Source organism: Agelaius phoeniceus, chromosome 8 (assembly GCF_051311805.1).
Source record: "Agelaius phoeniceus isolate bAgePho1 chromosome 8, bAgePho1.hap1, whole genome shotgun sequence".
Lineage (NCBI taxonomy): Eukaryota > Metazoa > Chordata > Aves > Passeriformes > Icteridae > Agelaius > Agelaius phoeniceus.
The window spans coordinates 4,957,293-5,028,185 of record NC_135272.1 but is presented as its reverse complement, the minus strand read 5'-3'; the positions used below and the strand labels follow the sequence as shown (position 1 = coordinate 5,028,185).

Sequence of the window (70,893 nt, the reverse complement as noted above, 5' to 3'; positions counted from 1 at the left end):
CCGCCCTCAGGGGAGCGTCCACCAGCGGGGGCGTGCCCGACATCTGCTGCCACCACCGCCATGTCCTTCTCGGGGCCCGGGGTTTCCATCAGTAGCCAGGCGCTGCGCAACCGAGAGGACCGGCGTGGCTTGGGCTGCTCCGCCGGCGCGGGGGATGCGGGCCCGACCACCAAGCACACCTCAGGCGCGCGTGCGTGCCACGAAGCGTGGCACGGAACGCCCAGAGGCCTCGGCCCTTGGAGTTTCTCTGCTGTGCGCGACAGGGGGGCCGCTCGGCCTGAGAGCGGGGAACTCTGCCGGCCAGAAAAAGCCCCGCTCCCCAGTGTGGGCAGGGCCGGAGGAGCTGCCTGCTCCGAGCCCCGAAGGTGCCCCTGCCACCTGGCTCCCTCGCCCATTCCACCTTGGCCGCCAACGGGTGCCACGGCCAGACAGCCGTCGCTTGATGGGCGAAGCAGCGAGGGAAAGGATGGGCCCGCCTCCAAGAGGGGCCGTGCCAAGCACCCCTCCCTCCCGGCACCTGGGCAGCTTTCTTGCGTGCATGCCAAGGAGAGCCGAGCTCGGGAGAACTCGGGCCGCGCCAAGGCGCCCGCACACGGCACACTGGCGACCGGCGTTCGGCAGCGCCGGCCGCTTCAGACGCGAGGCTCGTGGGACCGCGGCCGCGCCCCCACTCTCTGGTGGGGACGGACTGGCGGCAGACCGGCTCAAGGCCGTGGTTGGGAGGGTGGTGTGGGGGACGGAGGGGCAAGCTGTCGCGACGGTGGTGAGCGTGCCATGCCTCTAGGCCTGGCTGCGATGCGCGGTGTAGCGCGGGGAGAGCCCCGCCCGCGCGCACATTGGCAAGTGCGCATGGCGTGTGCATGCGTGACACGCTTCGCCGCGCCGAGCGGCTTTTCCCCCCTCTCCCCCTTCCGACCCCCCGTGCCCGGAGGTGCTGCGCGCCTCCGCTCTCTCTCTCTGGGGCTGCGGTGTGCAGCGAAGGGGAAGGGCGTGTGGCCCCCGGTGCGACCAGGGCCGGCAGCCGGGGGCCGAGCGTGCGAACAGAGCGGGCGTGCGAGTGAGGCCGCACGCACGCAGCTGGACGGACGGCCTGGCATGAGGCGGCAGGCGCCAAGCCCCACCGGTAATGATCCTTCCGCAGTTCACCTACGGAAACCTTGTTACGACTTTTACTTCCTCTAGATAGTCAAGTTCGACCGTCTTCTCGACACTCCGGCAGGGCCGGGGCCGACTCCGGGGCCGATCCGAGGACCTCACTAAACCATCCAATAGGTAGTAGTGACGGGCGGTGTGTACAAAGGGCAGGGACTTAATCAACGCAAGCTTATGACCCACACTTACTGGGAATTCCTCGTTCACGGGGAAGAATTGCAATCCCCGAACCCCATCAGGAATGGGCTTCAACGGGTTACCCGCGCCTGCCGGCGGAGGGTAGGCACAAGCTGAGCAAGCCAGTGTAGTGCACGTGCAGCCCCGGACATCTAAGGGCATCACAGACCTGTTATTGCTCAGTCTCGGGTGGCTGAACACCACTTGTCCTTCTAAGAAGTTGGACGCCGACCGCTCGGGGGTCGCGTAACTAGTTAGCATGCCAGAGTCTCGTTCCTTATCGGAATTAACCAGACAAATCGCTCCACCAACTAGGAACGGCCATGCACCACCACCCACGGAATCGAGAAAGAGCTCTCAATCTGTCAATCCTGATCGTGTCCAGGCCGGGTGAGGTTTCCCGTGTTGAGTCAAATTAAGCCGCAGGCTCCACTCCTGGTGGTGCCCTTCCGTCAATTCCTTTCAGTTTCAGCTTTGCAACCATACTCCCCCTGGAACCCAAAGACTTGGATTTCCCGGGAGCTGCCCGGCGGGTCATGGGAATAACGCCGCCGGATCGCCAGTCGGCATCGTTTATGGTTGGAACTACGACGGTATCTGATCGTCTTCGAACCTCCAACTTTGGTTCTTGATTAATGAAAACATTCTTGGCAAATGCTTTCACTCTAGGCCGTCTTGTGCCAGTCCAAGAATTTCACCTCTAGCGGCACAATACCAATGCCCCCGGCCGTCCCTCTTAATCATGGCCCCGTTTCCGAAAACCAACAAAATAGAACCAGAGTCCTATTCCATTATTCCTAGCTGCAGTATGCTGGCGGCCAGCCTGCTTTGAACACTCTAATTTTCTCAAAGTAAACGCTTCGGGCCCCGCGGGACACTCAGCTAAGAGCATCGAGGGGGCGCCGAGAGGCAGGGGCTGGCACAGGCGGTGGCTCGCCTCACGGCGGACTGCCAGCTCGATCCCAAGATCCAACTATGAGCTTTTTAACTGCAGCAACTTTAGGATACGCTATTGGAGCTGGAATTACCGTGGCTGCTGGCACCAGACTTGCCCTTCAATGGATCCTCGCTCAAGGATTTAAAGTGCGCTCGTTCCAATTACAGGGCCTCAAAAGAGTCCTGTATTGTTATTTTTAGTCACTTCCTCCCCAGGTCGGGAATGGGTAATTTGCGCGCCTGCTGCCTTCCTTGGATGTGGTAGCCGTTTCTCAGGCTCCCTCTCTGGAATTGAATCCTGATTCCCTGTCACCCGTGGTCACCATGGTAGGCACAGACAGTACCATCGAAAGTTGATAGGGCAGGCATTCGAATGGGTCGTCGCCACCACAGAGGCGTGCGATCGGCTCGAGGTTATCTATAGTAACCAGAGCTGCCCGACGGGCCTGGGTTGGTTTTGTTCTGATAAATGCACGCGTCCCAGGAGGTCGGCGCTCGTCGGCATGTATTAGCTCTAGAATTACCACAGTTATCCAAGGAGCGGGAGAGGAGCGACCAAAGGAACCATAACTGATTTAATGAGCCATTCGCAGTTTCACTGTACTTCCCGTGTGTACTTAGACATGCATGGCTTAAGCTTTGAGACAAGCATGTACTACTGGCAGGATCAACCAGGTAACCACCACCCACAGCGGCGCCGCGGCACGGCGCGTGAGCATCCGGAGGCACCTGGCCCGCCGGCGAACCTGCCCCGTGCCAAACCCCAACTGCCCCAGGCTCCTTTTGCCGCTCCGACCCGCGGGAGCAGCATCGCGGACAAAGACACGGCGGTGGGCGGCAGCGTGGCGGCAATGGGCGCCGGCAGCAGGGACGGCGGCCGGCCGCATCGCGGCCCGGCATCGCCTGGGATGGGGAATGGCGCCACGTGCAAGGCACACCTCTTGGCAACGGCTGACCGCGGTGGCCAGCCTTTCCCGCAACGCCACGGGCAAGGAGCCGGGACCACTGCACAGCTTTTCGCCACTCAGATGGAGCACGATCTTCGTCTCTCTCTCTCTCTCTCTTTCTCTCTCTCGCGCTTTTTTTCCCAGGGCCCGCGCCCCGGTTCAAGATTCGGCCTCGTGCTCGAAATGATGCGCGCGGCACACGGAACGGGTCTCGGCTGGGGCTGACCCGCCCCCCCCCACCAAAGCCAAGAAAAACCCGCCTGCCAAAAGGTCGCGGGCGAGCGACCGGTCGCGGGCGAGGTTGGGCCAAGCGGGGCCCCGCTCACAGGGACCAAACCCTGTCCCGGCACATCCCCCCACCGGGCCACACGGAAAGCACCGGATGTGCTAGAGGAGGGAGCGACCTGACGAGGTGGGCGTGGCCTGGACACCGAGGCCCCTTTTCAGCTGGGGCAGCTCGCTCTGCAGCAGGCGGCGGAACGGCGAAGTAGTGCGCGGACCGGGCTCTGTTCCACCCGGGTCCGCGCCCCATAGTGTTCGGGCACTTTCGCCCTCTCTCTTTTCTCTCTCGCCACTCTCCCTTCTCGCAGCTCAGCTCCAGCCGCACCGCTGCCTGGCGCTGCTCGTGGCCGGCGCCCACACGGGCGCTACCCAGACCGGGGCCAGCACCGGCACCTCATGGGTTTTTGTAAGGACACCTGAAAGCTCGCGGGGCCACGCGGCCGTCACACAGCTCGGGATGGTCAAGACGCCCTTCCCCAGGCCAGCGGGAGGGGCGACACCTCACCTGCAACGGGAAGCGAATTGGAAAGGAGACCGCCCTGCCTGAGCACCGGACCCCCCCCTGCCGTGGCTTCCCCGTGACAGAGAAGCCTCAGAAGGAGAGCCGGCCCGCTGGGGGCCCTCTCCGACGCCACCAGAAAAGCCACATCGATCAGGCGCGGCTCTGGGAATGAGCTGCGCCAACAGCGACAAGGGCCCCACGGCCACGCTCCTGGGACAACAACGGCGACGGCTGCCCAGCCCACCTGTGGATCAGATTGCTCGCGGCAGCAGAGGAGTGCGGGGGGTGCTGTCACCCACCCACGGGCAACAATGGCTCCCCTTTAGGCTAGGCAACGGCAGGACTGGACCAGCCCCCGCCGGGCGGGGGGGGACTCGGTGGCGCCCCCCGCCTTCCAGCCTGGGGATTCCGGCCGACTGTGCAAGATAAAGTTCCACTGACCTGGCGCCATGGGCCACCAGCTTTTGCCCGGCCTCGCGGCGGTCGGCTTTCCCTTCTGGAAAAAAAAGCCGGGGGACGGCACGATGAAAAAGGCACACGGAGGCGCGTTCGTAACGACCCGTGCTAGCCATGGGGGCCACGGGGCCAGGGGCCCGGGGGGGGTCCGAGGTACGCACCTCACTGCCTCCCCACGACAGACCCACCGGCATCCCGCTCACGCCTTCGTCGCAACGCTTCTCGGTGCCGCGGCTTAGGGCCACGAGAGAAAAATAAAAAGGCCCGCGGAGGCCTGGTGGGTGCCCCCCCAACTCCGCCCACCTCAACAAAAAGCAACGGACCCGGCGTGGCAAACCCTGCCCTGCCTGGCAGAAGCGGCTCACTTGATCTGGCCACAACCGAGGTAGGCGAGGCGCTGCCGCCTCACCCAGGACCAGTCCGGGGGGGCTCTCTGTTGGGTGCCGGGCCCATAAAAAAAAAAAAAAAACTGGGCCAAAAAATTCTGCCTGGCAGAACGCGGGTCCCCAGCTTAAAGGCGAGGAAGGGCAACGGCTTCAACAATGCGGGCTGGGGACCACCGCTGCCGCCGAGGCAGACCGATGGGCCCAAAACAACAGCAAATGATTCTGGAGCAGAGGCATTGCTTGGAGAAAACTCTCCCCTGCTCTGTCTGGGCAATCCTTAACCAGTGTGGTACATGGCTCTTGCTGCCAATTTCTTCCTCAAACAGTGTGATAGATGAATCTGATTTGTGCTAACACTTGTAACTATATTTTAAATATTTTAGAAAATATTTGCTAAAAAGTAATCGAGAAAAAGGATATGGAATCAGTGTCACAAAACAGATATTTTCCGATGTTCATGAGAAAACAGGATGCAGGATGTAGTTTGAGATAAGTAACATCCCAAAAGGCAATAGGCCTCAGGATAATTAAAGAATCGGCTTTGACATGGACAAAATTGAGATGATTCCAGGTATCTATGAAATAATAAGGCTTCTTTTTGGAATATAATGCTGGCTTCTTGTGGTGGTTTGACAGGAAATGTGTTTTTTGGGATGCTGTGTTTTGGGCCAATGGATATTCAGGCTTGAATATTGGCATTTAATCTGGCCATTGGGACATTGGACACGCCTCTGAGAACATGGGGTTAAAAGCAGAGGTCTCCCTTGGGAGGGTCCTTTCGGGTTTCTGGCGGGAAAGAGTTCGGGTCTCTGCCCCGGCCCAGCTGCTGGCTGGGCAGGGAACAGGGAAAAGCCATGTGGCCGAGAGAGGTAGGCCTGAGCCCGGGGGTGGAAGGGTGGAAGAGAGAGAGAGAGAGGGAGACACCAGGAGCCATCGGGCAGCCACCCCTGAGAGACACACAGAGAGAGAGAGAGAGAGAGAGAGAGAGAGAGGGACGCTGCCTGAGACTGTAACCTTGAAACTGGATAAACATGGGCCTGTGCCGGCAGCACGGCTGGGACAGAGAAGAAGGGGGGGTGCACCGGCCGCTTGTAGGAGCTTTTAACCCCTTCTCGGAGAATGAGAACTTTACAGATCATTGACCTCTCCTAGAAGACAGAGTGGAAGATGAGGAAGGAATGTGCAAGTGTGAGAGAGGTCTGGGCGAGTGAGAAATAGTGGAAGAATAGAGAAGAATACTCGTGGGAAGAGATGATGGAGTGGCTTTTGCTGGACTCTTTTTGTATAGCCATGGACAGAACCATGTTCCTTGTGATGCAGAGACTGCATTCTAGGGGGAGGCAATGCCTCAGAATCAAGAGGGTTCAGTGTTGGTGCCCCTCGGCCCCAGGGGGTGGAAAAATATGGGTGGGACAGGTGTCCCAAAGGAGAGATTGTGGGGACAGGTGTCCCAAAGGAGAGACTGTGCCCTTTTTGGATCGGGACAGAGCATCCTTAAAAAGACAACCCTAGAAGCAGCTCTGGTCCGTGTTCAGTGGTGAGAGCACTGGACATGAAAGGAAGAGGTCACGACGGCAGATGGACTCCGGGCGGTGCCACGAGTGACACGGAAACACACGAGGCTTCGGCTGTGTTCCAGGGGAAGCCCATGGTACAAGAAGGACTCCTGTCCTCTTGATGAACTGAGGATTGATTGTTTGAAGAGTGGTGCTGGACTAAGAGTTGGTGATTTGAGGAATAGATGTATTGTGTTGGGAATTTGGTGGGGGGAGGAGGAAATGTATTTGTAAGGTTTTCATTTTCCCTGTGCATGTGTTCCTTTTTATTCGTAGTTGTAGTGTAGTTAATAAAGTTTTGTTTTCTTTCTTCCCTAAGTAGGAGCCTGCTTTGCTTATTCCTGGTCACATCTCACAGCAGAAACCAGGAAGAAGGTATCTTCATGGGGGCACTGGCATTGTACCAGTGTCAAACCATGACAGGGACCCATAAGTGAAATAATATAGTCTTTCACTCTGGGGTAAGACAAACAAATGAACAATAGTTGCCTCTAAATCCACAGTACTCTCTGAAAAAGCTGGAGGTAAAGATACAAGCTAATGTTTCCAAAATTAAACAGCAATACTGCCCACTCATACAGCAAAGCCTAAAAGAATGGGAGCTGTGGATACATTCCCAGACACCAAATGATAGGTATAAAATAGACTTAAGGGGATGGTTTGGGTCTGAACTGGGAGTATTAAATTCTATTGATCAAGAAGTCTTACTCAAGAAAGTAAGCACTGTGAGCTCTTATATTGGAAAGATACAAACTCCTCTCAGATCAACCCTGCTATCACTTGCCCATACCCAAAGCCTGGCAGCTAACCTATTAAGCACCCTGGCCAACAATACACAGCAGGATTTTCAAGCAGTTGGTGTCTTTATGGGAAAACCACAGGGTAACATTTCTTTAGCATTTCAATGTACACAAGCTCAGCTGTGTATGTCTATGGTCTGTAATCTCAGGAAAACTGCCCGGAGCTCCCCATGAGCCTGATGGCCGCCTCTCACAGGGGCTCCTGTGGGCTGTCCTGGCACAGCAGGGCCCGGCGCAGGTGCTCGGCTGCTCTGCTCCTGTCCTCTGCCAGCTGGAGAGAGCCAGGAGGGCGCACTTGGTGCAGGCTCAGCCCCTGGGCTGGGCTCTCCCTGTGGCCAGCACTGGCCTCCCCTGGCCACGCAGCCCTGTGAGGCAGCCAGCAGCCACTGGGGCTGGGCTCTGGAGGGGGCACAGGGCTTGGTGCTGCCCAAGAAAAAATAAAGGAAAACTTCTGACCCCTGAGACAAATGGCAGTATTGGAGATACTTTTTGCAAGGGATGGACAAAATAATGACCCTGACAAGGTCAGGTGCACAGTGCAAATGTGGTGGAGCCATGCACAGCAGGGGCCATCTGAATACTCCAGCTTCATGGGAACAATGCATTTTGTGGATAACCAAGAGACAGTGAGTTCTGGAGCAAGCAAGCTCAGGAATGATGAGACCATCGTCCATGGCCTGACACACACTCATGTCTCTGCTGTGCTCGAGTCTCAAGGATGAACAGGAAAAATTCAGAGAGAAGATGAGGAAGGAGATGAGCAAGGACAGTTCCCATGTGGCACCAGTGCAAACCAGAGGCCCCAGTGTCAGAGCCCAACATCCCCCAGCTAGGGGGAGGGATTTCACCCCACGAGTGGGCCTGTGGTTCTTCCTGTATGAACATGGGCAAGACATGAGAGGGTGGAATGGAAAACTCATCTCTGTCCTAGCAGCCTGAGTATGTGAGCTAAAGGAGGAAACTACTAAGAGAGGAATTTACACCCAAATGAATGCAGCCCCAGCTCCCCGTGACCGAGCTGCCAGGTATAGCAGAAAGGAGCATGATATGCCAGATCCCCTTGAAGGAATATCCAGAATATACGCCCAGGGAGGGCACGGTAGCCAGGACTAGAGAGACCCTGCCTCTAGCCAGGTAGAGGCCAGGGAAAATTGTGTCTTTTGGGCTGTTTGGATCACTGCCACACCAGAGCCATAGATATACAAGGCTTTTATCCATACTGGTGCACAGTGTACTCTAATCCCTTCAGGACATGTGGATGCAGAACCCATTTCCATTGCCAGGGTGATGGGGGGATTGCAGCAGGTGATCCTGTTGGAAGCCAAGGTGAGCCTGACTGGGAAGGAGTGGCAGAAATTCCTATTGTGACTGGCCCAGAGGCCCCGTGTATTCTGGGCATAGACTTCCTCTGGAAGGGCTTTTAGAAAGACCTAAAGGGAATCAGGTGGGCTTTTGGAATAGCTGCTGTAGAGACAGAGAACATGAAGCAGTTGAACACCTTGCCTGGACTATCAGAAAACCCATCTGCAGCAGGACTCCTGAAGGTGGCAGAGCAACGAGTGCCGATTGCCACCTTGACCGTGCAACACCGGCAGTATCGAACAAATCGGGATGCCGTGATCCCCATGCACAAATAGATCCGTGAGCTGGAGAGCCAAGGGCTGGTCAACAAAACCCACTCACCCTTCAACAGCCCCATCTGGCCTGTGCACAATTCTGACAGAGAATGGAGATCGACTGTGGACTATCGTGCCTTGAATGAAGCGACTCCACCGCTGAGCGCGGCTGGGCCGGACATGCTGGAACACCAGTACGAGCTGGAGTCCAAGGCAGCAAAGTGGTACGCCACTGTTGGCATTGCTAACACGTTTCTCTCCATTCCTCTGGCAGCAGAATGCAGGCCTCAGTTTGCTTTCACCTGGAGGGGCGTGCAGTACACCTGGAACTGACTGCCCCAAGGGTGGAAGCACAGCCCCACCATCTGCCATGGACCGATTCAGGCTGCATTGGAAAAGGGTGAGGCTCCAGAACACCTGCAGTACATGGATGCCATCATTGTGTGGGGGAACACAGCAATGGAAGTATTTGAGAAAGGAGAGAAGATCATCCAGTTCTGCTGGAATCTGATTTCGCCATCAGGAAGAACGAAGTCAAGGGACCTGCCCAAGAGATCCAGTGCCTGGAAGTAAGGGGGCAAGATGGACGGCGTCAGATTCCCACTGACGTCATCAACAAGATCACCGTGATGTCTCCACCAACCAGCAGGAAGGAAACACAAGGTTTCCTAGGCACCACAGGGTTTTGGAGAATCCACATTCCCAAGTACAGCCAGAATGTGAGCCCTTTCTACCTGGTCATCGGCAGAAAAGGATGATGTCCAGTGGTGCCCTGAACAGCAACAAGCCTTTGCCCAGATCAAGCAGGAGATCGCTCATGCAGTGGCCCTTGGCCCAGTCAGGACAGGAGCAGAGGTGAAGAACGTGCTCTACTCTGCAGCTGGGTACAATGGCTCGTCCTGGAGCCTTTGGCAGAAGGTGCCTGGGGAGACTCAGGGCCAACCACTGGGATTCTGGAGCCAAAGGTACAGAGGGTCCAAAGCCAACTCCACTCCCAGAGAGGAGGAAATCTTGGCTGCCTATGACGGAGTCCAGGCTGCCTCAGAGGTAATAGGCACTGAAGCACAACTCCTCCTGGCAGCCCGACTACCGGTGCTGGGGTGGATGTTCAAAGCAAAGGTTCCCTCTACGCACCATGCCACCAGTGCTACATGGAGCAAGTGGATTGCTGTTATCACACAGCGTGCCCGTACTGGAAACCTGAATGGCCCTGGGATTCTGGAAATAATTACAAACTGGCCGGAAGGTGAAAACTTTGGTCTCGCTGATGAAGGGGAACAAGAAGGGACACGGGCTGAAGAAGCTCCACCATACAACCAACTGCCAGCAGAAGATACACAATACGCTCTTTTCACTGATGGTTCTTGCTGCATTGTGGGAATGAAACGAAAGTGGAAAGCAGCCATATGGAGCCCCACAGGACAGGTCGCAAAGGTCACTGAAGGAGAAGGTGGATCAAGCCAACTTGCTGAACTCAAAGCTGTTCAACTGGCCCTGGACATTGCTGAGAGAGAGAAGCTGCCAAAGCTCTACCTTTACACTGATTCATGGATGGCAGCCAGTGTTCTGTGGGGATGGCTGGAGAGGTGGAAAGAGGCTAACTGGCAGCATAGAGGAAAACCAATCTGGGCTGCTGATGAGTGGAAAGACATTGCTACCAGGGTAGAGAAGATACCTGTGAAAGTCCACCATGTAGATGCCCATGTCCCCAAGAGTCGGGGTAATAAAGAACACCAAAACAATGAGCGGTAGACCAGACTGCAAGGATAGAGGTGTCAAAGATAGACTTAGATTGGCAACATAAAGGAGAGTTTTTCTTAGCTCGATGGGCCCATGATGCCTCAGGCCATCAGGGCAGAGATGCCACCTGTAAGTGGGCACGAGCCCCAGGGGTGGATTTAACCATGGACAGTATTTCTGAGGTTATCCATGACTGTGAGACGTGTGCTGCCATCAAGCAGGCCCAGCGGGTGAAGCCCCTGTGGTATGGTGGGCTGTGGTCCAAGTGCAAGTATGGGCAGGCCTGGCAGATTGACTACATCCCACTGGCCCAGACATGCCAGGGCAAGCGCTGCATGCCCACAATGGTGGAAGCCACCACTGGATGGTTGGAAACCCAGCCTGTGCCTCATGCTACGGCCCGGAACACCATGCTGGGCCTTGAAAAGCAAGTCCTGTATTATGTATAATGTCTGTGTTTGTAGAGTTAGAATTTAAATTAGTTTTAGTAGTAAGCAGACGATATGGGGATAAGGGGTGGAATGTCCTGGGTTGACTATATGATGCTTTTATCCCCAATCGATTGTACCAAGGGATACACTGAATTTTGTGTGCAAAAATGAGGTGCTTGAAAGAGAGGATCGGTGTCTGCATGCTGAGGGCAGCACTTGTATTTTTGAAATGAGCCCAGTTACTCATGCACTGTCACAGGTGTGTTATGTGGGAAGGGGCTGTGCCTGTGTGAGATCTGCTTGCACAACTATTCCAATAGAGTCTTTTAATGAAACTACTAATGGTACTAACTTCTCTATTTGTAATTTCACAACCAAAAGTGGATGCCACTTCAGCTGCACCACACAAGAACTTCTCTACAGATGCTGCAGAATGCACATGATGGGTATCAGCAAGCGCCCAAATTCCAAACTGGATGGGACACTAACGTTCTAAAGCAAATGCCATACCAGCCTGATATAGAATGGCTAGTGGCAGGAGTCCAAAATGCATCTCACAGAGCCTGATGGACACACTCAAATCCGGTATCAAAGTTGTTACTGAAATCATCACCAAAATAGAGAAAGAAAGAGAACATCATGAGTCAGATGGCTTCTTGTGATGGACAAATCTGGAACCACCAACAGCTCCTCAGATTTTTAGCTTCCTCAGCAAACCAGTTCTAATTTTAAAAACATTAACCCTCCTCTTAACCATATAAACCTATGGATGCAGTAGAAAATTAAAACAGCAGCAGAACAGTACATATGTTCTGTGGACTGTCCAGAGGATCTTGCAAAAGAATTTGCATCGGGATAAAGAGAAGGGGAGAATGAAACAAGGCCTTTGTTTGACATAAGCACAAGCAATTCCCATAAGTAAACAAGTACTTAGCACAGACCTACATAGGCACTTAGCACCAGTTAGCATAAGAAAAACCTGGTGGGCCTACCTTGACAGGAGAGGGACTTGACAAAAAGCTTTAGACACATTCTACCAGAAGAACTAAGGGCAAGTGTAAAATGAGCCCTGTACAGGGAAGCCATGAGGAAGAAGTGCTGCTTTAGGGCATGGAGGCCGCTCCTGGCCATTGCCTGGACATTAGCTTCAAGTACAGGAATCTGACAGAATGTATTTTTAACCCCCTGCCTATCGAATCACCTCAGCAGAGTCAAGATGGATGGTATTTTTGAGATACATTTCTGACATCATCCCACTGAAATTTACATGTGGCAGAGCAGCATTTTAGCAGGGTGCAGACCCCTGCCCTCCTGCCAGCTCAATAAAAGGGCTTTTGGCGGACAATGCATTTGTCTGCCGATTTCTTTGAATGAGGGAGGCCCCTCAGGACTGCTGTTGGCCATCCCCTGTGTGTGGCCATCCCCTGTGTGGATCTGCAAAAGCTTCAAATCAGCTGCCTCAGCTTCCAGGGCCTCTCTTGGCCAGCATCCTGACGTGGGTGCAGGGCTGCTGCCAGGCACTGCTGGCACCCAGCGGGACAGGACCGGCTGTCTCGTGTCCACAGAGCAGCCCTGACACAGCCAGGGCCATCCCGAAAGCAGACAAACGCTCCCGGGTCAGCAGAGAGGAGCAAGGAGCACTGGGCTGTGCTCAGGGTATCTCAGCATGGTGCTCCAGTGGGAAGGGCAGGCAGGCCTCCCCCATTCAGGGCACCCCCTGCATCAAAAGGATGGGCATTTTGTCCTTTCATCCCTCCACCCCAGAACCAGGCCTGACATCTCCTCTGGAGTGGAGTTTTCTAGTTACAAGGTCATCTCACGCTTGGCCAGTGTGTGAGATGAGGCTGCAGTGACCTGTGATACCACCTCCATGCCAACCATAGCTCCATTGTGTATCGTTCCTCTTTCACAGGTTCACTTCCCATCGATTGACCCGTCCATTGTTTCCCTGAAGGGTCAAATTCCCACCAGTTAAACCATAAGGTTTCCTTCATTCTCTGCTCTGCATTCTCTTGTTGATGAGCACAACAGGGGACCAAATATGGCAGGGCCTTAGACATGACTTTGGTCCCTGACACACACAGGCTTCTTGTCCCACTGCTGGCCTTCAGTGTGCTCAGCAAGATGTGGAACTGCACGGTGCTGTGGAAGTACACCTTCAGCACAGGGACCTTTCCAGCCTGACCTGCCCCCGTTCCTCTGGGTCTGTGCACAAAATAGGGCGTGGCAGAGAACGGCAGCAGGGGCCTGTGTGTCCCAGGGCCCCGGATTTGCTTCAGCTCCACAGGGATGCAGGCAAGGTGAAGAAGCCAAACTGTTTATTAATGAAAGGCAAAAAAAGGGATGATATGGGAGGGGAAAAGGGAATGGGCAGGCAGGGTCTGAGGGCTTGAGAAATGGAGCTATCAAAAGGAAGAGTGGAAGGAAAACATAGGAATAGGCATGGTCTGAGGGCTGGTGAGATGACGCTGTCCAAAGGGAGAGAGGGTGGAGGGGCAAAAGTGGATGGACAGTGTCTGAGGGCTGGAGGGAGGGAGCTATCTACAGGCAGGGAGAGGGCTGAAGCCACGCGATCTTCCCACAGGCTCAGCCATACCAATCCTCAACTATGTCTAGAGCTCCAGGGGCAATGGGAGATGCTGTCCTCTTCAGTGTCTCCTGGTGCTGTTCTTGGGACACTGGCTCACTGGATCCAGAAAAGGACCCTATTTCTTCAGGTCTTAGGCCTACTTTAGCATGACTTTCAAAGTTAGAGCAGGATGGGCTGGCATTGTTCTTTGGGGATTCTAGGCCTGGAAGAGAGAGAAAGAGAGCCATGGTCAGAGCCTGGATCTGCAGTGACCTGAGGAAAGCATCCAGCCAGGGCCACCCCACCCAACTCTTGCCATGGCTAAGAGAGAGGTGTTGCCAACAGGATCAGCAGCAAGCTGCGGGCCAGGAATTCCGCCCGTGTCCCTGAAATCTCTGTGTGCTCTTCCTATGCCACCTCTTGTCAACACATTGAAGGAAGCCCACTGCAGCCGGGACAGGGTTTGCAGCTCCCTGCTCAGGCATTGCAGCTCGCTGGCCCAGGCCGCTGCCCTCACTCACCCTGACTGAGATCCTGGAGCTCTTGCTGCTGCTCCCTCATCCTGGGAAACCCGGCCATCTCTGAGAACAAAGAATTCATCTTGGCCCCAGCGGCACAGCTCCCTGCCGGCGGTGCTGCCAGCGCTGTGGCCACACGGGCTGCTGGCCCGGCAGGGCTCAGCCTGGCCCTTGCCGCACGCTGCCACCCCAGGGCACGGCTGCCAGAGGGTGGCAGCAGCAATGCCCAGATCAGGCGGGGCTCCACGGTGCCGGGCCCGGCTGGCGCTGCCGGGGCAGCAGGCAGGGCTGGAGCCGAGCTGCGGCGGGCCAGGCCAGGGAGGGAGCCCGGGTTCGTGGCTCACCCATGAACCTGATGGCTGCCTCTCGCAGGGGCTCCTGTGCGCTCCGCAGGTAGCGTAGGGCCTGGCGCAGGTGCTCGGCCGCTCTGCTCCTGTGCTCTGCCAGCTGCAGAGAGCGGCAGGAGGGAAGGGTTGGCGCGGGCTCAGCCCCTGGGCCGGGCGCTGCCTGCGCCCAGCCCCGGCCTCCCCTGGCCGCACAGGCCTGAGGCGCGGCCAGCAGCCGCTGGCCAAGGGCTCCCGAGGGCAGGGGGCAGAGGGCCGGCTGCTGCCCGGGGAGCCGCGGTGCCGGCCCGCAGCCCTGCCGGGCCGGGGCTCCATGGGCACCCGGCTGGGGCCCACGAGAGCCTGGAGAAGAGCCCCCGTGGCCTCTGGCTGCAGCAGCGGGCAGGGGCACAGCTGCCCGGCCCCGCACACTGAGCACCGCCCTCAGGGGCCTTCTCCAGGCTGAGCCTGGGCCTTCCAGGCCCTCCTTACCAGGCACTCATCGACCCTCAAGGGTGGCTGCTTCTTCAACAGCTGTACGAGCTTCCTCCTCTTCAGGAACTCAGCCACACGAATTAGCGTTTCCCGAGAGGCCTGCAGAGCAGCAGAGACCCAGAGATGGCCCCACAGCCCAGGGCACCGGACCCACATCCTTGTGCCAAGGCCTGGAGGAGGCATCAGCCCGTGAGGCACCAGGGCAGGAGGCAGCCAAGCCCCCTCCCAGAGATCCACCAGCATCACAGGAAACCTCACCTTTGCCACGTCCCAGTTCTTATCATGACAGTAAATTAAGAGTGCATACAAGCTCTTGCTCACAATTGTCCTCAGGGGCTTTTTTCCCTCATCCACTACCAATTCTATCACCTTGCTGAAGAGTTGAATGGAGAGCACCTGCACATGGCTGTTGTCCTAGAGGAAACAAAAGACCTACATCAATTGCTCCAGTCCCAGCTGGGCAAGGCCTGAAAATCCAGAGGGCACAAAGTTTCTGGGAAACACCTGATGCCTGTGGCTCAGGATTCAGAAGCTTACGTGGTCAAAGAGCAGCAGCAGTGCCTCAGCAAGCTTTGGGGCAGTGGTGCTGGATACCAGGATGCCTTTGTGCTGGAGCACATTCGTGAGCACAGAGAGGGTCATGCTGACCACCTCTCCTTCTGCATCATCCAGCAGCTCCAGAAGGCTTGGAGACAGACAGCACATTCTCCTGGCCTGTGTGGAACAAAAGGCTGTGCTGGGAAGCCAGGGACGGCTGCACCGCCAACACCAGTCTGGCACTGCAAGGCCACCCTGCTGCTGCAGGGCCCACAGGCCAAAGGCCTGACCCAAAGCACTGGGGGAGGTGAGGCAGGAGAGCTGGGAGCAGCTGCCTCAGCTCCTGAAACCATGCCAGCCCAAGGGGCTGCTTTCCCCAGTGCAGCTTCAGCCACGGCCCCCTACTCACCATCAAGAGATCCTTGCTGACCACCACGAGGCCTCTGAGTGACAGGCGATGCCTCTCCCTGCACTTGCTGTGCAGGAACCTCAACAAGACCTTCAGGACACTGCCACCACATTTCCTCAAGTCCAGGCACTCGAGGACCTGCAAGGCACAGGGCAGTGACAGGGAGCCAGCCAGCAGGAGCCCGGAGCCACACAGAGCCGGGCCCAGGCAGCAGCAGCAGCAGCAGCACAGGGCACGGGCACCGTCCTGGCAGCTGTGGCTGTGAGAGGGCAGAGAGCTGGGAGGCAGCGCTGGCCTTGAGGCTCACCTCCACAAAGAATGACAGGAAGGGCAGATCCCGGTACGGGTCCTGCCTGCTGAGCTGCCTGAGCAAGTGGAGTGCGATGCGAGAACACAAAGGGACCAAGGTACGGCGCATCTCCCTGGCAGGGGGAAAAAGGCACCAAGACCCTGAGGTGGGGAAGCAAACCTTTCCCAGGACTGACTCAGAGAGGTCTGGTTTTTCTGCAGCATCCCTGGAGGGCATGTGGGTGCTCTGGCAGGCGGCCACTTCTGGACACCCTCCTCTCCCAGCCTTTTCCAGTCTCCTTGGCTGTCCCTCAGTGACGAGGCTCTCTGGCCCATGACCACAGGGACTGAGTGGGGCACAGGGCACAAATGCCGGGGGCAATGGGGACAAGGGGGTCTCACCTGGCCAGCAGACCCATGGCATAGTGCTGGGTGTGAGCACACAGCAGCGTGTCCCAGCCACGCTTGCGCTCCATAGACATCACCTCATTGTCACAGCGCAGCCGGCAGAGCAGAGCCTTCATGGCCTGCACTGCAAACCTGTGTGCAGAGCAAAGCCCAGGTCACACTGGGAGCACTGGCACTGGCCACAAGGGCATGGGAAGGCCAGGAGGACTGGGACCTGTTGTAATTGCTGGGAAGGCAGTGTTCCTCCTGGCATGCTCTCCAGAAATTTCCAGCTTCCACTGGTGGCATCTGCTGTGTGGCGATGACAACATGGAAGAGCAGTGCCACAAACAGGTGGGAGGAATAAAGGATCATGGCCTCGTGGCACTTGGGCACCTGGACAATCACCCAGAGTGCCAGAGTTGCCTGCAAAAGAAGCAGCCCAAGACAGCACTCAGTGCCGAGGTGTCCATGGGGCAGGGCCCAAGGGCAGATGCAGGAGGAGCAGTGGGCCTGGTGCCCCCTGAGCCTGCCCCTTGCCCAGGGTTCAGCCCAGCGCCTGAGGCATAGAGAGGACAGAGAGCTGCTAGCGAGGTGACTGAGGGGCAAGCAGAGGCCAAATCCAGAAACTCACAGCCAGGGCAAAAACGTCCCTGTCGTCCCCATCAGAGGTGTGTGTGCTGTGTAGTGGCCAATCCTCCATCACGCAGAGCAGTGTTGGCAGCACTTTCTCCACTGCTGGTCCCGATGAGCCTATGGTTCTCCATATCATTGCAGCAGCTCTGTGGGATCAGAGTTCTGTGTCAGGGGCATCTCAGTCCCAGTACTGTGCCCTGTGCAGCTGTGGGGGCTCAGGTGACAGAGCCCCGGTGCCCTGAGGGGCAGGGAGGGAGCATTGGCAGCAGGCTCAGGAAACAGAGGGGCCCCAGGGTGCTGGACCTCTCTGCCTGTCTGGCAGAGCCCATAGCACAGGCTGTGCAGGGCCATGGGCCCCAAAGGCTGGTGAGCCCTGAGCTGTGCAGGCACGTGGGCCCCGTACCTGTCACACGTTGGGGCACAGCGCAGCAGGGTCAGCACCACGTCGGCAGGGTGTTCTTCAGCCAGCCTCACAATGTCACTTTGCAGCCTGGCATCCACAGTGACATGGGACACCAGCCTCTGGTGGATGTTCCTTACAATGGCTGGCACCTGGAGGAGGCATGGGGGAGATTTTGAGTGCTGTCCAAGGCAGCAACTTGCCCAGCTTCCCCCAAGAAGGGCTTCCCTTCCCGCCACACTGTGCTGGACTCAAAGGCTGAGGGGGCCCAGTGACCATGGCTTGAGGGGACACACAATCCTGGCAGGCCTCCAGGCCTGGCCCCAGGCTGCTTACCTGCTGCTGAGGAGAAACAGCAGTGTCCTCAAAAAAATCCATAGTGGGAGCATGAATCACAGTGGGAGTGGGCATGCTGCCAGTATTTGAGATGTCCTCAGTGTCTTCATTGTCAGTGTTTGTGACGGCCACATCCTCAGTCACTTCCTTGTCCACCTTTGCCCTGTCCTTGTCCATTGCAGCCTCAGAGTCTTGTGAGGGCTCAGCTGAATCTGGGCTGACATCAGGCTCTGCCTGGATTTCGGTCAGCCCTGAGTCAGGCTGGGCTGGGCCCTCAGCTGCTGAGGTGCTGGTCTTCCTACGTCGAATGCGCAGGAATTTCCAGAACCTCTGCAGCAGAACAAAAGACAGGGAAGGCAGGGACGTTGCATGGCGTGCTCCAAGCGTGGTGCTGGGCTGAGCAGGGACAGCAGGCCCAGCCAGGTGGGGGTGGCTGCAGGTACCTTCAGGCTTTGGCGGAAGCGGCCAGGGCCGGGTTCCTGCTCTCGTGTCTTGTCCAGGGCTGCACCTGGCAAAGAGCGAGCGCAGCCAGAGCTGAGGGGCTGCGGGAGAGGCCGGAGAACACAGCCCAGCCCTGCGCTCCACAGGCAGGGAGAGCCCCGGGATGGTCCAGGGGATGGAGCACGGCCACTGCGGGGTGTCTGCCCGGGCCCTGTACCATCCTGTCCGTGGGCATGTCCCCAGGGGTTGGGATGGGATGGGATGGGATGGGATGGGATGGGATGGGATGGGATGGGATGGGATGGGGCCAAGCTGGCTGTAGCCATCAGCCCTGTGGCCCAGCTCTGCTACTCACCATCCTTCAGTGTCTGGATCTGCTCCAGATCTTCAGGCTGTTGTGCTTGGGCGGCTTCCGGGTCATTCTTTTTTTTCCCCCTGAACACTTTGAAAGGGCTGAGAAATCTGTCCGCCATTCCACCACCCAGCCTTGACGGCACCTTCTAGAAAGATGCCTCAGGATATCGCCAAGTCAACAATTGCAGTTGTGCCTTCAAGGCACCTGCGACAGGGAAGCCTCAGGAAGGCTGCAGGACAGAAAGTCCTGCACTTTGGTCTTTAGGGCTCCTGCCACAATGACAGGAGACTCCTCATTAACAATTTAGGTGACCAGATCCCATGGTCTGGACTTGATGGCACTGACATTGAATGGGAGATGCCTTGGAAAAGTTCTGAGTCACCAAGTCCCACAGTCTGGCCTCGCAGTCAGCTGCAGTAACAACGCCTCAGAAAAGCTCCAGGTGGGACACGAACGAGTGCGCTGTGCGGGGGCTCCTCACAGCACTGCTCTGTCCCGTTGTGCCCCGTTGCATGTTCCCAGCTCCCTGGCAAGCTTCTATTTCCCACATGTCACAAAGGGGCCTTGGACACCGGGTTCCGTTCCATGGCACGGTGACCGTGCTGCAGCGTGCCAGCCAGGGCCCTTGCACACACTGCCGCCTGCCCTGGGGCTGTCCCCAGCCCAGCCAAAGTGGCCCAGGCTGGAAGGAATGCCTGGCCCCAGGTGTCTAAGGCAGCCCCACAGGATCTTTAGGAAGGGCTCAGAGCATCAGCAAACGCTGCCCTGCTCTGCGGGCTCAGGGCAGCAGAAGGAGCCCCCAGGGCTGCCAACACAGCTGTGCCAGGAAGGGCACGGGGCCTTCCAGAGAAGCTGGCACGGCCTCCTTGGGACACGTCCCGGCCCATGGCCATCCTAAACCCACGGGTGTGACACGCACAAGGAACGTGTGGGCCCGGGCACGAATGCTGCTCTGAGCCCTGGGGCCCGGGCAGCGCTGACAGCAGCAGCTGTGGCAGAGTCCCTGCCCAAGCAGAGCTGCCACCCCCCGAGCCCTGGCAGCGCTGGTGCCCGTCTCCTGCCCCAGAGACCTGTGCCCCCGGGGGGCTTCTGTGCCACAGGGAGCCAAAGCCCACCTGCATTGGGGGCTGATGGCAGGAGCACCTGGAGCAACTGCTGGCAACACTTGGTCTCTGTCCAAAGCTCTTACTCCGTGCTGGAATTATTTTCTCATTGAAGTCATTTGCCGCAGGACAAAAACATCTTTACCTTGAAAACACAGAAGAATCTGGCAATAAAGAATCCTCACTTCAGGAAAGCTTTACCTCTCATTGCTCAACTCGCTCAAGTAGTTCAAAAAACCTGCATACTTCCCAAATTAATTGAGATGCCCTAAGAACATTGTGAGAAACAAGGCTCACTTTTAAAATTTCAAAGGTTTATTAAACCATAACAAAAATACAACAAAGAGCGATTAAGGAAAAATTACAAGACTGCGAGTCTCCATCAAAAGCCACGTGCTCATCTACAAAATGGATGCTCTGTCTTTTGTACCCTTAGCCCCTCTCAAAGTTTTGTCAGTCAACTCTTTCCCTGCTATCCAATGGTGGAAGTCACTTTCTTACACCTTGACTGGAGGTCAGGTGTGGCCATGCTCTGCCTCCTGGTAACAAGCTCTCCCTCCTCTAAATGCCCCACTAGTGACAGCAATAAGGGGGGAAGGGAAAGAGTACTAAGGAGAGAACATGCGAAAATAACTGTACATAACTGTACAGCTATAAAAATTCTCTTACCGTACACATAATATTCATCTCTTAATTGTGAGAGCCAACTATCTCCTCATTCATTTAAAGCAACGGGAAAGGTTTTCAAGGTTGCTTCCAACTCAAAGCAGTAACTCATTTGCCTTAATGTCAACCACTGAGAGTCACTTTAGAAAACGTAACACAGAAGCAAAAAAAATGGCCATCCATTGGTTTGCAAATGTTTTTCTGTGAAGGGATGATAATACCATAATTCTAAAGGAATAAAAGCCCTCATGGAATGAAAGTCCAGTCAGTGTTACAAAAGGAAACTGAACAAATGAGTAGATTCCAAAAAGGTCAGTCCTCCCCCGGTAGAGATAACTTAGTGGCCAATAAAGTACAGCTCTGCCTTCTTGTTCCCTGTGGGAGAATCACGACCTGGGGGCCACGTTTGGACACTTTGGCAGGACAGGGACTGGCTGTGGTATAAGGTGTGTAATAAAGAGAGTGAGAACAAGGAGGAAAGAAAATCCAGGAAATGCAGATTGTTGGTGGAAGATTAGGATTTTCTTTGAAGGATTTTGTTTGGTTCACTGGAAAGACGAATGGCTTTGAGCTGCAGAAAATGAGTATCCACCGGCACTATCAGGGAGGACTAGAGGAAGGGTGGAATATATCCCTGGATGAACTGCTTAGAAAGATACAGCAAGTGTATGTAAAAAGGGATGCTGAAAAGGAGAAAGCAAGGACAAAGGTGATGGCAGAATTTTTACAGCCCCCGAGGGCCCCAGGACCCAAGTGGTTCCCCATAATAGAAGGGACAGGGTCGGCTACAAGGAAGTGGCAGAAGCATTCCCTCCTGAGCAGGGGAGAGCCAAGCCAAACAGCAGCTGGGAAAGAATCAGTGTGCTATCTGCTGGGCAGAGGGACACTGGGAGTGGGAATGTTCACAAAAACAGCTGGACCCTCAGGAGGAGGAAGTCCAGGGGATAATGGAGATGGATTATTAGATGTGTCAGGGGCTCCCATTGTAGCAGGGACACACCACACCAGAGCCCTTGTTAACTTTTAAAGTGGGTTCAGATGGAGAGGAGGTGTGTTTCCTAGTAAAGACAGGGGCCTCTCCATCCACCTGAAATTTTCTCCCTAAGGTGGGAGAATTGTCAAAAATATCTTCAATTATTCAAGGGGTTGTGGGAATTGTAGTTTACTCGGTAGGCTTGGAAGTTTGAAAGCATCTTTCTCTGAAGGAATTGTGGATATAGTGGTCAATGGGTTTAGGGATTTAATTCCTTCGTCTATGTGGGGTTTTGTGCAGAGCTGACAAGCTCCTGTTTGGAGGGGACCCATGCCCCTGTGCTTTTTGTGTTTTGTTGTTAAAAGCCAGAATTGGCAGGTTTCAGTCCTGAAACCAATTCTGCAACTCCACCAGTCTGTGGTTTGTTGTGGAGAACTAGAATTGGCAGTTTTAGTCCTGAGGCCAATTCTGTAGCGGCTGCCTTGTGGAGATGGTGTTGTCCCTATGCAGGCCTAGGTATTTATCATGCAGCTTCCTCTGTGGGGGCTATAGGAAAACTTCAGGGGAAAATATTTTGTTATTTTTCCTTGGTTAATTTAGTAGTCGCCTCCCTACACCTGGGGTGGACTTGATGAAAATAAAAAAAAAGGATAAGGGGAAATTGGCTACTGAAAAGATGATTGGTTATTAAAAAAGTGATTGGTTGTTAAGAAAGGCTCTAGGCAGTGGCATTGCTTGCTGCACAACTTGATCATGTCCAAAAGGCAAGTCAGTGGAATAAAAGGAGCAAGCTGCTAAGGTGAACTGCTCCAGGATGAGAAGCAAAAGCCTGCTAAAACCCTGAAATAAAAGCAACTCAGATGCTTAGTTCACGGACTGCAGCTCTTGCAAAACATTTTAAAAGAAGTCTCACTCCCTCCGCTGAACAATCTATTGGAGGAAACCCCACTGAACACCTGTGGGAAACAACAAAAGGTGGAGGAGGGTGGGGAAGAACACACGCTCATCCCTCTCCCACTCCAGGCACATTAACGTTACAAAAGCTAACCCTATAATAAATAACCCTGCATTTACTGCCAACTCTGAACCTGGAGATGTCTCGCTCACTGATACTTCAGCCCAAAACATTGATGGTAAAAGTATAGAGCTGTTACACCCCAGGTTGCAGCTTAGCTTATTGAGTTTCTTATCAGTTGACCAGAGTGTTTTGTTACTTTTGACATGTAGGGGTCATGTCAGGTCTGGATGGTTTTGTTTAAGCCTCAGCTGGCACTGGGAACACTGTGTGGGCACTGGGCACTGAGAATACTGTTCCACATCTTTCAGGGCAATTGCCAGCCTCAGGTTTGTGCTGCAAAAAACAATTTCCATTGTGCCCTATTTCACAATGTAACCATTGATCAAATTGTGTGCTGTGGATCAATTTTTAACTTTGTGACTTTTGTCAGCTGCTCCACTTGATCATTCTATGATATTTGTAAAATCTGATAGTCCGCATGGGTTTTAACCCATCCTAGATGGATTTGTTAGGATTGAGTTTGTAAAAACAACCATTCAAATCCTCCCTTTGCCGAACCTCTTTTCCATTCACTTGCCAATGAACATTTCCCCTGACAAAATCACCGTGTGGCACTGACTGGGCCAGGGCTCCATGGGCACCCGGCTCGGGCCCACAGGAGCCTGGAGCAGAGCCCGCGTGGCCCAGGGAATAGAACGGCTTGGGTAGGGGCACAGCTTTTTATTGAGTGTAAGAAATGTTTCAGTCTGCTAAAACTTCAGGAATTGCAAGCTCAGTTTCTAATGCTGCCTTCTCAGAATAGTTTACATTAGAAAGCTTACATTACTCTTTAGTATCATTTATCCTTAAAGGAGACCAAAAAAAAATAATCTGTGCAGAATGACTGAGGAATGACTGTTCTTTTCTTAAGCTAATGTACAGTACCCAGTGCAAAAGGCTGCAAGTGTTAAAGGTCAGGATATTGCCAATACCTAGACATTAAGAACTCATGTTAATATTAAGACTACAAGACAGCCATGTCTACCCCCAGCTACTACTTACAAGAGAGTGACATGTTTTTATAGGGGCAGGTGGGAGAACACGATTGGGATTTCCTGGCTAACAAATTTTCAATCCAAAGTACTAAGATAAATTCAAGAGCCAGAAGCACATAGTCACATAAAAAATAGAGAGATACAATTAGGAGCAGCCACAGTCTTAATCTGCCATTAGGTATCTACTGCAGGCCCTAAATTCCAGTCAGGAAACTTATGTGAGTTGTGTTTTATATGATGGTTTCACTTCCTCATCTCGTACAGCAATAGAATTGTGTGCATTGTAACTTCCCAAGAGCACAGAGAGTGCTCATCATGGTCCTTCTCAGCAGGAAATGTGGGTATGTATTTAAGAAAAAACTGATGTGAATGTGTAACAGACTATATCTATAGAGATGAACTACCTACAGTTTGCAATTCCAAAAGAAAAAAAATTAAACTTATCAGGGAAAATAAAAAGCAAGGCCAAAAGCAGAGTGCCTTTGAACTAAAAGCAACTATTAACTTACTTTTTGTATACAAGGCTTGACACCAATCATGATAGATTCACCAAAAACTTTTCCATCTTTGCTTAAGGCTTTCCGGGCTTGAAGCTTAGACTGATATCGAATATGCATCCAGTTTCCTGTGTTGGACATCTGAATGAGATCAAGTGAAAATTGTGAAATGTAGTTTTTTAAATGCTTAATTCACAATGTTTTCTGACATAAGTGTCAAACTAAGACATACCACATGCTTTAATATGTTTCCATACTGAGCAAACTGTAGTAGAATCTAGGAAGCTAATGCTTGAGGAAAACTGAAAGACAGAAAAAAGTACTCATAAAATTGAGTGGTTTAAGAATTCAGGTGTTAAGATCCAACCCTATGAAGCATTTACAGAAATGCAGAAGAGAGCACTGTAATATCAGAAGCAGTGACTTGAGAAATACCACCTTCTAGGCACTTTAGCACACACCCCAACAGCAGAATGGTGCCTTTCTAACTAGAAAAAATCATGTGTAGCGCAATTTAAGATGGCTAACTGAAATGTATGTGTTTGCTTGCTTTAACCATAGCTGTACTTGCAGCACATACCAATGCCAGACAACATCAATGCCCCCAAGGATTTTTCTCGTATGCTCTAAAGACTTCACCCAGGGTTTTCCAATACTTTGGAAATCAACTTACCCAAATACAGTTACCCATGTGTCATCAAGTTGATCTTCTGAAGGAAGGGAATCACTCTGAGTATCAAAAGGATCCAGCTGAGCAGGAGATAGAGTAGTCTTCTTAGGCTGCCCAATACTTGCAGGGCTGAACATGCTTGAAGAAGCTGTTCAATTGAAATGATATTGCTGAACAGATTTCTTTTGCAAGACAGAGGTTTATTAGAAAAGAATGAATTCAGTGTCAAGCATTTCACTTGGATGTGGAAGAGTTTGATGGGGATTTACTCACAGACAGAACAAGTAAGTCAATCCTAACTTCACATCTGCAAACACACTAGGAAGTTTTTAGGACTAGCAACCTAGTGTTCTCTTCAACTTCAAAACACCAATAGCTTAATACAGTTGTCAAATAGGAACAGGCCAACACAATAAAGCTTAGCAAGAAGCCACCAGTTGATACACAAGATATCAAACCTTGTGAAGATGGAAGGCAATCCATCAATCTCAGCTTCTTCACTCAATTACAACCACCTCTGTGCTCAGTTCAACACCACATTTGGAACAGGGAACAAGAAAAGCTGCTTGAAACTCAGTCTCAGAAAAAATAATTATTTCCTACTCATAGCCACACACCTTTTGAAAAGCTAACAAATACACCACCTCTTCATAAACTAGCAAGGAACTGATGTAGCTTGAACAGTGATGATTTTTCTGTATTAAAGAAAGCAGTAAGAAAAGAGAACAGAAATTTTGACAGGACATCTACCTGCTCCTGGAGTTGATGGCAGAATTCCAGTGGATGGGCTCTGTGATAAAGTAAAGCTGGCCTGTATTAATATACAGAGAGTAACAAATTATTCTTATAGGTATACTGCTCAGATCAAGTGATTTAAACATTCAGGTAACAATATTAATTATTTGCCTTAAGTTATTCTTAACTTTTTAGAGAACAGATACTTGCATGTATATTTAACCAAAGATTACCAAGAGCTATTAATGAAAAGTTATTTGACAGCATATTTGACATATGCTTTGTGAAACAAAGTAGCTTGAAGTGTCAATAATCAGAAACCTTCTTAGAATAGTTCAATGCACTACTGCTGCACTGTAATAATTCACACATTCATATGCATCTTGATGGGAAGGATATTAGTATCCTAATTTTATCAGCATTTTCACTGCCTAAAGGGTTCAGAAATCATGGGAACATAACCTTCCCTTCTATGGAGACTATTACTAGACTTACTTTCCTGCTCAACTATTTAGTGCATAGAAGGAAAGAATACTTTGAGTTTTAGATGGTAGCACTTGGTTTTGGTTTTTTTTTTTTTAACATACGATTTCAACACTCAAAACAATTTTAGTCAACTTTTAGCCTGAATTATGGCATTTCTTAGATTCAAGATCAAACAGCCTGGAGATACCTGTAGACCTAGCAACATAGGTTCTCTGTCGCAGACATCTTTCCTGAAAAATCCTTTCTTAGGATTTTTCCTTGTGAGAAGCTGCAGTTTCAGCAACCAAAAGTAAACAATGGTTCTCTGCTGCTGTGGAATGCAACAGGTAGACCTGGGATTGGTCTCCTGTGGATGCTTGGATTTACTGACCACTCATGGCAGAGCTGGCTCTTGCTCTCTGTCTGAGACACAGATCTTTGTTATTCATTCTTGTCTATTCTTAGCTTAGCTAGCTTCTGAAGAAACCTTTTCCTATTTTCTTTTTAGTATAGTCTTAATGTAACATATATCATAAAATAATAAATCAAGCCTTCTGATCATGGAGTCAACATTCTCGTCTCTTCTTCCTCCTGAAAACCCTTGTGACCATGGTCACAATTGGTGACCCCTCGACTGAGGAGGACAATCATCACTTGGTCAGACCACCAGAGGAGCATTGCTACACTGGGTAAACCCCGAATGTGTGGCATTGATGGTTGCTTCACAAGTGACCACAGAAGTGGATTCTAGCCAGGAGCTGAAGAACTGAAGATCCGAATTTGGACAGAGTTCTCAGCAAGGCTGACCACAAAGGGAACCTTCTGAAAAGCCTCCAGGAAGATGTTCAGAAAGCTCAGCAGCACCATGCAGATAGCCAGAGAGTCCTGGACACTGTCACAAGGTACTGTTGGTTTTTCCCCTCCTGAAGATGAGGCCATTTGCAGTTTGTGGCTGCTCATCTGGAGGACTTCTCCCCTAGAGGATGAGGTTCCATTCTCCCCTTCAGAGGAGAAACTTATTGCCCTCTGGCAAAAATGGGGTGAAGAGGACAGAATTCTCCTGTTGGAGACAGATCTCTGAGTTTTTTCCATGGGCAAAGCTCTTTGGGTTTTTTACGAATGTGCTATATGCCCTCGATATGTTTGTCTGGGAGTGTATGGACTCCATTTTCCAATTCTTTTTGGACCGTGGGTTCGGATGCCCCTCGATTTATCCAACCTTTTTGTGGCTCTTTCTAGTCTTGAAACGGAGAGCAGCTGTTTTTCCCTGGATTGCTAACTGCAAGGGGAAAGCCCCGTTCCCCCCAGTTCCGGGGGAAGACCCTTTGGAGGGGGACGATCTGCTGCTTTCCAGCCCCCCTGAACCACAGCGGGGGGGCGTAGTTTTGCCCGCAGCCAAAGTTTATTTTACTGCGTCTTCGGAGCATGCTCAGACGGAGCCATTTTTTCCCCCCTCCCGTTGCTCTCAGTGGGGATGGGAGTAGGCGGTGCCGCCCCGGCCAGTTCCGTGAGCACCGCCCCTGCCAGCGCTGCGAGCGCCACCCCGCCCAGCGCCGCGAGCACCGCCTCAACCTGCCCCGCAGGTGCGGGCGGTTCCCTGCGCGGCCCCTCCCGTGGCCGTCCCTCCGGCAGAGCCTGTGGGCACTCCGGCCGCGGTTCCGCCAGCTTCCCTGCCTGCATCTGAGGCCTCAGAGACACCGCTTCCCGCAGCTGCGCCGATATTGCTGGGCAACAGCGATCCAGCGCTCCCCCCGGCCGTCCCGCTGCCTTCTGCGACTGCGGTTCCGCGGCCGATGTCCGGAGCAGAAGATGCTGCCGACCCCGTGCCGCCCCCACCGCCCCCGCCGCCTCCCCAGGCGGCCCCGCTGCCCTCCCCGGCAGTTCTGCCGCCTGCGGGGACTCCGTCCTCCGTGTCTGCGTCAGAGGCTTCCCTGGAGCCGGCGGCAGCTGCAGCGGCACCTCCTGCATCCAGTGTGACTTCTTCCCCGAGTTTTACGGGTTGTCCTGGGGCTGCCCCTATGGGGGGAGCTGGGACAGGGGAAGAGGGCGTCAGCCTGTCCTTCCGTGGAGGAGGCATGGCCCGACAGCTGGCTGTGGGCGCAGCCCGGCTGCCTGTTTTCAAGATCAGCATTCTTGGCGGGTTGGGGGGTGTTTGGTCCGGGTTTTCCCCCTGGGGGATGCGAATCTCTCTGCCGCCCCTCGCACGCCCCAGTGGCGAGGGGGAGGTGGGTCCCGAAAGTTCTGCCCCTGGTCCCCAGCCCAGAGGGGGTGGAGGTGGTGCCGTGAGGCAGATGGGAGGAACACCTGGTGCATTTGCATTGCAGAGGCAGAGGGCACAGCAGGAAGCGAGCATCGCTTGTCTGCTGTGGGGAAAGGACATCCCCAGACCCGAGACAAAGATTCTCGGGACAGCTTCTGTCTTCCCATTGCCGGCATGCCTCGGTGATTTTGGGGAAAGGAAGCGTTTGGTCACCCCTTCTGCCATTGTACTGGCAGCAGGGTGCGGGTCTGTGCCAATGCAGAGCCTGCCTCGGGGGCTGGGCCCGGGCTGTCTGGCTTGGTTGCTTGGGCCAGGGCCACCTCCCGGCCTCCTGTTGGGTTTGGGGGCTTTGCTTCCCCCTTCTGGTCCTAGGCCACCTTTCAGTGGGCCAGGTCTGGGGTTCCTGATCCTTCCACATGGGCCAGGGCCCCCAAGGGCCTCTCTCTGGCTCCTCTGCTGCTGCTGCTCTTTCCGACAAGACAAAAAAAAAAAAAAAAAAAAAAATTGGTGAAAGAGCTGGCAGCAGCTCAGAGGCATTGAGGAGCCAGGGATTGGCTTCAGCCCAAGTTGTTCAATAAAGGGCTGTGGCAAGACATTTCAGAAATTTTCTCAAAATTGTTTGAAGACTGTCAATGGACTTTTGATAACTATTGATGGACTTTTTCTGTAGCAAGCCTGTTTCAGGACCAAAAGAAACTTTCAGATATGGCAAAGAGGAACATCTTCAAGCCATGGACTTTTCCTGAAACTCAGCTGCTTGGACTTGAATTTTCTTTGCATTGTTTTTTCATTTTCTTTTATTATAAAATTCTTTTAGTGATATGATAGAATTTATGTTCTACGGGTGAAGAAATTCCAAGTGCATTCCACAGGAGCACTTGAGTGGAGTTTGATTGGCAACAGATAACCTGTCAAGTGTTTGTCTTTTTCTTCAGCATGAGTACAGCAGAGAAAATTACAAACACTTTTCCTTTTAATTTAACTAAAAAAAAAAAGGTGACATGTCGCAGACATCTTTCATGAAAAATCCTTTCTTAGGATTTTTCCTTGTGAGAAGCTGCAGTTTCAGCAACCAAAGTAAACAATGGTTATCTGCTGCTGTGGAATGCAACAGGTAGACCCATGATTGGTCTCCTGTGCGTGTTTGGATCTCTTGACCACTCATGGCAGAGCTGGCTCTTGATCTTTGTTATTCATTCTTTTCTATTCTTAGCTTAGCTAGCTTCTCAAGAAACCTTTCCTTTCTATTGCTTTTTAGTATAGTCTTAATGTAACATATATCATAAAATAATAAATCAAGCCTTCTGATCATGGAGTCAACATTCTCGTCTCTTCTTCATCCTGAAAACCCTTGTGACCACAGTCACAGGGAGTGCTCCCTGTGTCCAGCTGTCCCTGCAGGATGGCCCCAGGGCAGAGCCCAGCCGGGCTCGCACTGCAGCCCCTGGAGCTTGGGGCAGACAGCGCTCCCAGAGCTGAGGTTCCTGGGGAGCACCCGGAGCTGTGCCTTGCACTCTGTTCCCGTGTGTCACAGTGCAGGCTGGCTCGTGCTGTGTGAATGTACCAGCCTTGGTTTGACTGCCAGGGGCCTCGCTCAGTCACATCTCTCCCAGGGCTGCAGCATTTCACTGGCCAGAATCTGACAAGGCATAGAGATCAGAGCAATGAAATTATCCAGGCGGGGTTTTTCAAAGGCCCTTTAGAAGGAAGGGCTTGAGAATAAACGCTCCCTGTTTGCCACATGAACATCGGGGTGAGTGCTCTCTCTGTCTCCAACCCAATTCCCCACCAGCCAATGGTACAGCCACCCACTCCTTCACACATCCCCTTGTGCCTTCCCACTGCCGTGTCCTGTCAGGGCTTCCCAGTCCCTCATCCCTTCATGGCCCCAGCCCCTCAGGGGCTGCCCCAGCCCGGCCAAGCTGCCCGGCAGCAGCGCCGCAGCCCCACAGCAGCTCCAGAGGAGCCCCATCCAGAGGCACCCGGGAGCCCTCAGCAATGCAGCCAGCAGCAGACGGGCAGGAGGACACGGATGGCGCTTCCTGCCTGGCACAGGGCTTGTGGCCATCTCCAGGCACCGCTCTGGCAGGGATCCCCGCAGCTCTGGCCCCTGCCCAGCCGCTCTGTCACCAGCACAAAAGCTTCCACAGAACCATCAAAGGCCAAGGGGCTTCTGGCCATTTTCCCTGCAACACTGCACGCCTGGGCAGCTGGCCCAGCCCAGGCACCCTTGTCCCCCTCTTCCCCTATGCCCTGCAGAGCCTGGGTAGCAAAAGAAAGCTCCTGGGAGTCTGTGTATTGTAACAAACTCTATATTGATATACTAAAGAAAAACCAAAAAGAAGAAAAGAACAATCTGAAAGAAATAGAAAATTCCCCCTGGCTCAGGTGGTCCCAGCAGACAGAGCCTCTGGCATCAGCTCTCTGCAGAGCTGCAGCAGCGCAGCCAGACAAGCCTGGACAGACGAGGCTGAGTCCTCCATGCCCTGCGGAGCTGATCTTGCAGCCTCTGGAAGATGGAATATGGCTCACTCTGCAGTGCCTGGAGGACATCCAATGTTGCAAGTGCCACGTCTGACACGGCACTGCTGGTGTCCTCTGTCAGGTGCTGAAGGGCTGAAAGAGAGAGGGACAGAGCCATGGTCAGATGCCGCATCTGCGGGGAGCCAAGGAGAGCCCCCTGGCAGGGCCATGGCAGCCGGCTCTAGCCATGGCCAGGAGGGAGCAGGCACCAACGGGACCAGCCCGAAGCTGCTGGCCACGAATCCCCCGGGTGGCCCTGAAATCTCGGTGTGCTCTGCCCACGCCACCCCTGGTGCGCACAGGGAGAAGAGCCCTCGGCAGCCGGGGCAGGGCTTGCAGCTCCCCCGGCAGCCCCCACTGGCCTCACTCACCACTGCAGAGGAGCCGGAGCTCTTCCTTCTTCCCCCTCAGGTGCCGCCCAGCCATGCCTGTGAACACAGAGCCTGTCAGGGCCCCAGCGGCACAGCTCCCTGCCAGCGGCGCTGCCGGCGCTGTGGCCACACGGGCTGCTGGCCCAGCAGGGCTCAGCCCGGCCCTTGCCGCACGCTGCCGCCCGAGGGCACAGCTGTCAGAGGGCGGCAGCAGCAATGCCCAGGTCAGGCGGGGCTCCACGGCGCCGGGCCCGGCTGGCGCTGCTGGGGCAGCAGGCGGGGCTGGGGCCGAGCTGCGGCGGGCCGGGCCGGGGAGGGAGCCCGGGCTCGTGGCTCACCCATGAACCTGATGGCCGCCTCTCGCAGGGGCTCCTGTGGGCTCCGCAGGTAGCGCAGGGCCTGGCGCAGGTGCTCGGCCGCTCTGCTCCTGTCCTCTGCCAGCTGGAGAGAGCAGCAGGAGGGAGGCTAGGCGCGGGCTCAGCCCCTGGGCTGGGCGCTGCCTGCACCGCCCTCAGGGGGCTTCTCTGGGCTGAGGCTGGGGCTTGCAGGCCCTCCTTACCAGGCACTCGCTGAACTTCCACAGATTCTGGCTCTTCACCAGTCTTTCAAGATCCCTCCTCTTCAGGAACTTGGCCACACAAAGCAGCGTTTTCCCAGAAGCCTGGAGAGCAGCAGAGACGCGGAGATGGCCCCACAGCCCAGGGTGCAGGAGCTGCGTCCCTGTGCCATGGCCTGCAGGAGGCTGCAGCCCGGCAGGCACCAGGCCAGGAGGCAGCCGAGCCCCCTGCCAGGGAGATAGCAGCAGCCCACGAGTCCTCACCTGTGCCACAAGCCGATTGCCATCATGGCAGTGGAAGAAGAGGGGCAGCAGGCTCTGGCGCAGGGGTGTCTTCAGGGCCTTTTTTTTTCCCTTTCCGGTGGAAGAGTCACCAACGTTTGGAAGAGCAGGATGGAGATCAGCTGAACCTGCCAATCGTTCTGGATGGAAGCAAGAAAAAAAGACCTCAGCATTGCGGCTGCACGGGGCTCAGCTTGGCGCAGGCCTGCAAATGCACAGGACACAGTGTGCGGGCAGCAGCCAGTGGCCGTGGCTGGGGGCAGTGAGCCTTACGTGGTCAAAGAGTGGCAGGAGCACCTCAAGCAGCTGCAGTGTGATGGGGCCGGGCATCAGCGTATCATTGTCCAAGATGATGAAGCTGAGTAGCATGACTGTCATGAAAACTATCTCTCCATCTGCATCCCACAGGAAGTGCACAAGACTTTCAGTCAGGCTCCACATTTTTTTGGTCTGTGCGGAAGACAAGTTTGTGAAATGCCATCCTGCTGCCACAGGGCCCAGAGGCCAAAGGCCTGTCGCCAAGCACTAGAGCAGCTGAACTGGGAGGCAGGAGAGCTGGGAGCAGCTGCCCCAGCGGCCAAAGCCCTGCCAAGCCCAAGCGACTGCATTGCCCAGCTCAGCCTCAGCCCCTGCCCCCTTCTCACCATGAAGGGCTCCTCAATGAGCTCAAGAAGGGCCCTGAGCGCCAGGCGACGCCTCTCTCTGCACTGGCTCTGCAGCTGCCTTGACAAGATTTGCAGGACTCTTTTAGCACCACGTTCACTCAAGTCCAGGAACTGGAGGACCTGAAAGGCACAGGGCAGTGACAGGGGAGCCGGCCGGCAGGAGCCCGGAGCCGCACAGGGCTGGGCCCAGGCAGCAGCACAGGGTGCGGGCACCGTCCCAGGCAGCGGCGGCTGCGAGAGGGCAGAGAGCTGGCAGGCAGCTCAGCCAGGCGGCGCTGGCCATCAGGCTCACCTCCACAAGGAAGGCCAGGGCGGGCAGCTGCCAGCGTGGCTCCTGTGTGCTGAGCAGCCGCAGCAGGTAGCGAGCGATGCGGGAGCACGAGGGGACGGAGACACAGCACATCTCCCTGGCAGGAGAAAAAGGAGCCAAGGCTGTGGGCCAGGGGGACAAAGCTCTGCCAGGACTGACTCACAGAGCTCTGCTCTTTCCCCAGCATCCTGCAAGAGGCCCTGGGCTATTTGGGAGGCAGCTCTTCTGGGCACCCTCCTCTGCCAGCCTTTTCCAGTCTGCTTGGCCATCCCTCGGTGACAAGGCCCTCTGGCCCACGACTCGGGGACTCTGTGGAGCTCCCTGGGCACACATTTCAGAGGCTGTGGGGAGAAGGGGCTCTCACCTGGCCAGCAGAGCCACGGCGTAGTGGTGGGTGTCAGCACATAGCAGCGTGTCCCAGCCACAATGGCTTTCCATTGCCACCACCACATCCTCGTGCTGCATTCGGCAGAGCAGGGACTTCAGGGTCTGCACTGCAAACCTGCGTGCACAGCAAAGGCCAGGTCATGCTGGGAGCACTGGCTCCTGGCCAGGGACATGGCAGGGACAGGAGGAGTGGGATGGAGCACCTGTTGGGGCTGGTGGCAAGGCCGTATTCCTCCTGGCATATCCCCTTCCAGAAGGCATCGACCTCCTCTGGCATATCCAGAGTGCTGAAGAACACTTGGGAGAGCAGATGCACAAAGAGGCGGGGGAAATACACCGTCACCATATGTGGGACACAGGGCACCTGGAGGATCTTCCACATCACCACGGTTGCCTGCAAAGGACAAAGCCCCCAGAGACAGCACTCAGTGCCCAGGCGTCCGTGTGGCAGGGCCCGAGCTTGGCAGGGAGAGGCCCGGAGAGAGGCAGGGGGAGCACGGGGCCTGCTGGGCCTGGAGCTGCCCCTGGGCCAGGTTTCAGGCCAGCGCCTGCGGCAGGGAGATCCAGTGAGGGAAGGGGGATGGAGAGGCAGCCTTGGGGCCAGCAAAGGCCAGTTAGAGAAACTCACAGCCAGGACAAAGACAGCCGTTTTGTCCCCATCGGCGGTGCACGTGCTGTGCTTGGGCCAGCTCCCCAGCACGTGCAGGAGTATCAGCAGCGCCGGCTCTGCAGTCCTGGGCGAGCACATGATGCTCTTCCACATGGTGAAAGCAGCTCTGTGGGGTTAAAGCTCTGTCTCAGGGGGGTCTCAGACACAGCAGCGGGGCCTGGGCAGCAGTGGGGAGCTGAGCTGGCTGCCAGCTCTGCCTCTGCCCAATGCCACTGGCCAGCAGCAGCCAGGCAGCCCAGCCCTGTGGGGACAGGCCCCTGAGGGGCAGCGAGGGAGCATGGCAGCAGGCTCGGGGGCTGACGTGCCAGGGCTGGCAAAGGGAGCAGCCAGAGGGCCCTGGAACTCTCTGTTGGTCAGGCCAGGCTACAACCTGTACAACCTGGGCCAGGCTGTACAGGTTGATGGGCTGGGGAGCCCTGAGCCCCTCTGGGCACGTGGGCCCCATACCTGTCACAGGACGGGGCCACACGCAGGAGCGTCACGACTACGTCAGCGGGCTGTGCTTCTGTCAGATCCAGCAGGCTCCTGTTCAGCCTGTGCTCAGCAAACTGATTGGCCAGGAGCCACTGGTGGATGTATCTGACCATGGCAGGCACCTGGAGAAGGCATGGGGAGACTTGGAAAGCTGCCAGAAGGAGGAATGTCCCCAGCTTCTCCAGACAAGTGCTTCCCTTGCCACCACGCTGCCATGGCCTCCAAGAGTTCCAGTGAGCAGCAGGCATGGCTTGGGCGAGCAAGCAATTCCTGGCAGGATCAAGCCTGGCCACAGGCTGCTTACTTGCTTTGGGTTGGAAAAGCCTTCCTCTACGAGCATATCCAGCAGAGCAGCACTGGTCTTGGTTTTAAAGATGTGCGAATAGGCTCTGAGCCCAGTGCCCATGGTGCTGGTCTCTTCCGCCCGAATTTTCTTGATGAATTTGCAAACCAGCTGTAGGAGAAGGGCAAGAAGCCAGGCATGTTGCAGGCAATGCTCCAAGCGCGGTGCCAGCAGGCCCAGCCCAGGTGGGGATGGCTGCAGGTACCTGCGCTGTTCTGCGGAAGAGGCCACGGGCGGGCTCCTGCTCTTTTGTGCGCTCCAGGGCTGCACCTGGCAAAGAGCGAGCGCAGGCAGAGCTGAGGGGCTGCAGGAGAGGCCGGGGAACACGGCCCAGCCCTGCGCTGCCCAGGCAGGGAGAGCCCCGGGATGCCCCAGGGGATGGAGTACAGCCCCTGTGGGGCCCCAGCCCCTTTTCTGTCCTGTCCATGGGCATGGCCCAGGGGATGGGATGGGATGGGATGGGATGGGATGGGATGGGATGGGATGCAAAGGCGCCAAGCTGGCTGCAGGCACCAAGCCTGTGGCCCAGTTCTACCACTCACCCTCTTGCGGCAGCTCAATTGGCACCACCTCTTTGGTCTCCTGTGCTGGGGCAGCTGCAGAGCCTTCTTCCTCCTCTTTCCCCCAGGCCACCTTGGGCGCTCTCGGGGGTCTCTGCTCCATGTTAGTGGCTGGATTTGTGGCTACTTGCAGGAGAGATGCCTCAGAAAAGCTCCAAGTCAGCAAGTCCTGCAGTTGTGCCTGGAAGGCACTTTCAAGACAGAAGCCTGGGCAAGGCTACAGGACAGCAAGTCCTGCACTCTGGTCTCCAGGGCTCCTGCCACAAGGACAGGAGACTCCTGACAATGATTGTGCTCGGGCCTCAAGGGCGCTGGTGGCAGGGATGGGAGATGGCTCTGGGGCACCAAGTCCCACGCCCTGCCCTCGAGAGCACCTGCAGAAGAGAAGTCTCGGCAAGGCCACGCGTCACCAAGTCCTGTGGCCTGGCCTCGAGCTCAGCTGCAGGAATAAGGCTTCGCAAAGGCTCCGGGTCAGACAGGAACGAGCGTGCTGTGTGGGGGCTCCTCACGGCACTGCTCTGTCCTGTTCTGCCCCGCTGTGTGCTCCCAGCAGCCGGGCAAGCTTCTATTTCCTACGTGTCACAAAGGGGCCTTGGTCACAGGGTTCCGGTCCATGGCACGGTGACCGTGCTGCAGCGTGCCAGCCAGGGCCCTTGCACACACTGCCGCCTGCCCTGGGGCTGCCCCCAGCCCAGCCCAAGTGGCCCAGGCTGGAAGGAATCCCTGGCAGCAGGTGTCTAAGGCAACCCCACAGGATCTTTAGGAATGGCTCAGAGCATCAGCAAACTGCCCGGCTCTGCGGGCTCATTCCTATCCCCATATCTTTCACTGAGAGCATTTGAATTTCTAAATTAGAATCATTTGAAGGGAGAGGATTTCCATTTTCCATTTCAGAGAAGCCTTCTGCCTTCATTAGCAGACGCCTCTCTCTTCAAAGCAAGACAATTGTTTATCATCTTGCAGATCCGCACTTGCTGGGGAGCCCTGTTTTACACCAGGCACCTGGAGAACCATTCCCAGCAACTGGGAAATCCTAGCTGGTCCATCCACCCATAGATGAGGTCTCCAAATAATAAAGCCTCTTATTTGGCCTTATCATAAAGCAGAGCAATAGGGCTCAGGAGCTCAGTCCCTGGGTAGGGACCGGGTGCCCGAAGCTGGCTCGCTCATGCCAACGCCGCGGGGCTGCCATCTAGCAAGCATGGTGATTATCAGCTCTATAGTGATTGCAAGCTCTCAGGATTTCAGCTCTGCTTGCTAGGTAGTGGTGCCCCGGGCTTGAGGCTGCAGCAGATGGAGAGAGAGGAGAAGGAGAAGGCGCAGGCTGTTCCATGGAGATGGCTTTGTTTGGGGAGGTCTGTGAAGGGTCTCTGCTCTTCTTCTTTCTCCCCTAATGGGGTACAGTATGCTTCTTTTATAGGGTTGGAAAGGATCCAAGCTTGACCAATGGGTAAGGGGTTAACATGACATTGCCTTATAGGGTTACAGAGATTGGTTTGGGGTGGAGGACAGGAAAACAGGAATTTTCTTTTGCTGTTTCAGCATTCCTATTGTTCATATCCTCCATGGTGCTTTTCCTAAATCTATGGGGTTTACTACAGGGGAGCAGCTACAAATCCCAGCCCCGCAGCTACAATCCGTCACCAGGCTGCCCAGGGCTCTGCTCCCTGTGCGCACCAGGGGCAGTGGGGGCACAGCCTGGAGACCTTTCGGGGACACGTGGCGGATACATGGCCAGCACCTTCCGCCCGAAGCCATTGTCTCCCGCTCCCTCCTGGCCATGGCGAGAGCCGGCTGGGATGGCCCTGGCAGGAGGCTTTCCTTGGATTCCCTCCATTTGCCTTCTGACCGTGGCTCTGTTCCTCTCTCTTCCAGCTCTTCAAGCCCTCAGGGAAGACGAGAGCCCATCCTGCATGAGCACATGAATTCAGATGAAATTCCAAAGAAGATCTGCAGAACTTCGTTTGTCTCCTGGACCAGATGTACCTGTACCGGCCTCCTTCGATGATTTCCAGTTGGGACCGCCTGCAGTTCCAGGCACGGCTCTGGCTGCTCACAGCTGAGCCTGTGCCAAGCTCCAGCAGCTCCTGCCATCTCTCTCCCTGTTGGCATCTCCTTCCCTGCAGCCCTCAGGCCCTGCCCATGCCCTTTTTTACCTCCCAGCTCAGCCCTTCGCTTTGCTTTCCCTTAATAAACTGTTTGTGTTTTTCACTTTACCCGCATCTCCGTGGAGTTTAAGCGGTGCGAAACCTGAGCCTGGGGACACGCAGGGCCCTGCTGCCATTCTCCTCCCCGCTGTGTTCTGTGCACGGGCAGAGAGGAACAAGGGCAGCTCAGGCTGCAAAGGTCCCTGTCCCGCTGCTCCAGCTGCACAGCGGCGTGGAGTTAAAGGGCGTGCTGAGTACGCTGAAGGGGAAAAGGAGCCCGGGTTTTAGAAGAGCCAACAAGAGTGTGCTCCGAACCCAGCCGTGAGGGATTCCAGTGCAGGCATCCGCCGAGGGCAAAGGAGCTTGTAATGGTGGAAGTTTCCACCAAGAGCTTCCTGAAAGCACAGCGATGCTCCATCCCTACACAGGGACAGGAAGAGGGCAGGACAAGAGACCACCGTGGCCTAGCAGTAAGCTTTGGGTGTGCCGTAAAGCAAAAGAAGCAGCAGCGGCAGCGGAGTGGCTGCGAGTCGGGGGCGCGACCGTCCCAGCGGCCGCAGCTCTGTCAGGCAGTGCCTGCACGCTGGGCGCGCTTCCGGCGGCTCTGGTCTCCCCAGAAGCGGGGAATCAGGCAGCCCCTGCCTCAGACCCAGTCAGAAACCCAACCAAGTGAGACCAGAGGCAGGGGCCCCTTCCTGTCCCTCTAGGGCACGGCTGCAAAACAGCCACTGTGTCTTCCTGCGCCTGTGTCTGGGCTGTGCTGAGCCACTTGGCACCAGAAGCGAGAGCCCCCCCTCGGGGCTCGCCCCCCCCCGCCTCACCGGGTAAGTGAAAAAACAATCAGAGTAGTGGTATTTCACCAACGGCCGGGACGCCGGCGGGCGGGTCACCCCACACTGCCGAGCGCGCGCCCGGCCTCCCACTTATTCTACACCTCTCATGTCTCTTCACAGCACCAGACTAGAGTCAAGCTCAACAGGGTCTTCTTTCCCCGCTGATTCCGCCAAGCCCATTCCCTTGGCTGTGGTTTCGCTGGATAGTAGGTAGGGACAGTGGGAATCTTGTTCATACATTCATGCACGTCACTAATTAGATGACGAGGCATTTGGCTAGAGATCGAACACATATAAATAATATATGTCCCTTTTCCGGGTTAAGTAAAGGTGGCCCGTCCACCTTGGACAAATCCGGTTAAGCGGTACAAGTCCGGTAAGATTGGTCCGAGTCAGGCGGTATTTGACGCGTTGTGAATTAAAGGTCCTGTCCCTACCCACTATGAGCTACCTAACTGGCTTGCGGCTGCCTTGCAAACCTAGCTACCGTCTAGTTTATTAAAATATAAAAGTAATAAGTATACATCTATCAATAAACATTGCTACAAAAGATCCCCCCCAAATACAAAATCCTGCAGATCTGACCTATACAGTTCTAAAGAAAAATTCACCAGCAAGCCCAATTCATTTTCTGTCAATTTGGTGGTTGTAGATGTTACAAAATCATCTCGGGAGGTCTGAGTGCGCACTGATACTCTAGTAAGGTGTAACGGCCACCCCCATTTTCCTCCTCCGAGGAACGGATTTGGATTTGGAATAGCCGAGTCATGACCGGATTCAACATCAGGAACGGATTGGGTGGTCAGACCACCTCTGACCCCGTCGCCCCTGTCCAACCGGTGGGCCAGGTTTCAGGTAGTAAGAGAATCATAGTTACTCCCGCCGTTTACCCACGCTTCATTGAATTTCTTCACTTTGACATTCAGAGCACTGGGCAGAAATCACATGGCGTCAACACCCGCCTCGGGCCTTCGCGATGCTTTGTTTTAATTAAACAGTCGGATTCCCCTGGTCCGCACCAGTTCTAAGCCGGCTGCTAGGCACCGGCCAAGGCGGGGCGCCAGCCCAGGGACCCCCTCTGGGGAGCCTCCCCCGCGCTAAGCGCTTGGCTGACGCCGGCCGCGCGCGCGCCAGCCGCACATCGTGGGAATCCCGCTGGCAGGAACCGACGGGGCGGCGGCGTGCAACGACAACGGCAGCGGCCGCCACTGGAGCACTGGCTGCGGCAAGGCGGAGGGCGGGCGGAGGGGGGGGGCGGGTGGTGCCCGCCGCAGCTGGGGCGACCCACGGGAAGGTCCCGGCGCACGTCCAGAGTCAAGGCTGCCCGCGCCCTCCCCGGCGGCCGGGCATGCCATGCAGAGTGCACTCACCCGCATGCGGTGCCTCGTCCTGCCGCGGCAGGCACCCGGCCCCACTTCGCGCCCCAGCCCGACCGACCCAGCCCTTAGAGCCAATCCTTATCCCGAAGTTACGGATCCGGCTTGCCGACTTCCCTCACCTACATTGTTCCAACATGCCAGAGGCTGTTCACCTTGGAGACCTGCTGCGGATATGGGTACGGGCCGGTGCGAGACTTACACCCTCTCCCCCAGATTTTCATGGGCCAGCGAGAGCTCACCGGACGCTGCCGGAACCGCGACGCTTTCCAAGGCGCGGGCCCCTCTCTCGGGGCGAACCCTTTCCAGGGTGCCCGGCCCTTCACAAAGAAAAGAGAACTCTCCCCGGGGCTCCCGCCGGCTTCTCCGGGATCAGTTGGGTCACAGCACTGGGCGCCTCACGGCACCCGTCTCTGCCACTCCGGATTCGGGGATCTGAACCCGACTCCCTTTGCAGAGGGCAATGGAGGCTATCGCCCGCCCTTTCGGAACGGCGCTTGCCTATCGCTTAGGACCGACTGACCCATGTTCAACTGCTGTTCACATGGAACCCTGCTCCACTTCGGCCTTCAAAGCTCTCGTTTGAATATTTGCTACTACCACCGAGATCTGCACCTGCAGCGGCTCCACCCAGGCCCACGTCCCAGGCTTCGAGGCGCACCGCAGCGGCCCTCCTACTCGTCGCGGCCTAGCCCCCATGGGCATCGCACTGCCGGCAACGGCCGGGTAAGGGTCCGACACTCCAGCGCCATCCATTTTCAGAGCTAGTTGATTTGGCAGGTGAGTTGTTACACATTTCTTAGTGGATTCCGACTTCCATGGCCACTGTCCTGCTGTCTAGATCAACCAACACCTTTTCTGGGCTCTGATGAGCGTCAGCATCGGGCGCCTTAGCCCGGCGTTCGGTTCATCCCGCAGCACCAGTTCTGCTTACCAAAAGTGGCGCACTGAGCATTCGCATTCCATGGCGCGGCTCCATGCCAGCGAGCCGGCCCCCTTACCCATTGAAAGTTTGAGAATAGGTTGAGATCGTTTCGGCCCCAAGACCTCTAATCATTCGCTTTACCGGGCAAAACTGCCCATTGCCGAGTGCCAGCTATCCTGAGGGAAACTTCAGAGGGAACCAGCTACTAGATGGTTCAATTAGTCTTTCGCCCCTAGACCCAGGTCGGACGACCGATTTGCTTGTCAGGACCCCTACGGACCTCCACCAGAGATTTCCTCTGGCTTTGCCCTGCCCAGGCATAGTTCACATTCTTTTAGGTCCTAGCACAGACGCTCACGCTCCACCTTCCCGGCCCCGTGAGGGGGCGGTGGGCGAGACAGGCCGGTGGTGCGCCCGGGGCTGCCTGGCGTGACACGCGCCCTGGGATCCCACCTCAGCTGGCGCGCGCCGGCCCTCACCTTCATTGCACCGCGGGCTTTCGACGACAGCCCCTGACTCGCGCATGTGCTAGACTCCTTGGTCCGTGTTTCAAGACAGGTCGGGTGGGTAGCCGACATCACCGCGGACCCCGGGCACCTGAGTGAGGCCTGTCAAGCCTGGCCCAGCGGCGCTGCGCGATTGGGGTGCACTGAGGACAGTCCGCCCTGGTTGACAGTGGCGCCGTGGGTCTGCGGGCTCAGCCCCTGCACCCCTTCGTGAAACGCTGCGCTGCAGGGACGCTGCCCCCACCCCCCCATCCCCCAGGAGGGGGAGGGCAGGGGAAAAGCGATGCCCCCCACCACGGCGCCGCCAACGGGGGGGGGGAGGAGGGCGCGGCGGCGGTCCTCTTTATCGGCCCCGGGATTCAGCAAGACCTGCTGCCCGGGGGCTGTAACACCCACCACCACTTGCGTGGCGCCGGGCGACCTGCCCGCCGGAGGCCTTCCCAGCTGACCCAGAGCTGGTTGCGGCGCACCACCGTGGAGGAAAGGCGTCCGGCCAGGGCTGGCTGCTGGCCGGGCGGCGGTCTCTGCGCTGGCCCGCCCCCCCCCCCCCAGCTCGCCCCATGCACAGGGTTCACCTGGGGGACAGAGGGGAGGCGGAGGCGAGGATCCGCCGAACCCGTGCCGGCTGATCGCAACTCACCAGGTTGAATCCTCCAGGCGGACTGCGCGGGCCCCACCTGTTTACCTCTTAGCAGTTTCATGCCCTCTTGAACTCTCTCTTCAAAGTTCTTTTCAACTTTCCCTTACGGTACTTGTTGGCTTTTGGTCTTGTGATGGTATTTAGTCTTAGATGGAATTTACCACCCGCTTTGGGCTGCATTCCCAAGCAACTCGACTCCGAGAAGCCCTGAGCCCAGCGCGCCGGGGGGCTGCTACCAGCCTCACACCATCCGCGGGCTGTGGCCTCGATCACAAGGACTTGGGTCCCCCGAGAGCGCCGCCGGGGAGGGGGGCTTCTGTATGCCACATGTCCCGTGCCACACCGCGGGGTGGGGATTCAGCGCTGGGCTTTTCCCTCTTCGCTCACCGTTACTGAGGGAATCCTTGTTAGTTTCTTTTCCTCTGCTGATTAATATGCTTAAATTCAGCGGGTTGCCACGTCTGATCTGAGGTCGCAAGCCCAAAGCTCGGCCACGCCGCGCAGGGGGGCGCGCGCGACGATGGCCGCCGTGTCTCCCCCGCCCGCTATGCCGCCAGTCCCCCCTCCTCTCCGTGCCCCCGGAGGGAGCTGGAGAGAGAGAGCGGGCGTGCGCACGAGCGAGCGACAAGGAGACGGAGAGCCCCATCCCGGAGACGAGAACCGAAAAGGGAGTGGGGCAGAGACGGCCCCGCGTGGGAGGACCGGCCAGGCGGTGGTGCGCGCGATGGCCTCGGCGGGGAGAGAGAGAGGAGCGATGGCGCCCCTCGGCACGCCCCGAGACCGCAACAGAAGAGGAGGGGGCAGGCGAAGGGAGGACGGGGTCGGAACAACCATCCCCGGCGCTCTCGCCACGTGCACGCACTTGGAAGCATGGCACGGTACCGCTGCAGTTCCCACCCACAGACAGTCGCCTGTGCGGGGGGACGCTGGGGGCAAGGCCATGCCTCGCCTCCCCTTCTCGCCCTCTTCTTTCTCTCTCGGCCCTTGGCAGCGCCTTTCGACACCGTCTCTCGCTCTCCCCAGGCTGCCGCGCCACCACATCCACAGCACGGTCCCGGTGAGGACAAGCTCCGCCCCAGTGGCTCGCTCCGGGAGTGGGGAGCTACGGAGCGCTCCCCAAGTCTGCATTTAGGGGGACAAAGGCCCTGCGTGGCAACGACGACGACTGCGACGACGAAGATGCCCGCCGGGCTGCAGTGAAGGGATCGAGGCCGCCTAGGGAAACACTTCCCTCGCTGAACCCCTGACCGCCTTCCCTCCTGGCACTGGCGGGACGCCACTGCTGCCGCCGCCACTGCCGCCGCCACCACCGCCGCCCGCTGTGGGTGACAGGCCTGAGAGGCGACCCCAGCCGTGCCACCGGAGTGGCCCCTGGACGGCGATTGATTGTCAAGCGACGCTCAGACAGGCGTAGCCCGGGAGGAACCCGGGGCTGCACGTGCCTTCGAATGGTCGATGGTCAATGTGTCCTGCAATTCACATTAATTCTCACAGCTAGCTGCGTTCTTCATCGACACATGAGCCGAGTGACCTACCGCTAAGAGTTGTCTGCCTTTTGGGCACCGCTCACACTGAGCGGCCACTTTTTTTGTTACTCTGGCGCCGAGGACGCGCGGGCGCGCGCCTGGCTTTGACCGTACGAGCACACAGAAACGAAAGGGGGAGTAAAAACCAACTGGAGCAACCCACACTCCGAAGGCCGGCCAAGACGTGGGGGAGCCCGCGCTCCTGACCGCCTCCCCCGTGAGGGGTGATGCCGACCTCACAAACGCTGTCCTTCGGAGGCGGACCAGGTGCCCGGGCTCGGCCCGGCCTCTGTGCTGGGGGCCACGCGGCGCGCACTGGAATGCGGGAGGGCACGGCAGCCCGCCCGCTTCTCGCTTTCACGGGACGACACACACAACACACACGGCAAGCAGCTGGGGGCGGGCGGCCATCGGCCCCTGCACACGCCGGCTCTCCCTCGGCCGCCGACGCCGCGGGCCTCGCGGAGCGCCGCTGCGCTGCTGCGCGGCTGGCTTTTCTCTTTCCCCACTGCACGACCTTCCCCTGGCTCAAGACGGCACGCGACGATGACCAGCCCCCGCCGGTGTGACTCCTGCGGGACCGCTCCCCTGCAGGGCAGGTGAACGACCGGTGGATGCGCTCCGCCGCCGGCCCCGGAGGTGGGCTCCACCGAGAGCCGAGCTGGCATCGCCAGTGCCCAAGGCCTGCTGGACGGCAGACCCCGCTGCCACCGGGGCCGCATTCCCAGGACCGCCACCGCCGCATCGTACCGCCGGGGCCCCTTGCCTCGGGCACGCGCCCGGCAAAAGGCGGTACGGTGCTGAGCTGGGGGGCAACGCCCACTCTCCTCGTTTGCACGCAGACACCGGGCGGGGAGAAGCGCCCCTGTGGCCACCCCGCACGCCTTCTTGTGGCCCACACGCGGCTGGCAAGGGCGATGGAGGACGCGACAAGCGGGGCCCAGGACGGGACCGCCGCTGGGTGACGGCGGGTGCCTTCTGGCCGACCGTCCCCGCAGGGAGGGATACCCGTCGAGCGGCGCCGCCTCCGCTCGGCACGGGATGCCTGCGTTTGCGGGCCTCCGCCGCTGGAGGGCCCACCGAGCGCTCACCCCCCACAAGCGGGTGGGCGGTCAAGCCAGGGGATGGCTGGCAGACGACGGCGCTGTCGGGGCACGTTCAAGGAGAAAAGGCCGTTGAGGGGAGGAGAGGCACCTGCTGCGCGGGACACGGCGCCACACGCGCCAGAGACCACGGCGGCAGTCCGAGGAGAGAGAGAGCGGGCGGGCCCCGGCGGCCATGACCCCGTGGCCAAAGAAGGGAAGAGAGCATGCGCTCTCTGCCAGCGCCACCCGTTACGACGAGCCGAGCGGGTTGGCCCCTGCGGCCGACCACGTGCCGCAGCCTCTCCATCGAGGCCGGGCTGGAGAGGCGGGGGAATGGCGCCCCTCCTTGGCGCAGCATGGTTGACCCCTGCGGCACGCAGCGGGACAACGACGGCGACGGAGGAGCACGGCCAGTGGCGATGGGACAACCACCGCAGGGGATCAGTGGGAGTAGCTGCTCCCCACTCCTCAGTGGTACCCCGCTCGGCCACTGCCAGACACACCTGCCACCGCCGCCGCTGGCACCGCCGCTGCCACGGCGGGCCGCGCCGAGCCGCCCGAGTCTTAAAACTGCCACCCTGCCCCACCGGCCCCTTTCAGCAAACCCACAGCATTTGACAACGCCGAGGGAAAAAACCTGGGGGGACCACCGAGGCAGGGAGTGCTAGGTACCTGGCCCTGGGGCGAGGGAAATGACCTGCATGGCCCTGCCAGGGTGCCTCCCCCACTGCCGCCCTCAGGGGAGCGTCCACCGGCGGGGGCGCGCCCGACATCTGCCGCCACCACCGCCACGTGCTTCTCAGGGCCCGGGGTTTCCCTCAGTAGCCCGGCGCTGCGCGTCCGAGAGGACCGCCATGGCTTGGGCCGCCCCGCTGGCGTGGGGGACGCGGGCCCGACCACCGAGCACACCTTGGGCGCGCGCACACACCACGAAGCATGGCACGTGAACGCCCAGAGGCCTCGGCCCTTGGAGTTTCTCTGCCCCGCGTGAGAGGGGGGCCGCTTGGCCCAAGAGCGGGGAACTCTGCCGGCCAGCAAAGGTCCTGCTCCCCGGTGTGGGAAGGGCCGGAGGAGCGGCCTCCTCTGAGCCCCGAAGGCGCCCCCACCACCCGGCTCCCTCGTCCTTTCCACCTCGGCCGCCAACGGGTGGCATGGCCAGACGGCCGGCCGTCACTTGATGGGCAAAGCAGCGAGGGAAGGGAGGGGTGCGCCTCCAGGAGGGGCCGTGCCAAGCACCCCTCCCTCCCGGCACCCGGGCGGCTTTCTCGCACACATGCCGAGGAGAGCCGAGCTCGGGAGAACTCAGGCCGCGCCAGGGCGCCCGCAGGCAGCACACTGGCGACCGGCGTTCGGTGGCGCCAGCCGCGGCAGCACAAGGAAGGCTCGGGAGCCCACGGCCGCGCCCCCGCTCTCCGGCGGGGACAGACCGGCGGCAGACCAGCACAAGGCCGGGGTGGGGGGGCGGGTATTGGGGATAGGGGGGCAAGCCGTCGCAACGGCGGTGAGCATGCTATGCTTCTAGGCCCAGCTGCGACGCACGGTGTTGCGTGGGGAGAGCCCCGCCCGCGCGCACGGTGGCGGGTGTGCATGGCGTGTGCGCGTGACACGCTTCCCTGCACCAAGTGGCTTTTCCCCCCCCTCCCAATTCCGACCCCCTGCGCCCAGAGGTGCCGCATGCCTCCAGTCTCTCTCCCTCTGGGGCTGTGACGTGCGGCGAAGGGGAAGGGCGTGTGGCCCCCAGTGCCAAACAGGGCCGGCGGCTGGGGGCCGAACGTGCGAACGGAGCGGGCGTGCGAGATTATGACCCGCGCTTACTGGGAATTCCTCATTCACAAGGAAGAATTGCAATCCCCGATCCCCAACATGAATGGGGTTCAACGGGATACCCGCGCCTGCCGGCGGAGGGTAGGCACAAGCTGAGCCAGTCAGTGTAGCGCGCGTGCGGCCCCAGACATCTAAGAGCATCACAGACCTGTTATTGCTCAATCTTGGGTGGCTGAACGCCACTTGTCCCTCTAAGAAGTTGGATGCCGACCGCTCAGGGGTCGCGTAACTAGTTAGCATGCCAGAGTCTCGTTCCTTATCGGAATTAACCAGACAAATCGCTCCACCAACTATGAACAGCCATGCACCACCACCCATGGAATCGAAAAAGAGCTCTAATTCTGTCAATCCTGTCCGTGTCCGGGCCGGCTGAGGTTTCCCGTGTTGAGTCAAATAAGGCCGCAGGCTCCACTCCTGGTGGTGCCCTTCCGTCAATTCCTTTCAGTTTCAGCTTTGCAACCATACTCCCCCGGAACCCAAAGACTTGGGTTTCCCGGGAGCTGCCCGGTGGGTCATGGGAATAACGCTGCTGGATCGCCAGTCGGCATCGTTTATGGTTGGAACTACGACGGTATCTGATCGTCTTCAAACCTCCAACTTTCGTTCTTGATTAATGAAAACATTCTTGGAAAATGCTTTCGCTCTAGGCCGTCTTGCGCCGGTCCAAGAATTTCACCTCTAGCGGCACAATACGAATGCCCCCGGCCGTCCCTCTTAATCATGGCCCCGTTTCCGAAAACCAACAATATAGAACCGGAGTCCTATTCCATTATTCCTAGCTGCAGTATGCCGGCAGCCGGCCTGCTTTGAACACTCTAATTTTCTCAAAGTAAACGCTTCGGGCCCCGCGGGACACTCAGCTAAGAGCATCGAGGGGGCGCCAAGAGGCAGGGGCTGGGACAGGCGGTGTCTCGCCTCGTGGCGGACTGCCAGCTCAATCCCAAGATCCAACTATGAGCTTTTTAACTGCAGCAACTTTAAGATATGCTATTGGAGCTGGAATTACCACGGCTGCTGGCACCAGATCCCTCCAATGGATCCTCGCTCAAGGATTTAAAGTGCACTCATTCCAATTACAGGGCCTCGAAAGAGTCCTGCATTGTTATTTTTCGTCACTACCTCCCCGGGTCGGGAGTGGGTAATTTGCGCGCCTGCTGCCTTCCTTGGATGTGGTAGCCGTTTCTCAGGCTCCCTCTCCGGAATCGAAGCCTGATTCCCCGTCACCCGCGGTCACCATGGTAGGCATAGACAGTACCATCGAAAGTTGATAGGGCAGACATTCGAATGGGTCGTCGCCACCGCGGGGGTGTGCGATCGGCTCAAGGTTATCTATAGTAACCACAGCTGCCAAGCGGGCCCGGGTTGGTTTTGGTCTGATAACTGAACGCATCCCCGGAGGTCGGCGCTCGTCGGCATGTATTAGCTCTAGAATTACCACAGTTATCCAAGGAGCGGGAGAGGAGGGACAAAAGGAACCATAACTGATTTAATGAGCCATTCGCAGTTTCACTGTACCGCCCATGTGTACATAGACATGCACGGCTTAAGCTTTGAGACAAGCATATGCTACTGGCAGGATCAACCAGGTAGCCGCCACCCATAGCGGCGCCGCGAAGCGTCGCGCGAGCGCCCGGACGGAGCGCCCGGACGTGCCCCACCCGCCGGCGAACCTGCCCCGCACCAAACCCCGACCGCCCCGGGCTTCTTTCGCCGCTCTGACCCACGGGAGCAGCATCAAGGACGAAGACACAGCAGCGGGCGGCGGCGTGGCGGTGACGGGCACCAGCAGCAGGGGTGGCGGCCGGCCGCATTGCGGCCTGGCGGCGCCTGGGGCAGGGAAAGGCGCCAAACGCGAGAGCAGCCCCTCATCAATGGCTGACCGCAGCAGCCGGCCCTTCCTGCGACGCCACGGGCAAGGAGCTGGGACCGCTGCACAGCTTTTCGCCACTCGGATGGAGTGCAAGGCTTTGTCTCTCCCTCTCTCTCTCTCTCTCGCTTTTTTTCCCATGGCCCACGCCCCGGTTCAAGACTCGCCCTCGTGCTCGAAATGATACGCTCAGCGCACGGAAGTGGGCTTGGCCAGGGCCGACCCGCCCGCCGACCGGTCGCCAGTGAGGTTTGGCCGAGTGGGGCCCCGCTCACAGGGAGCGAACCCCATCCCGGCGTGGCCCCCCACCAGGCCGCGCAGAAAGCCCCAAACTGCTAGAGGAGACAGCGACCCAATGAGGCGGGTGTGGCGCGGACACCGAGGCCCCTTTTCAGCCGGGGTGGCTCGCTCTGCAGGAGGCCACGGAACGGCAAAGGAGCGCGCCGACCAGGCTCTGTTCCACCCGCGTCCGCGCCCCATTGCGTTCAGGCACTTTCGCCCTCTCTCTTTTTGTCTCTCGCCTCTCTCCCTTCTCGCGGCTCAGCTCTAGCCGCACCGCCGCCCGGCGCTGCTCATGGCCGGCACCCACACGGGCGTTACCCGGACCGGGGCCGGCACCGGGACCTCGCGTGGTTTTTTAAGGACACCTGAAGGCTCGCGGGGCCACGCGGCCGTCACACAGCTCGGGACGGTAAAGACGCCCTTCCCTAGGCCAGTGGGAGGGGCGACACCTCGCCTGCGACAGGAAGCAAATTGGAAAGGAGACCGCCCTGCCCGAGAACCGGACCCCCCCCCCGCTGTGGCTTCCCCGTGACAGAGAAGCCACGGAAGGACAGCCAGCCGGCTGGGGGCCCTCTCCGACACCACCAGAAAAGCCACATTGATCAGGTGTGGCTCTGGGAAGGAGCCGCACGAACGGAGACCAGGGCCCCACGGCCACAGTCCTGGGACAACGGCAACAGCCGCCCAGCCCACCTGTGGATCGGATTGCTCACGGCAGCAGAGGAGCGCGGGGGGTGCCGCCACCTGCCTGCAGCCAACAACGGCTCCCCTTTTGGCTAGGCAACGGCGGGACTGGACTGGCCCCCGCTGGGCCGGGGGGGGACTCGGCCGCCCCCGCCCCTTCCGGCCCAGGGAACTCGGCCGAGCATGTGAGAAGAAGTGCCACCGACCTGGTGCCACGGGCCACCGGCTTTCGCCCGGCCTCGCGATGGTCGGCTTTCCCTTCCGGAAAAAAAAAGCCGGGGGACGGCACGACAAAAAAGGCACATGGAGGCGTGTTCGCAACGACCCGTGCTAGCCATGGGGGCCGCAGGGCTGGGGGCCCGGGGGGGGCGGGCCGAGGTTCCCACCTCACTACCTCCCCATGAAGGACCCACCGGCATCCCTCTCGCGCCTTCGTCGCAATGCTTCTCGGTGCCGCAGCTGAGGACCATGAGAGAAAAATAAAAAGCCCGCGGAGGCCTGGCGGGCACCCCCCAACTCCGCCCGCTGCAACAAAAAGCAACGGACCCGGCGCAGCAAACCCGGCCCTGCCCGGCATAAGCGGCTCAGTCGATCCGGCCACGTCCGAGGTAGGTGAGGCGCCGCCACCTCGCCCAGAACCAGTCCGGGGGGCTCTCCATGGGGTGCCAGGCCCGTAAAAAAAGAACAAAAACTAGGCGAAAAAATTCTGCCCACCACAACGCGGGTCCCCGGCTTAAGGCCGAGGAAGGGCGACGGCTTCAATAACGCGGGCTCGGGACCACCGCCGCCGCCGAGGCGGACCCACGTGCCAAAACAACAGCAAATGATTCTGGAGCAGAAGCATTGCTTGAGAAAACTCTCCCCTGCTTTGTCTGGGCAATCCTTAACCAGTGTGGTACATGGCTCTTGCTGCCAATTTCTTGCTCAACAGTGGGATAGATGAATCTCATTCATGCTAACACTTGTAACTATATTTTAAATATTTTAGAAAATATTTGTTAAAAAGTAATCGAGGAAAAGGATATGAAATTAGTGACACAAAACAGATGTTTTCAGATGTTCATGAGAAAACAGGATGCAGGACGTAGTTTGAGATAAGTAACATCCCAAAAGGCAATAGGCCTCAGGATAATTAAAGAATCGGCCTTGACATGGACAAAATTGGGATGATTCCAGGTATCGATGAAATAATAAGGCTTCTTTTTGGAATATAAGGCTGGCTTCTATACCACAAGACTTGGGGGGCATGTGCAGCTTGTGGGGTTGTTCAAAGGACAGTGATGATGAGGAGAAGCCTTCGTGGGAAGCGACCACCAAAACCAAAAGACCCCTCAGAAAGAAGCAGAGCATGCACTGTGCAGTACAGCGACACAGATTTCAAGAATCAAAAATAGGAGGAGATTGACAGAAAATTATTGATGAATATGTATTAGCATCCAGTCTAGAAGTTGTCTTTGGATTCTTTATCTTTTGAATGGGAGGCAGGGTGAGAAAACCCCCCCTGTATCCTGACTGGTTTTGCTTATGCTTTATCCAAACCACTGCCAAATTATTTTGTATCTGCTTGATTCTATTTGATTGCATGATTTAATATAAAATTGCTGCTCAATTCAAATTGCTGCTCAATTCTAATGTTGGTTTCTTAAATTAGACATATAGGGACCTCATTCATAACAACAGCCCACCTCAGTCACCTCCCCGTTGGGACTGTGCTTTCTACTGAGCCACTCCTGCCAGAAAAGCAGCTTTAAACACACCTCCAAGAAGGCACTGATCCAGATAAAGCACATCCATTCCCCTCTGCCCAGGGCCAGTCCCCTGTACATCTGGCAGCCTGCAAAACCTAACACCCCCTCAGGGTCCAACACATTGTTCCAGCCCAAAGCATAAAGGCAATTTCTTTTGTTAAAGCTGAAGTCATTCCTGCAGGTCCTCGGCCTTCCAAGGCCAATGCTGCCTCTCCAGAGGGAATCCTGTGACCCCGAGCATTTGATGGTGACCACACCAAAGCAAGAGGTGGCTCCTTCAGCAGGAGAATGGCACATGGCAATGCTGTGCCTTTGTGCCCCCAGCCTTCCCCCCATTGTTTCAGCAATGGCAGCTACACTTAGGCAGCTTCAGCAGAGCTTATTTGTGTTGGCTGAGTGCAGATCAGGACTCCCAGCCCACCTCTAACAGCAGCTTGCAATGACAACAGCACCTGCACACTGAGGTCTTTTGTTGGAGGCAAGCCTGTCACAAGCACACACCCTCTTCAAGCTTCCCATCAAACAGAAAGGAGAAGAGCAGGAAAAGGCTACCTTTGGACCAGTCTTCCCCAGGTCTACACACGGGCCAATTCTGGGTAGAAAACTCCCGCCAGTGCTGGCCTTCTTCTTCATGGTGAGAAACTTCTCCCACAGGAACTTCGAGGGAAGCAGCTGAAAGGCAAAAATAAACCAGACAGAGCCTCAGAGTTGGGCTTGTTCAGAAAGGCTTTTCTTCAACAAGTGGCACTGGTGAACAATTTGTGATCACATTGTCCAGGACAGTCCTGGAAGCCCTGGAAGTTGCTTGCTGCCAATAAATTAGCAATACAGAGTGCAATACTCATACTCCAACCACATGGCTCTGTCCCATCAGCTTCTCCGTGATTGCATGTGACATGGTTGGGGATTTCTGCTCATTTGGCATTTCTTTCCTCTTTAGGTTCATTGGATTGAGGCAGTGACTTTTTCAGAGAGTTGGGAGGAGCTCTCAGAACTGCCCTGACTCCATCCCTGTACAGCACTGAGAACTCACAGCAAGGAGATATCACTGCTGGGTGAGTCCAAGAGAGGCAAGAAAGGAACGTTGTACCAAGAGTGAGGAGCACAGGAATGTGTCCAAGTTGTAGTTCTCTCTGTTAATTAGCATTTGTTTTCTCTCTCTGGGCTCACAGACCCCTGCAGAGAAGAAAACAGAGGGATCTCCTGGACAGAGCCTCAGCACTGGGGCATCTTCAGTCAAGTGAGCTCCAGACACCAAGGGACCTTTGTGGCCCTGGCTCCAGGGAGCAGGTAAGAACTGTACAGCCCTCAAGATTCCTACCAATCCAGAGCTTTCAAGAGAAGCCAACTCCTTTGGGAGAGATACCATCAACACATGGTAAACCAAAATCAGGGGACAATTCCCAGCACAGGAAGATTTCCACCATCCTGCAGAACAAAGGTGTGATGGTATTCACAGGGGTCTTAGGATGAGGGAAGAGACGAGGATCTGACTCCATGGTTCAGCAGGCTTGATTTATTATTTTGTGATATATAATTTATTAAAACTACACTAAAAGAATAGAAGAAAGGATTTCATCAGAAGGCTAGCTAAGAATAGAGGAGGAAGGAATGATAACAAAGGCTTCTGGCCTGGACTCTCTGTCTGAGCCAGCTGGGCTGTGATTGGCCATTAATTACAAACATCCAACATGGGCCAATCAAAGATCCACCTGTTGCATTCCACGGCAGCAGATAATCATTGTTTACATTTTGTTCCTGAGGCTTCTCAGCTTCACAGGAGGAAAAATCCTAAGGAAAGGATTTTTCATAAAAGATATCTGGGACACAAAGATGCTGAGACATTTTCTTCTGGACATGCTGCAGCAGATAACTTGCTTTGCTGTACACTGTGTCTGCAGGGCTGGATCCGTGCCCACACAGGAGCTGGGAGAGAACAGCTGCTTTGGAAGCTCTTCCAGCTGGGACCAGCCCTGTCTCACAAGGCTTTGGGCAGAGTTTGAGCTTCCCCCCCAACATGCTCAGGTGCCCAAGGGCAGCTTGGTCTTGACACCAGCAGGGGGCTATTTACAAATCACAAACGGGACAGGGCTGCTGTGGAACTGCCTTGAGCTGTTTTATTTTCCAGCATCACTCTCATTACATGGTTATGACAATGGGAAGATGCCAGCAGCTCACATCCCAGGCAGCAGACCAAGAACTTAATGTTACAACTTCCTTTATAAGTTTCTTGACCAATCACACAAAGCAAAAGCACATTGACAGTAGTTCTATCCAACCACTATAAGCACACGTACCTTTGGTTAAAACAATGCTTGCTTATTTTGAATACAATACCTGCTTGTAAGCCTTAAAGCACAATGCACAGAGCTCCATTATTAAGCCTTAACCCTCCTAATATCTTGCTAGATAAACTTTTCTGTAGCTTAGGCAGTTATTCTAGACAAGCGTTAATACACAGACCACTGTTCTATTTGTCCTTGCTTTTCTACTTTTTAAATAATTTTTCTGCTGGCCTATCTCATGGCAGCTGCTTAGCTCTAATCACAGTTCTACTGTATCTGAGGCTGCCTTTTGCAGCTTTCCCAAAACCCACTGCTTTTGTAGATTCCCACAGTTCCCCCTCTCTGTTCACCTCAAAAGAAACCTTCATAATTGTGTCGTTTATTACTTGCGTTTCGTAGCCTTACTAGAATATTTCTGCTTATTACCTACTTAAAGCATTTTCTTGCTTGCACTAAAGCAGGGGCAGGGAGAGCAGGGACACCAGGGCAGTTTGCAGCCTTAACACAGCCCAGTGGGTACTTACAGTGAAAGATGTCAGTCTTTCCCTGGACAAAAGACGAGGTGTCAAGGTCTTCTTTGGGAATCCAGAAGCCATTTTGAAGTCAGGATCTCCCAGATGAGTGACAATGCCTCAACAAAACTGGAAGAAGCAACAATGGAACTCTGAAAATCCAGAACCCAATTCATGGCAGATTCAAGGCATATACTGGTGCTAAAAATTTTCTATGATTTGAAAGTAGCTAAGTGCTTGTTTGGTGTAAGTAGCTAGTATGTTAGGCCTCTAGTTGGACTTTATTTGAACTATAGGGCTGCCTTGTGCAATTCAAAGATGGATCATACTGAAACCTGGAGCTAAAAATCTGAACATTAAGAATAGTTAGAACAGACAAAGCTGCAGCCTAAATATTACTTTAAAATAGCAAGAGTGGATATCCTCTTCTTTTGGCTAAAGCACCCCTGCTCTCTCAGCTGCTCCTCACAGGACTTGGGAGAGACTGGAATATTATGGCTAATGGCTTAAAAATTGTTATAAAGGACTTTCTGCCCATTGGGACAAAACTGTATAAAGAAGCTGCGACCACCCAAGCCCACCCTTCCCTGAAAATGCCTCTGGACTGGAACATGGCACTGTGAGTTAAGCTGCCTAAGGGAACTTGAGACAAGACAGAGGTGACACTATTGTCCCAGTAGCTCAGGGCTGGGGAGGAGTAAACAAGGCTGCAGAGAAAAACCTATCCACAACAAAGCCAAACCCAGCAGCTGTCCTGAAAATCAGCTCTGTCTGGCTTCAAGGTGGGCAAGTCATAGCCACAGACTCGTCTGCTGAGGCCAGGTTTGCACACAAACCTCTCATCAAAGACCTCCACAGTGCCCCCAGACCCATTCCTGAGGCCTTGCACCAGACGACTGCAGGGCATGCAAAGTAACACAACAGATCTGAAAATCCAGAAGCCAATTGGTGGCAGACTCAAAGGACAGACAGATACTAAATATTTTATATAATTTGAAAATAGCAATAGACAGAGTCCAACTTGCCCCACCCCAGGGAGGCACCTGGGAGGTCCCACCTTGCCCAAATCTGCAGGAATCCATTGGAGTCTTACGTTTTGCGAGACCTCACCACAGAGAAGACCAGAAGAGGATTTGATGGTATGCCAATGGGATCCATGGAATGGTGATGTTTTTCACTTCATCTGTCTCTGTCACTCTCCTTCTTCCCCTTCTTCCCAACCCCCCATCCCCCCCCCGCCACCCCCCCCGCTTCTTTTTCTTTTCCTTTCTCTCTCTCTTCCTCACATTTACTGTTACATAAAATCCAGACTTTTGATTTTGGCATATGGTCTCATTTGCCCCTCAATTCACAGGCCTCTCTCTAATAATTGTAATAACCAGATGATAACAACCCACTGAAACTTGATGAAACTTCAACAGACCTCATTCACCTTTAAGCACTTTAAGCAACCACTAGACGGGAAAAAAAAGTATAGAGCAGTACATTTAGAAAATGTTGCATTCCTTCAGTGCAAAAAAAAAGCACAATCAGTAGAGCATATATTGTTCATCCACTTAGCTGTGCCTTGTGGTGGTGTTCACAGGGGTCTTAGGATGAGGGAAGAGATGAGGATCTGACTCTTGATTTATTATTTGATGATATATATTCTATTAAAAGTATACTAAAAGAATAGAAGAAAGGATTTCATCAGAAGGCTAGCTAAGAATAGAAAAAGAAAGAATGAATAACAAAAGCTTGTGTCTCAGACAGAGAGTCCAAGCCAGCTGACTGTAGTGGCCATTAATTAGAAACAACTCTAGGAGACCAATCACAGATGCACCTGCAGATTGTTTGTACTTAAGTTCTCACATTCTTACAACTTGCTAATAATTCTCACAAGCTGCTGTGAGAAACACTTGCTGTTTCTCTCTCTGTCCCATGGCATCCACAGTGAGGGGCTGTGAGGGGTCTTGGGCAACTGTGAGGGAGCCATGAGGGGCCTGTGAGGGACCATGGGGAACTGTGTGGTGTTATCTTTTTATACTAAAAACTACGTGTACACTACTTACAATAACTTCTCAATACTTATCACCTATGTTAGACAGTGAGTTTTTACTCTAATCTAAAAATGCCAACATCACATAAAAGATGGAGGAAGACGGGAAGGAAGGAAGGAAGGAAGGAAGGAAGGAAGGAAGGAAGGAAGGAAGGAAGGAAGGAAGGAAGGAAGGAAGGAAGGAAGGAAGGAAGGAAGGAAGGAAGGAAGGAAGGAAGGAAGATAAATGAATTCACTGGATTCAAGGATCATACAATCATAAATTTATTATTATTATTATTATTATTATTATTATTATTATTATTATTATTATTATTATTATTATTATTATTATTATTATTATTATTATTATTATGCAAGCAAGAATAAGCAAAGTTCAGCGCTGGGCGGCCGGGAGTCTCCGCTCCTCTAGGCTCGCACCGTTCCTATCCCCACAGTCCACCTTTTATTGCCTTTTTCTCCCGGGTCCAGGGATGACGTGGTCTGTCTTTTGCGCTTGCTCGTTCAGTTGCTAGGGGGCCTTTTTCTGCCTTCTGGTGGTCGTGGGATGAAGGCTCCAAGTCTTCCTCTTTTAACCGCTGAGTGAACTTTTCCTTCTAAGGCATACCTATACAGTGGAATTTTCAGAACACTAGACGATTCCTGCAAGCCTAAGCAATTCTTGTGAGTTTAGGGATTGTTATTACAGCTCTCCTCTGTGACCTCTTAGGTGAACTTTTCTTTACCATGGAATTCCCAAAGCACTATCCGATTCCTGCAAGCCAAGCAACCATATGTGGCTATACATTTAAGATTCAAGCGGTTTTAGCTATATAGTTATTGCTTTGATATTGTATAAATATTTAGCTATTGATTTAATTAATGAACAAACATATTGCTACTTATTACACTCATCACCACCTTTACCGCGCAAGCTCCACCACTCGTTTTGGTTGTCGCACAAGTCCTTGGGGGTCGTTGTTTGATGAAGGCCTCTCTTCTTCCTCGATGTCTTTAATTCACCTTTGGGTTACACATGCGCACCCAGCCAGTACAATGTAATCCAAAACTAACATATTAACTACATTTAAGCATCAAAGCAATAAATCTCTTATAGCTGGCATTTTTCTGGGACCCAACCAGATTTTCCCTTCTTTCTGTTAATTTTTAGTAACTGTTATCTCTTGCTTTTTCCTCCTGTCATGGAACATCTGCAGGGAGGGGGGTGGAACCCCTCCACTCCCTTTTTTCTTGGCATTGCAACTTTTAACTGTTTTATTATTCTTTCCAAATATTAATTACTGCATCAATATTGATTACTGTTTCAATTTTGTCAGCACAAATCATACCTATTTACCACAGCTCTGTTCCTCTCTCTTGCAGCCCTTGAAAGCCTGACAGAGGACATGAGCAGTGCTGTGTCAGAGCTGGCATTTCAAACACTGCATGTCCTCCGAGCAACGGCCAGTGGGCGATATTCCATCTTCCAGAGGCTGCACGATCAGCTGCGCAGGGCATGGATGACTCGGCCTCGTCTGTCACGGCTCGGCTGGCTGCACTGCTGGAGCTCTGAGGACAGCTGATCCGGGAGGCTCTCTTTGCTGGGGCAACCTGAGCCAGTGGGGATTTTTAGTTTTCTTTAAGATTTTTCTTTTCTTCCATTCTATTTTTTATCCTATGTAAATATAGACTGTGTTATAATACAAAGAATCTCAGGAGACTTTTTTTGCTGCCCAGGGTCTGTAGGGCAAAGGGGAAGAGGGGGAAATGGTGCTTGTGCTCAGCCAGCTGCCCAGGCATGCAGTGCTGCAGGGAAGATGGCCAGAAGCCCCTTGGCCTTTGGTGGTTCTGCTGAAGCCTTTGTGCTGCCCACAGAGAGGCTGGGCAAGGGCCGGAGCTGCGGGGATCCCTGCCAGAGCGGTGCCTGGAGATGGCCACAAGGCCTGTGCCAGGCAGGAAGCGCCATCCGTCTCCTCCCGCCCGTCTGCTGCTGCCTGCCTTGCCGAGGGCTCCCAGGTGCCTCTGGATGGGGCTGCTCTGGAGCTGCTGTGGGGCTGTGGTGCTGCTGCCGGGCAGCTTGGCCGGGCTGGGGCAGGGCCTGAGGGGCTGGGGTGCTGGCAAGCCCTGAGCAATGGGGCTGTCAGAGGCCACAGGCAGCCCCCTGGCAGCCGCCTTCCTCCTGCCAGAGCTGACTGGCAAGACGGATCCCGGGCACTCTGCAACTAACAGCATCAGTGTTGTTGGAAACCCAAATGCAGGGAAATCTCAGACCTTTGCTCTTGTCAGCAAAGGTTAGAATTAAACACAGCATTTGAGCTGAGACCTTGGAAAGGGCTCCCGAACTCAGGTGCTAGAAGCGAGAATGTGGATTTCTAGTTTATAGCAGAGACACAGGGAGGAAAGTTGAAGTGGAGGAAAGTTTAGAGTTTTAGAGTTCAAGACCTAGAAAAAATCAAAGTGGTTCGAATGGTAAACAAGAAGTTTAGGATGCAGTGCGGTCGGTTTGTTGTCTGTACGAGAAAGTCCCAGGGACAAATTTTTGCCAATTAACACCTTTAACTGGGAGGATCAATTCCTGTTGTGCTTGTACCAGAGTCTGGGTACAGAGGGGGTTTCCAAGGGCAGTCTTAGTCCATGTAGGGCTGAGGCTCTGCAGGCTGCTCCAGCCCCTCTGGGTGCTCAGGAACAGGGGTTGCAGTGCACCCTCATCAGCCCTGGGGCTGCCCAGGGAAGAGCCATGGCTGAGGCTGTCCAGGAGCAGGCAGGCTCAGCCCTGCTCCAACATGGGATCCCATGGCACAGGACACGCTGGGATTTGCCCCTGCAGCTACCAAGTGTGTCCAGAGAAACTGCAGGCAGAGGGTGACCTCAGTCAGTGGGACCCCTCTGTGCACAGGGACCGTCACTCCTGGCGTGGCTGTGCCAGCTCCTCCAGGGACCTCCAGCCCTGGAAACCTGGAGCAAGTGGAAACCACAACTTTGCAAATGCTGCCTGTGCCCAAAGTAAATGCAAAGAGAACTGGGATGTGAAAAAGAAAATTTGTTTATTTCTGGAAGAACAGCAACAATACCAAACACTTTTACAATGTAAGAATATTTGTAACAACAACAATCCATGGAACGTATATACATAAGAACCTATCTAGTAAAAATATATGAAATGTATTTGCAGAAGACAAAAAAAAGTCCTAAATCCTATTCCTGAAGAGAACAAACTGTAAAACCTATGTACAAAAGGGTGGCATTCCTGTCTGGAATGTCCATCAGTCCTGGACGAAAAGCAAGTGTGCCATGGTCACTCCAGTCAGACACAGAGGACTCTTCCATGTGCCCCCAGGCTGGCACATGCTGGCACAGCAGGACTTTGCTGCCAGAGCTGAGCCTGGCTGGGTCTCGGCTGGAGCTCGTGTGGCCCAGAGCGAGCGCAGGACAGGCTGCGGATGGCACCAGACTCCAGTGCACGGGGTGCCACGTCCCTGAGCAGGGACCAGCCGAGCTCCAGCCTGGCAGCAGGGGACCCACTCTGCCTGTGGGGACCACATGCCTGTCCTGCTGCTGGCATTGGTCTTCATGCCAAGATCACAGCCTCTTCCTTATCTTTTTAATCAATGTCCATGTCTTCTATGTATTCTTCCATTTCCACTTCCATCTCCTCTTCCACATCTATATCCACTTCCATTTCTTCTTCCACATCCATATCCACCTCCATCTCTTCCTCTCCAGTGTCTTCCTCCATCTCCACATCCTCCTTTGTATAAGTCTGGATATCCACCTCCATCTTTTCCTCTCCAGTGTCTTCCTCCATCTCCACATCCTCCTTTGGATGAGTCTGGATATCCACCTCCATCTCTTCCTCTCTGTCTGTGACAGCCTGCAGAGGTGGCAAAACCTCTGAGTGGGGTCCCTGTCCCACACCATCCCACAGAGCTGCACCCCACCTGGGCAGCTGGCGGTGTCCCCCTCCATGGAATGGCACCATACCTTCCTCAGGACAAACGTGAGCATCCTGCAGTGGTGGATGACAAAATCCAGGCACTAGGGAGCTCTCAGGACTGATGGAGGGAGCAGGTGACAAGAAGGGCGACAGGGGTGGACAGGAGCAGAGTGCAGCGTGGGCTGACACAAGGGCCAGTGGTTGAGTTGTGCTCTTTGCTGGGTGCTGGCAGTTCCACCTGGAACGGGGGATGTGACATCACAGTTCCCAGGAGTCCAGGGCCAACTGAAGTGGGCAGCGGGGATCCCTGGATGGTTGGGCTTGGAAGGGACCCTGAAGATCATCTTGTTCCAAGCTGAGCAATCTTCCCCCAGGCCTTGGGGGAGCCCTGTTGCCAAGGATGGGGCACCCACAGCCTCTGTGCCCAGCCTGGGCCGGTGCCTCACCACCCTCAGTGTAAAACAGCAGCTCCCTTAGATCCAGCTTCAATCAGCCTCCTGCACTTGAAAGCCATCCCCCTTGTCCTGTCAGCAGAGGCCCTGTTGAACACTCTGTCCCCTTCTTTCCTGTGGGACCCTTCCAGTCCTGCACAGCCACAGTGAGGCCTCCCAGGCTCTTTCCAGGCTGAGCATCCCCAGCCCCAGCTGGACAGCAGTCAATCACATCAGGGGATGTCAAGGCTGAAGGGTAGCAAATAGTATCAGGAACTATGGAGAAGCTTTAGACCCAGGTTTGCCTCCAAATTCTACAAAATTAATAACAGTGGAGGGGGAAATGGTGGGACACTTGTTCTGTTCTAACTGGTGAATTTTATTTTATTTTTTTCTTCTTTTCTGTCACGCTGACCCAAGTTTTTCTGTTGGAAAGGAAGCTTGGCACAATGTCCACTGTCTTCTCCATTTCTGAAACACCAAGCAGAGTCTGGACAGGCTGATGATGCAGAGTAAAACCTGCAAATCTACTGGTGATCCTGAGCCTGGGGGTGCAGCTAAACCCAGGCAAAAGTAATTTCTGGAAAGTTGAGCCTGGTTTACATTTCTTGAGTTTGGCTATGCCAACTTAACCAGTCATTTATAAAAAAGCAAATAAAAAGCTCAAACCAAAACAGACAAAAACCCAAAGAAACAAACCCACGCAAACCAATCCAACAGATAAAAAACCCCAAATAAAACCAAAGGCAATGAGGAGATAGTATTAGTTGTGAGGATATCACAGCAGGCAAATGGCTGCTTCCCACAGGATCACCATAAAAAGCCACATATAACAGCTGCTCCAAAATATACCCAACAGGAGAAAAATAAAAAGTGACACATGGCAACTTTGGGGCCAGCTCCACATGAAGGTGAAGGATGAGCCCTGGTACAGATCCAGCATTCCCCACCCTCCAGGCTGCTGTTTGCTCCTGATGAAAGACCCTTGCAGGACTGTGGCCCCTCTCAGTGCAGTGTAAATCATTCCCACAGCTCTCAGCTGAGCCACTGGCATTGCCAGAGCGAGATCCAGGCACCATCCTGAGCATCTGTGGAAGCTCCTGAGCATCTTCATGCCTGCAACCACAAAACACCTCAGGCTCTCCCTGGACTGGCTTTTCAGGGGAGGTTTCCATATCCCTGGGAGATCTGTTCATCCCTCAACATGTCTGACTTTGTGTACAATGATGCATTTGGGTTCCTCCCTTGCTCCTGTGTGCCAGTGAGAAACCATCCATGTGAATGGAGGATGTTGTGACCAGGAACATTTATTCCTGGATTGCCATTTTGCTTCACTGTCACTCAGCTGAACATTGTCCTTAGCTAAGAAGGACTTAGAAGAAATGTGTAGGAATTTTGGCTCTGAGAGGAGCAGAAAGCACATTTTCCACACAACATTCCCAGCAGATGCAATTTCCCTGGCAGAACAGTGATTGCCATTCATCTTCCTGGGAAGAATGTGGAGAGCCATTCAGAGATCACAGGTCCAGCTGGCCTTTGGCTTTGTGTATCTCATTTCACATGGCCAGTTTCAAGGGCCATTAAAAGAGGCACATGTTTGCCTTGCTACCCAGAAGTGCTGTACTTATTTCCAGGAGAAAACCAGAACTTGATGGTCCTGTGGTGTGGTAGAAATCCCAGCACAATTGTGACTCTGAGAGCAAAGACAGCCTGTGCTTTTTGGGGCTGTAACAGCTGAGAGTGTGGCAGAGCAGTTTTTACATTATTTTTAGAGTCCTGAAAACATTGTTCCCAAAACAATCTTTCTCTCCTGTCTTCTGCCATAACTGTGGAACAGTTTGCCAGCTTCTAGTTTTCTTGTTGAAAACTACAAAAGACTGCAAAAATACAAAAGACTGCAGGGTTCTGTTCATTCTATGTGAAATTGACCAATTGCAACCAAGTGTGGAAGTCTTTTTCAAATTGCTTTGTGGTTTCATTTTTAGCCATAATTTAGCTTATTCTTGTGGCAATTTCCCCAGCTCTCCTTTTTTAAAGTTTTCCTGAGATTACAGACCGTAGCCACACACAGCTGAGCTTGTGTACATTGAAATGCAAAGAAATGTCACCCTGTAGTTTTCCCATAAAGCCACCAACTGCTTGAAAATCCTGCTGTGTATTGTTGGCCAGGGTGCTTAATAGGTTAGCTGCCAGGCTTTGGGTATGGGCAAGTGATAGCAGGGTTGATCTGAGAGGAGTTTGTGTCTGTCCAGTATAAGAGCTCACAGTGCTTACTTTCTTGAGCAAGACTTCTTGATCAATAGAATTTAATACTCCCAGTTCAGACCCAAACCATCCCCTTAAGTCTTTTCTACACCTATCATTTGGTGTCTGGGAATGTATCCACAGCTCCCATTCTTTTAGGCTTTGCTGTATGAGTGGGCAGTATTGCTGTTTAATTTTGGAGACATTAGCTTGTATCTTTACCTCCAGCTTTTTCAGAGAGTACTGTGGATTTAGAGGCAACAATTGTTCATTTGTTTGTCTTACCCCAGAGTGAAAGACTATATTATTTCACTTATGGGTCCCGTTCTACAGAGTTGTTTGCTGATGTAAAGTTGTTTGTTTTGATTTTAATTTTAAATGTCTGTTGTGTGATCCATTCCATTTCGCTCCTTGTCGAGTACCCAAGGCATGGTAACTGGTTTCTTCAGATACATTGCCTGCCTGTAGGCAAGCATTTCAGAAACCTTCAGAAACCTTGCACTGGCCCCTGGTAGTATTACAAAGGATACTTTACAAAGTTCCCACTACAAATAGTTGAGTATTCTGAGTACCTCAGCCCACAAGAGGATGCAGCTGTGATACTGGATTCCATGCATATCTGAGTTGCCATCACGTGGTCATGAAATTGGACATGATATACCCTAACAGGATAATTGTGCTCCTGGCTACCCCTCCAGCTTGATTGGTTACTATTTCTGATGGCCTGGAATATCCCAAGAATGAAATTCAATTCTCAAAAGCAGATCCTGTATGAGACCTGTTCCATGTACTGAGCGTACAAGCAGGACAATTTCTAACTCTAGTCGCACAAGAGCTGCCTGTTGGAAACAATATTTGTTGGGTCAGATTCCTGGCGGGCTCAGTTCCTGGATCTCTGTGTGATGATGGTCCTCCCACCCCACCTGTGCGCCGCAGAAGAAGGCAACTATCTTGTGCTAGGTTATAGTCTCCCATTTTAATTTGCATAGTGCAAAAATCCTGATAGGATTCACATGAAAATGAATTCACACACTGCTTGTTAGAAAGGTCGCAGATGCGCATGATCACTCGAGCAATCTTCTCTGAACGAGGTTTGTGAGTTTCAAATTTACAAGCCACAGAGATCCTGCTTTCAGGTGGGACAACAAAGGCAGGCATGGAGTCAGGTTTTCCTCAATCTTTAACTGCTCGGTCATTAGTCCTTAAAATGGTGTAAAGTGCTTTTACCTTTTTAATCTCTTTTAGCCAGTTAGGTCCTGAATATTTTTGGATGTTCCATCTACCAGGATCTTGCAGGCCAAGGAGATCATTATGGTAGTGACAGTCATCTGCTGTGGCTTGCATTCTGATTAGAAGTATCGGGAAGACGATGATGGTGTGAATTGCATCTTGGTTTCTCCTGTTCTTTCTGAGGTCCACTTTTGGACTCCACTTGCCTTTTGCAAAGCATTTTAATTCTGGAATAATGTATCCAAGAGATGAACGCTTTAAGCTTTAAAGGCTGTGTAAGTGATTAAAAGTACTAAATAGACTCCTTTTTAATTTTGGGATAGGAGGCTTTCTACCTGGTCTACCTGGTCCCCAGGCTGGATTTGTGGAGAGGAGCATCCTCTTGCTCATGTGCTCAAAATGTGTTGGTTTATTTTCTGCAGCTGTTGTGTTAGTTGGACAACATGGTTCTGGAGATACCCCTCTCCAACTTGTACAGTATCTTCCCCTTGCTAGTTTTGCTTATATGGTCTTCTGTACAGTATTTCAAAGGGATTCAGGTTTTCTTTTGTTCTTGGTCTTATCAAATCCGTTATAAAGCCAAAGGTAGGGCCTGGGGCCAAGGTATGTTGGCCTCTGGTACAGTTTTGACTATCTGTTGTTTTACCAGATAATTCATCTTTTCCACCTGGCCACTGGCCTGGGGCCAATCCAGTGTGTGTAGGTGCCAGTTGATTTGGAGATTATTGCAAAGTTGCTGTGCAATATTTGCTAGGAAACATGGTCCTCAGTCAGAGGAGATGTCTAAAGGCACTCTGAACCAGGGCATTATATTGTTTACCAAAATGTTGAAAACTTTGGCTTTCTTTGGGTTGGGAATGCCTCAGGTCATGCTGAGAAGGTATCAGTTAAAGGCAGAAGGTATTTATACCCCCCTTTTCTTGACAATTCAGAAAAGTCAACTTGCCAGTGCTGTCCAGGATATTGTCCCTTGTCTACTGTGCCAAGCTTAACTCTAGTCCTGGTTTGTGGATTGGCTCTAAGACATTATTTCACACCCTTGGGTTACCTGCTTTACACTAGAGTACAGGTTGCATCTTACTGTTGTCCTTATCAAATAATTATGTAAGGCATCCCCTTCCCAGTGTACACAATTATGTTCATCTTTAATTAATTTCCATGATGCTCTTTCTGGCATAACTGTCTATCCCTGAGGAGTTGAAAAAACATAATGTTTTCATTCTGCTTTCAAATTCTTTGCTAATTCTAGATCTTTCTGATTATATGACATACATCACTGTCATATTGTTCCTTACCTTTGGGCATTAGTGCCTGAATCTCAGCATGGCTTTGTTCTGCTGCTCTTTTTGCAACCTGTTACCTCTTTTGGGGTTGGTTTCCCCTTTCTGATGTCCTTTTCAGTGCAGAATTGCAACCTCTTGAGGCAGTAGTACTGCCTGCAGCAATTTTAAGATTTCTTCTGAATGCTTCAACTGCTTTCCCTGAGCTGTCAATAGTCCTTTATCTTTCTAAACTGCTTCATGGGCGTCTATTACTCTAAAGGCATTCTTGGAATCTGTTCATCTATTGATCCTTTTTCCTCAGGCTGGTCAGAGGGTACGGGTTAAAGTGATTATCTCTGTCATCTGAGCTGACTTGTGCAGGGCTTCTATCTGCTATTGCTCCATGCTAATTGTATATCCTGATTTTCACTGATCTGCTCTTACAAAGCCGCTCCCATCTGTGTACTGAGATTCTGCTCTTGGAATTGGGGTTTCTTTAAGATCTGGGCAGATGGAATAAAGTGGACTGAATGGTTTTGATCCAGTCATGCTACAAAGGCTCCTTGTCTGTCTAGTGAGTAGCTGGGAATGCTGCTGGATGAACCAGAGAAGAGATTTGTTTTGTAATGCTGCGTTGTTCCACCAAAATTGCCTGATATTTAAGGAATCTGGAGGGTGAAAGCCAATGCCCACCCTTTTAGTCAAGAATTGCTGCTACTGGATGTGAGATAAACACAATTATTTGTTGACCTAGAGTGAATTTACAGGCTCCTTGGATGTCTGAAACAAGAGCAGCAACTGCTTACAGTCAGGCTGTCCCCTACTGACTGCATCCAGTTGTTTGGAAAATGATGCTATTGCTCTCTTCTATGGGCCAACTGTTTGAGCTAGTGCACCTAATGCCATCCCTTGCCTCTCCTAAGAGAAAAGCTGAAAGGCTTCCCAGACATCTGTCCAGCCCAGAGCAGGTGCTCTTTTCAAGTCCTCCTTCAGCTTGTGAAAGGCTTTCTTACTTTGGGGTGTCCATTTCAGGTCTCTGGGATTGTCTTCTAAGAGCTGCTACAGTGGCTTAACCAGCAGTCCACAGCCACTACCACAGTTAATACAGCATCCAGTCACTCCTAGAAAGGTTCTCAGTTCTTTGGCATTAGTAGGGAGTGGGGTTCCGTGGGTGATCCCTTTGCCGTCCTGTCTTAGTCCCTGCTGCGCTTGGGATATTTGGTAGCCTCAGTAAATGACTTCCTGTTTGATTATTTGAGCTTGATTTCTGGATGCCTTGTATCCACTTAGTCCCAGGTCATTTCATAGGCTTACTGTCCATTCCAGTCTTTTTAAGTTTCAGTGGCTAAAAGTAGATCATCTACCTATTGTAACACAATTCCATTTGTGGATGGGCTTACCCAACTTTCAAGGTCCTCAGCAAAGTGTTTTCCAAATGTGGTTGGACTAATGTTGAATCCCTGTGGCCCTACAGTCCAGGTAAATTGACTTGTCCTTCCAGTCTCTGGGTTTCCCCATTCAAAGGCAAACCGGTTTTGGCTGCCAGGATCCAAGGGTATACAGAAGAAAGCATCCTTGAGATCTGAAATGGTAAACCATCCATATTCATCTTTTAGTTTGCTTAGCAAAGCATATGGATTTGCAACCACTGGGTGGAGATCTCCAGCTATTTTGTTAATAGCCTGTAGGTATTGAACCAGACTGTAGTTCAAACCATCAGGCTTTTGTATGGGTAAAATGGGTGTATTCTATTCAGATTCATATTCCAGTAACAGCCCAAATTTTAGACAATTGTCTACGATAGGCTTAGCAATTTTTATGTTTTCCACCTTAAGTGGATATTGTTTAATTCTTATTGGTCATGTTCCAGGTTTAAGTCTAATGATTACAGCTTGTGCTGCTTTGGCCTTACCAGGGGTCCCATCCACCCAGACTTTAAGACAAAGCTGACTAAGAACTTCTTCTGTGTCTCTTCTGATTTGGACAAAGCTGTAATGAGAGCTAGACTTAGAACACGATTATTTGTTGGTCATTGACTTTGATCTGAACTCCTCCAGGGCTAAACTACATTTCAGCCTGTTGGAATCTGTTACAACATTCTCATGTCTCCAACAAATCCTTCCAATGAGGTGTTTTGGGGGCGTAGGCATATGTAGGAACTGATGTATTCCTACTGTTTTTCCCAGTTCATAAGATCGTGTATTTAGAAAGGATACCTTCTGCTGTTGACTTGTGGCTCCAATAACATTCCCAACTTTACCAGGATCAATTTCTTCCAACTTTAATACAGAATGTGTTGCAGCCACATTCACCAGACATTTCATTTTCCTCACCTTTTCCCCCAGTTCTCTTTTGACCAGAGGGTTTTCTGGGGGGTGCCCTCCAGCCAACCTTTGCATTGATTCAGTTCTTCAACCACCTTGGCTTTGAGTTGCAGGCAGTCTCTCTTCCAATGCCTTTCTTTCTTACAATAGGCACATTGAGTGGTCCAGAGTTTAGGGATAGGTTTCTGCCCACCCCAGCCATTTCTTTGTCCTGAGTGTAAGGAGTAAAAAGTTGTCCATTTTTAAAAGGTTTAGAGTCAACAAGTTAAACCAATTGCTACTAAGTTAGAGCTTTAATTACTTATTGTTAATATCTTCATTTTGCAATTACCTCTTGTTAATAGTTTTATTCTTTAATTACCTGTTGTTAATAGTTTAATTGTTAGAAATCCACCTTCGTCGGGTATCACCCCTGCTGCTTCCTGGAAAATGGCACCCGGGACTGTGAGGAGGGAGTGACGTCAGAGCTTGGATGCAAATGTAGAAACACTTGGCCAAGTCCAGCAAAGAAAACCCCTCAAACAACGAGCCAGCACTGAATTAAACAATCTAAGTGATGTCTAAGGGTAAGCAACTGAATCCAGGGTGTGCTAAGACCTTTGAACCTCTCACCCTAACCCAGAGATGTCAGCTAGAAAGAAGACCTCAAATGTTAAATCGAAAATGGGAATCTCCTGGTGCTCTGGTGAGGGCGGAAGCCCCGGCTCTGCCTGCACACCAGGGGACAGAGCTGCACCCTCCTCCTCCCTGCCACTCCTGGGAGCAGTGGCGGCGGCGTGCGCACGACCCATCGAGCCCCCACCCAAGCTGACCTTAATAAAGGCATTAAAAAGGAGAAAACATCTCCTGCCCTTTTCATTTATTCCAGCAAGACCTCCCAGCTGATTCCAATGTCTTCTACTCCCTTCTGGCTTGGATGGCCCTGTTCAGAAGGTCTTGTAGGATTCCCGCAGATCTGGGCTGTTGCCATGGCTCTGGTCTTCTCTCTTTCAGTCTTTCAAGCCCGGAGGCAACGTGCCAGCCCATCATGCTCTGACCTGGAAAATCAAGCCCAGTTTCCCCAATGAGCTCAAGAATTAGGGACATCTTCTGGATCCAGTGAACCAGTATCCCAAGAATAGCACCAGGAGACACTAAAGACGACATCACCGCTCAGCGCTGCTGGAAGTCCTGGCACAGCTGATGGTGGGCACAGTTCTTGTGGCTTCAGCCCTCTCCCTGCATGTCCTGTAGACGGCTCCCTCCCTCTAGCCCTCATACACTGCCCATCACCTTTTATTCTCTCACTATTCCTCCCTTTTGATAGCTCTGCCCTCAGCCTGTCCATCACCATTTTCTCCCTCCACGCTCCCTCCCTGTTGACAGCTCCCTCCCTCCAGCCCTCAGACCCTGCCCATCCCCTTTTTCCCTCCCAGCTCATGCCTTTGCTTTGCCTTCCATTAATGAACAGTTTGGCTTCTTCACTTTTCCTGCATCCCTGTGGAGCTGAAGCAAACCTGGGGCCCTGGGACACACAGGCCTCTGCTGCTGTTCTCTTCCAGGCCCTGTTTTGTGCACAGAGCCAGAGGAACGAGGGCAGGTCAGGCTGGAAAGGTCCCTGTGCTGAAGGTGAAGTTCCAGAGCACCGTGCACTTCCAGATCTTGCGGAGCACATTGGAGCCCCTGAATTTTGGAAGAGCCAACCTGAGTATGCTCTGAACCCAGCTGAGAGGGATTCCATGGCAAGCATCCATGGAGGGCAAAGGAGCTTGGAATGTTGGAAGTTTTCAAGAATAGTTTCCTGAAAGCACAGCAGTGCTCCATCCCTGCACAGGATGAGGAAGAGGGCAGAAGCAGAGAGCATCCAGGCTTAGCAGGGAGATCTGGCTGTGCCTAAGGGCAAATGAAGCAGCAGCACGGTGCCCGAGACTCGGACACGCAGCCTTGCCGGTGCCCGCAGCGCTGCCAGGCAGTGCCAGGATCCCGGCTGTGCTTCTGCTCCCCACAAGTGAGGAACGGCAGCCCCGGGCTCAGAGCCAGCCAGAAAGCCAACCAAGGGAGAGCAGAGGGAGGGCATCCTTCCAGTCTCTCTTGGACATGGCCACAAAACAGCAGAGCCAGCCAAGCTGTGCTCTGCATTCTAAAGCCTGTTGGGAGCGGGCATGAAAAGCGCTGCGTGCACAGCAGAGAGTCCTGGAAGCTGCTGGCAAGAGCATCCTGCGGGAACAGGGCTCTGGTCTCTGGCCAGGAACAGCCTGGTTTTGGTGCCGTGAGCGCAGGCAGGAGTTGAGGCAAGTGAAGAGGCAGCGGGCAGCTTGTGTTTCTGGAGGGCCTGGGGCTGCACGTCTGAACTTGCACCTGGAAACTCACTTGGGGGAATACGGGCTAGAGCTGGAGCGCCTGTCCTGAAAGGACCAAAAACATTCCTGCAGGAAGCACCAAAGGCCAAGGGCCGTTTGGCCACTTTCCCTTCCACAGCGCACGCTTGGGCAAGTGGCTGAGAGCAAGCAGCCTTTTTGCCCTCTTCCCGGTTGGCCTGAAGACACTCTGCACCGAGAGAAAGCTCCTGGACAGCCAGCTATCCAACAACACCAATTTAATGTTCCTCTAGTGGGTGAAGGGAAAGGAAGTGCTGGCAGAGGAGAGGTGTTCCCCGCAGGCTCAGGTGGCCCCAGCAGACGCAGCCTCCCGGATCAGTTCTCCGCAGCGCCGCGGCAGGACACTCAGCCGCGGCCACACAGGAAAGGCCGCGACTGCCAGAGGCGGCGCAGTTGGTCTCGCATCTTCTGCAGTCGGGAGGAGGGAACGCTCTGTACAGCTAAAAGGATGTACAGAGCTTGAAGCGCCAGGCATGAGATGGCTGGGCTGGAGTCATCCGTCATGTCCTGAAGGGCTGCAGAGAGAGAAACAGAGGCACAGTCAGAGGCTGGATCTGCGCGCAGCTGGGGAGGGCCTCCAGCCTCGTCCATGCCACAGCCTGGAGGAGGCAGCCTGGAGGAAGCAGGAGACAAGAAGGACGAGCTGGCAGCTGCTGGCCAGGAATGTCCTGCAGGCCCCTGCAAGGTGTCTGTGCTGTGGCCACGCTGCCCTTGGGGTGCGCAGGGAGCAGAGCCGTGGGCGGGCAGGCCAGGGAACGCAGGTGCCAGCGGCAGCCCCCGGCGGGAGCCCGCGGGCCTCACTCACCCCTGCAGATGATGCGGAACTCCGGCTGCTGCCCTGTCAGGTAGCGCCCGGCCATCCCTGGCGAACACAGAGCGTGTCCTGCCTTCAGAGCCACAGCTGCCGCACACGGCCGCTGCCAGCCCTGAGGCCACAGGCCCTGCTGGCCCGGCAGGGCTCAGCCCGGGCCCCTGGCGCACGCTGCCGCCCGAGGGCACGGCTGCCAGAGGGCGGCAGCAGCAATGCCCAGGCCAGCGGGGGCTGCACTTGCCCACGCCCGGATCCTGCTGCCGGGACAGCAGGCGGGGCTGGGGCCGAGCTGCGGCGGGGCGGGGCGGGGCGGGAGCCGGGCTTGGGGCTCACCCATGAACCTGACGGCCGCCTCTCGCAGGGGCTCCTGTGCGCTCCGCAGGTACGGCAGGGCCTGGCGCAGGCGCTCGGCCGCTCGGCTCCTGTCCTCTGCCAGCTGCAGAGAGCGGCAGGGCACGGAGGGAAAGGGTTGATGCGGGCCCTGCCCCTGGGCCGGGCGCCCCCTACGGCCGGCACTGCTCGCCCCCCACCCACGGAGCCCTGAGGCCCGGCCAGCAGCCACAGGCGCCGGGGCAGGCGGCTTCTCCAGGCATCGGGCTGGGCATTCCAGCCTGTCCTTACCAAGCACTCGGCAAATCTCCACATCTGATCCGTCTTCAGCAGCTGCTTGAGATCCTTCCTCTTCAGGAACCTAACTGCAGAAAGCAGTGTTTCCCGAGAGGCCTGCAGAGCAGCAGAGACCCAGAGATGGCACCGCAGCCCAGGGCACAGAACCCGCATCTCCGTGCCAAGGCCAGGAGGAGGCT

At 54.5% G+C, this 70,893-nt stretch overlaps 1 non-coding gene across 1 annotated transcript; it reads right to left on the bottom strand.

Moving 5' to 3' along the window:
- Positions 1–43,058: 43,058 nt before the first annotated feature.
- On the bottom strand, positions 43,059–43,210 carry LOC129131522 (5.8S ribosomal RNA). The gene has a single exon (XR_008535669.1). It is a non-coding gene; the product is annotated as a 5.8S ribosomal RNA (ribosomal RNA).
- Between the last annotated feature and the right edge of the window lie 27,683 nt (positions 43,211–70,893).